The 72,089-nt window shown below is 33.6% G+C and overlaps 2 protein-coding genes and 1 pseudogene across 2 annotated transcripts; 1 reads left to right on the top strand and 2 right to left on the bottom strand.

Moving 5' to 3' along the window:
• Positions 1-28,294: 28,294 nt before the first annotated feature.
• Positions 28,295-32,447, bottom strand: LOC126702262 (LEAF RUST 10 DISEASE-RESISTANCE LOCUS RECEPTOR-LIKE PROTEIN KINASE-like 1.2). Its single transcript, XM_050400936.1, has 4 exons — positions 31,601-32,447; positions 30,232-30,261; positions 29,867-30,130; positions 28,295-29,549 (listed from the first exon to the last, which is right to left on the bottom strand). The coding sequence occupies exons 1-4, from the start codon at positions 32,352-32,354 to the stop codon at positions 28,624-28,626; spliced, it is 1,974 nt and encodes a 657-aa protein (XP_050256893.1). The 5' UTR covers positions 32,355-32,447; the 3' UTR covers positions 28,295-28,623.
• A 3,149-nt stretch (positions 32,448-35,596) lies between these two features.
• LOC126702264 (LEAF RUST 10 DISEASE-RESISTANCE LOCUS RECEPTOR-LIKE PROTEIN KINASE-like 2.7) lies at positions 35,597-36,677 on the bottom strand. The gene has a single exon (XM_050400937.1). The coding sequence runs from the start codon at positions 36,659-36,661 to the stop codon at positions 35,771-35,773; it is 891 nt and encodes a 296-aa protein (XP_050256894.1). The 5' UTR covers positions 36,662-36,677; the 3' UTR covers positions 35,597-35,770.
• Positions 36,678-42,631: 5,954 nt separating this feature from the next.
• On the top strand, positions 42,632-57,377 carry LOC126702263 (rust resistance kinase Lr10-like; annotated as a pseudogene).
• The last annotated feature ends 14,712 nt before the right edge of the window (positions 57,378-72,089 follow it).

Raw genomic sequence — 72,089 nt, 5'->3', positions numbered from 1 at the left:
TTTATATAAATTTGTTGAATTTGGTTTGGTTCTGAAGTAGAATTTGGGGATTCTATAAATCTTAAAGTTTTAAGTTTTGGGGTTTTTGGTATTTGCGTCTCAATAAGTTGATCTTAATTTTTCACTTTAAATGCTTTTTATTTAGGTTCATATGATTTTTTATTTTCTTATTAAAAGCTATATTTTTTGTTGATTAATTATTTGTTTGGATTAATTTCAATTAATTTTTTTTTTATCAGAATGTCTATTTACTCATTGTTGGATTTTTTTCCAAAGTCAATAGTTTTTCCATACATCGCACGGGTTAGCAATTAGTTTAAAAAATTCCAAAACCGAAAAAAGATATATAAAAAATTACAAATAAAATTTAAACGGTATAAGCTGCTCTTCAATTAAAGGTCAAGAAGGTCCATTTAAGTTCTCTGAAACATTTCCGCAACGTGTTGGATGGTATTTGCCAAGCTTTCCTGGAAGGAGTCGGCAAGACCACAATACAGCGTGTTTGGTAAAATAGGTGTCCTAAAAGGCCAAAACCTTTCCATTTAATTCTGTATCACAAAAAGTTTCCACTCATCCATAGACTTACGTGTATTGACATGACAATGCACGGAATTGTGGCCTTGCAGCGATGGAAGCATAAATAGTGACGGCTGCAAAGGTATGCTCTCTGTCATTCTCATGGGGACCGACATGTATGGTTCCGGTTCTACATGATAAATTCTGTTCACTGCTTTTAGTTTCGGTTTATTTTGTATTGTATTACGGTTTGTAAGTCTCCTTTTCTTCATTTGATTGCTGATGGGAATGATTGCGGTATGCACATAGGCAAAGGGAAAAGGGGAGGAAGAGGCCATACTAAACTAATGGAGACCGAGATTAATATTAGTCAATAGTGGGTTTTTGACCAAGGGTGGGTCCGACTGGTTATTTTATATACGTTAAAAAAAAATATTGAAAAAAGTTCAATTAAGAGTTTAATACAGTTTCTTCGGGAAAAAAAAGTGTTTAATTCAGAATTAGTCTTAACATTCAATTAGCTCAACTAGTAAAATTATTTATCATTATGGTGGGCCTTTTTGAGATTGTGGGCTAGACTGTCTCCTGCCACACTAAGGCCCAAAGGGTTCTAGGTAGGAGAGTCAGGACCGGTTCAATTGCAACTCACCTTGGACTGGCTTATGCACAAACTAAAACTCTTTTGTTGAAACTTTGATCACATGCTTATGACAGATGAAACTGTTACAAAAGAGTTACAACAGGTAAGTATAATATAGTAACAATGCGCTTGCTGTTAGCCAAAACAAGTAAAGAAATCCAAATATTATTAAAAAAAAAAATGAGCATTATGACAATAGAAATGCACTATGAATAAAATGGCAAAGGTAAAAGAGAAAATAACACTGAAACTTAATCAATAAAATCAAAGAAGAAACGGTTAGTCGACGTACTTAGTTGCATTACGAAACTAAGACCAAGGAGGGAACCACTTCCTCAATGCAGATAACCTCATAGGAAGATATTGCAGTAGAAATTACCCACTTTGAAAGAATTGGCCTAAATGGCTTATGCCCAGAAAATCCTTAATCCTTAACAGATGGTAGGCTTTCAGAGGGAGAGAAGAGATTAGCCTATTGGTGCATGCCTGCTACCACACTCTTGCCTACTCTCTGTTTTTCTTTCTCCCTGTTTCGTTACTCTGCTTTTTTTTTTTTTTTTCCTCTTTTCTTTTTAGTTCTTCCTCATGTGATGTTGTTTTTTCTGATATTGTGGTGATGTGATTGTTATAATGTTGTGACTCTCTCGTTGTGATTGTTATAATGTTGTGACTCTCTCGTTGTGATTGTTGCTTTGTTGATGTTTTTCCTTGTGCATGGCGGAGGCTCTTTATATATTGCCTGTCGTGACTGGTTTTTTTATTATTTCTCAAACCACTTTTGTTTGGGTGTGGGTGTCCTTCCAGACCACCCACTGGTTTGTCAACTGCCACCACCACTTACCTGTGTTAGCCGTGCCACATTCCATTACTAGACAAAGAATTCTATTTTGTTTGCTTATTCACCGTGGCATTCCCATCTGGAACAAGGTGGGCATTCTCTCTTACTATCTCTCATGGCATGCACCTAGTGGTTCCAACTCATCCTTCCCTCTCTTACCTTTGACTCATGGCCCACCACTCTTATATTGGCTGGGTATAGGTTGGTGGTGCCTAAGCCTTGTGCGTGCTTCACTTCTGTGTGTGTCCAAAGCTTGTCTACTGCTCATGCATTTGCCATGGCTTGGAGGCCCGTCTGTGCGTTCTGCTACTCATTCTTGACCTCTTTTGGTGTGAGCGGGTTTCTGAGCCTTCATTCTTTATGACTTGCTTTCTTCATGGACTGGGCCTTGCTTGGTTGTGGGCTTTTTTCTCTTTAGCCCATTCTTTGCTCCTTCCGTAGACTTGCTAACATTTCTGCCATAACATTTTGTTATTCTTGCTGTGGTGTTATTTGATCCGTGCTTACTGGACCTTTTTGAGCCTGCTGTATGCTTTTTCTTTCACTTAATTATAGTGACCCGATATTGTCATTGGGCTTACATTTATGCTACTTCGGGCCTTCTTGACCCATTATGGGCTTCCTTGGCCCATTTCTTCCTTATTGGGCATCCTCGGCCCATTTCCTTTCCTCGGGCATCCTCAGCTCATTCTAATTCTGCATTCTCATGGGCGTTTGCTAAGTCTTTTGGGTTTCCTCGGCCTAATTACCATTTCCTTTGCTTTTGGGGTTCATGGGCTCTCCATCAACCCCTTACTCACTTACTTCATTACTTCAGGCCTTCTTTAGCCCATTCTTGCTTTCCATACTGCCCATGGGTTTACTACTTCTTTCTCTACGCTCATTTGGGCCCGCTTGCTTTCCTTTGAGGCCTATTTATTATCTTTCTAGGCTTATGATCCATTATTCCTACCATTCAAGCTTAATGGTTTTTTTCCCCCCTCAATTTACTAACTCTTTTCTTCCCATATTGTTGGGTTTCTTTCTACTATTGTTCTTTTCTGCCAAAATGAGCATCAACAATCATCAAATAAGATTTAGATCTAGGTTCAATTTTTGCTTACACAAAAAATTAATTAATATCTTAGTTTAACGCTAAAGAATAGTCATCATGCCCGGAACATTATAGGCTAAACACTATCTTTTATGCTAAAGAAGAGTTTAATATAAAACTAATTAACACAAAGCTGATTAAAAATCTTTTGAGTAATCTACTATACATATATATATATATATATATAGATATATATGTTTCACTAGACTCTCAATAAAATAATAATAATAATAATAATAATAATAATAATAATAATAAAAAAAACCGCATAACATTCTATAATTTATGGAGAATATAAATTTCTATGAAAAAGAAAAGTGGAGTATAAAAATGTTTATTGAAACATTCATATTGGTGATTTTTATCAGAAGAATTATAAGGGAGAGCTATTTATTAGTGCACACTCGATTGTTTCACTTTCACTTTCACACAATTGTTCACATATTTTGCACTGAAACCATGACTTTAAGCCACAATTTCAATTCAAAGTGCACAATTATGTGTAAGAGGTAATGTGAAATAAAACATTGCTCCAAAAAGTACTTGTCTTAGATTATTCTTTTCTTATGATTTCTAGCTCTTTTGTGTTCCCTCTCTTTTTTCTATTATATTTAAACCATTTATATGTCTAAAATAAATAAATAAATAAGTAAATCAATAAACTATCTGGTTTCTACAAATTTTATTTCAGAGAGATGTGGGAATTGATAAACAAGTCAAAGAATGACAAAAATGAATGGACCCACATATATTGGTGTATAACAAAAATTATGTCAATTAGGGATATATGTACAAGTAATATTACTTCAAGGAAAAAGTTTATTTCTAAATTGGTTTGAGTGAATAAATAGCTTCTTTTCTCTCCCTTGTAGGAGCGTTTCTCTCTCTTCTGAGTTTTCTCTCTCAATCCGAGACTTTCCTCCCACGAGTTCGCCTCTGGGTTTTCTTCCTAGAGCTTGAATCTCGTTCTCTCTCACCTGAGTTTCTTTCTCAGTTGAGACCGACTGGTTTTTTCTCCTTTTCATCGTCTGAGCGTCTTCCTTGAGATTGGTTGGGTTTTCTCTTTTCATCAGTTGGGTTTCATTTTGCCAACTGGGTTTTTCTCTCTTTTCCATCATTTGGGGTTCATTTGGCCAGTTGGGTCTTCTTCTGTGAGTTCGGTTCTCCTTCTCTTTCATCACTGCCATGGACCAAACAGTGGAGGAGGGGTTGCTTAATCTTCGACTTACTAAGGAAGAAGAAGAGGAAATTTCAATAAAGACAAGGTGCAAGTCCGATCTGCTTGAAGACTGCTCCTTTAGTCTTTTTGGTTGCCTTTTGACAGATAGAAACCAGAATTAGAGGGCGTTAAAGAACACGATGAGGGCGGCGTGGAAGATGGGTTTGGACCTTCAGATTGTGGATGTGGGAAATAATGTCCTGCAGTTCAAATTTGGGTCTAAGTATCAATTGAAATGGGTAGAGCAAAATGGGCCTTGGAATTTTGATAATAATCTGCTGTTGTTGTGCAGATGGAGAAGAGGGCTTTCAACTACGGTAAGTTAGTGAATCTAGCCTAGATCTACTCAAACTCGGCCCAACTCCGGTAAGCTCAACTCTAACTCAACCAAATCTCGACTAGATTTCCATAGATACAAAGAAATATCGGCCAAATCTCGTTATATCCGGCCAGATTTTGGCCAAAATCCGGTGAAATCGGAAAACCTGAAACTGACCGATTCACACCCGAAATTCGATACAACCTGACCTGGTTGATCTGAAACTTCCGGCGGGTCAGTTGCGGGTTGAAATCTTCCCACCCAAGAAGGTCGGGTCGAGTCCGGGTTAGGCATAAACCCAACCCGGCCCAACTCATGGACACCCCTAAAGTAAATAGACATTTTGCTAGTTAGTATTTTTTTTTTTTTTTAAATGAAGAAATATTTAACTTCTATACTTTTCCATAGTTTAGAATTGTTGTCTAATATTGAACGTTATTGAGTTGCAAATGCATAATTACCGAAACCTACAAAATAATTTACAGTTCTTAAATTAATAAAGCAAATCTCCCAATAGTTATACACACACACACACACACACACACACACACACACACACTCAAAGCCAATATAAATTGCAAATACATAAATAAAGACTATGTTATGAGGAAGACATACCAAGTTTTAAATTTGAGTAGCAATATGACTTTCTCGTAGTAATAACAATATAGACAATTCAAAACATGGAACAATATCAAAATTATAATACCTAATTCCATTATCTTTTATGTTGAATCCAAATAAATAATTAATTGAAATTAATCTAAACAAATAATTAATCAACCAAAAATCATAACTTTTAATAAGCAAACAAAAAATCACATGGACCTAAATAAAAAACATTTAAGGTAAAAAATTAAGATCAACTACTGAGACGCAAATACCAAAAACCCCAAGACTTAAAACTTCAAAATTTATAGAATCCCCAAATTCTACTTCAAAACCAAAACAAATTCAACAAATTTATATATAACATTCCAAATAAAAATTTACCGTTCCCTAGGCTGGAAGACATAGGTTGCATTTTTTTTTCTCCAAAAAAATAGAGATGTTTTATCTGCCATATACAATAAAAAAAATAATAAGTAGAAATTTCAACCCAAAATCCAAACCCTCTTTTTTTTCAACGTTAGTCTCTTTTTTTTTTTTTAGCCTATCATAATTTTTTTTTTTTTTATATAGATTATTAACGTTTGAGTTTGAGTTTAAGTTGGACTTTTAGAGAGATAGAGTTTCATTCCTTATTAAGTTTTGATTAAACAAAAATAATTTTGTTTTAAAAAAAATGATAATGATGAATTTGAGTTTAAGTTGGACTTATTAGAGAAATAGCGCTTCACTTATGGTTAAGTTTGAACTAAACAAAATAATTTTATTTAATAATAAGTTTGAGTTTAAGTTGGACTTGTTAGAGAGATAGAGTTTTACTCTTAGTTAAGTTTGAACGAAACAAAAATAATTTTAATTAAATAAAATGATAATTTTATTTAAATATTGTGTTGATGTGGAAAATTGTGAGAGTTTCAGAGGCTTCAGTTTTATATATATATTAGTATTAGGCTTGTGCGATGCATGGCTTTACTAAGAATCATATGTAAATTAATGAAAATAAAGAATAATAATTTTTATATTAATTAAATTTAAATAGATAATAAAAATAAATTAATCATTTGCTCTATTTTTTTTTAATATGTAACCTTTTACTTTATGTTATATAATGAATGCATATTGTGTAAGATTGAGTTTTTATAAATAAAAGGAGATGTCTAAAAAATATAAAACAATAATTTTAAATAGTAAAGAAGTTGTTATAAGCAAAAAAAAAAAAAAAAAAAAAAAAAAAAAAAAAAAAAAAAAAACCCTTAAAAATCAAGTTATTAACGTTAATTACAATATTATTCCCTATTATACCGTAAAGATCAAGTCGTTAATGTTATTAGCTTTTTTTTTTTTTTTTTGGTTATCCAGAATTTTGATATATATCCAAAAAATAAATAAATTTGAAAAAAAAAATAGATAACAAATTGCTTCCCGTGTGTATATCCTCCCAATGAAAGTGATTTTTTTTTTTTTTTTTTCATGGGATTAACTATACTTCTACGTACGTACACCACTACACATTTTAATATTTTATGCTTTGGATTTTTTTTTTCTTTCTATCCTATTATTTTAGGCATTGTTGATAATATTTAGATAGACATAATTGTAAGTTGTTGTTGTATGGCACCAACCAACTAAATTTACTTTTCAAAGAAGAAAACCAACTAAATTTAATCTCCTTTTAAAATTTTACGTTTTGTTGAATGTAGGTAGCATATTTTGTTAAAACACTTATTTTTTAATATAAGTTGCATATTCTGTTAAAATTGCTTTTTTTTTTGGTAATACACTACACGTACAAATAAGGATTAGATGAAGAATTTGGATTATAATACACTAAACTTAAAAAATAAGGATTAAATGGATTAGATGAAGAATTTAGATTGTAATTAAATTAAGATTTTTATCAACTTATAAATTATAGTAGATGGATTAGATGAAGAATTTGGATTGTAATCAAGTTAAAAATTTTATCAACTTAGAAATTATAGGAGAAAAAAATTATATATATTTTTAAAAGCTAAAAAATTTTCTACAATTTGGTGAAACCACTTGGCGCAACCACGGCTTCTAAGCTTAACTTTTAATATATAATATATGATATATATATATAAATAAATAAATATATATATATATATATATATACACACACATATATAAATGATAATGATGAGTTTGAGTTTAAGTTGGACTTGTTAGAGAGATTATTGTTATTGATTTCATTCCGTTCCGGCCAAAATGGTCGGAATATTTCGTACCAGCATGCAAACTGGTACCATAATACCTCCCGTTCCACCTTAGGTCAAATTTCAGCCTATTTCGGGATGTTCCGGCCATTCTAGCAAATTTTGGCCGAAATACAAATTTCGACCAGTACTAGATTTTGGCTTTAAAAAAAAAAAAAAAAAAAAAAATCAATTCATTCCGCTAGCATGCACTTTGAGTTTTTTTTTCCTGAATTTTTTCATGTTATTTCAAACATAAACTTGACATTACCAAATGATATGTTAATAATAATAATAAATAAATAAATAAAAACCTAGAGAAGTAGACAGCAGAATCTTAGATCAGTACCAAATGATTTGTTAGGGAAAAAAAACCAGAGAAAAAGAAGAAGAAGAAAGCAAAAATCCAAGCTTTGGCAGTATGTGGATGAAGTGAAAGTTAATTTGCTTACCATTTGAAATCTCTTCTTCAAGGCTTGTCTAAGTTGTCTCTACTCTCTAGAACTTCCGGAGTGAGAGAGTTTCATTTATGAGACTTGTAAATGACAAATAGAGCTTGAAAAGTGATATTAACTCTCAAGGGAAAATGGCTCAATGCACGTGGGAGTAGGTAGGGATGGGAGCTTCCAAGAAGCTTCATAAATCATGATTATAATTATCCCAAATTCCCAAAATATTCAATAATTTACAAAATTTTGCTTTAAAAAAAATTCATTTATTTACATAATAACTCAAATATGAATTTTTAAAAAATAAACAATCTAAACCCCTTTAATAAGATTTTCATTTTAAATTACTATATTAATAGCAATCAGTAAAGGTATTTGTGGGGTCACGTTCCGCGACGAACCGCAGTAGTGTTGGGTTCGCACATGAATGGGCCCAGACAATATCATTTGTAGAGAGTGGGTTCGAAAGGCTAGGCCTCGGCTACCCAGCGGTGGGTTTTTGTGGTGCTCACGTGTGATTGAGGTGTCTTCACCCTTGGAGTATTTCTCCTGGAGGTGGACTGGGAGGCCCTTTCTTTTTGGCCAGTCTTCCCAGCCCCCACCTCCAGATTACTTATTTTTTCTTTTATACTAGCCTGCGTTCACTTTCCTTCGTCCACGTGTAGGGTCAACTTTTCCAACACTGATATTTGTCCCGTCAGTCCAAGACCAAAGTCGTTGGGAGTGGTTGATAAAGCTAAAGCATACGGCTCTGTTAGGTGCAGAGCCAGGTATGGGGAAGGTAGTAAGGGCAGCCTTTCCCAGATATTTTAGATTTTCTTTCAAGTTTGTCCCTATACCGTTTTTGCCCCTCTTGTTGGTGGAGCTTTGGGTCAGCCGAGGACTGCACTGTCCTCGGCTGCTTCTTCAGGCCAATTTATGCTTTACGTTATTGAGTTTTGGACTATAACCTTCTTCGGCTTGGGCCTTAGGACTCCCCATGAATAAGTGGGCCCGGCCCATAAATTGCTGGGCCCCACAGTATTATTTTATTTTATTTTTTTATGGGGTTATTTTATGAATTACTATTGTGTAAGTAATGACTTGTTATAAATCTTGGATGTGATATTGATGTTAAGACTTAATATTAAATGATTTGAAATATTTGATATTTAGTAATACTTTTTTGAATTGATAATTTTATGTTGTATAAGATTTTTTTTTTTTAAAGAACTTCGAAACACTCTGAAACGATACGCTGAAATAGGCTAGTATCGAAATATTCTGTTTCATTGGACAAACCGAACGGGTTCCGAAACGGTATTTATAACATTGAGAGAGATAGCGTTTCACTCCTGGTTAAGTTTGAACTAAACAAAAATAATTTCATTTAATAATGAGTTTGAGTTTAAGTTGGACTTATTAAAGATATAAAGTTTCACTCTTGGTTAAGTTTGGACTAAACAAAAATAATTTTAATTAAATAAAATGATAATTTTATTTAAATATTGTACTAACGTGAAAAATTGTGAAAACTTCAGAGGGTTCAGTTATATATATGAAAAACTGTCATATCACCCACTAACTAAATAAAAAGTGGAGATTAAAATCAACTACCACTTGCTATTATGTATTTTAAATAAAAGGACGCCTTCAGTTAAAAAAGTACTAGAAATAAGCCAAATCCACATATATTTTGGTATCTCAAGAACCATTAAAGTCAAGCTTTCTTTTCTTCTTTTTTTTTTGCTTGTTTGGCCTTCAAAAAAAAAAAAAAAGTCATAGAAACAAGTATTGGTGTTATTATGTACCTTTCACATAAAAGAGGGAGTGTGCACTTCAATGTCCCTTAATCATTAAAATGGGAAAGATCTCTAAGCTAAGAAAAACTCAATTATAAGACAGGAAAGGGAGTGTGCGCTACCAACTTTTGTTTCTCAAAAAAGTTTCTAAAAAAAAAACACTTTTGTTTATGAGAGAATATTCAATGGAATTGATACTTGTTATTTTTTATTTTTTTATTTTTAAAGGAAAAATTGATACTTATTATTGAACCCCTTTTAAAAAATAGTTACTGACATTAAGTGGGTTATTAATTGTACAAGTAAATCTAGTGTCATAAACTTTTCCACAACTTTGCTACATAGCGACTCGTAAGTGATGAAATCATGGACCCACTATTTTATTTTCACCACTCACAAATAGCCATATAGCAAAGTTGTGGCAAAGTTGTGGAAAAGCTTATGGGTGTGCGCCGGTTGTCACATCTCTAAATCATACATTAGATTTGGGACATTACACATATTGGGTTTGGCTTAACTCCAATACTTATTAACTGAAATCTCCTTTTGTTTTAATGAAAAACTGTCACATCACCCACTAACTAAATAAAAGATGGAGATTAAAACCCAGTATCACTTGCTATTATGTATTTAAAATAGAAGGACACATCCAGTTAAAAAAAGTACTGAAAGTAAGCCAAACCTACATATATTGTGGTATCTCAAGAAACATTAAAGTCATGCTTTCTTCTTCTTCTTCTTTGTAGGGTCCTTGGGCCCAGAAGTGCATTATTTATTCATATCTTGGGCCTGTGGCCTAAGCTGAGAACGAAGATCAGCCCGAGGATGAGATGTCTTCGTCAGAGGAGATTGCGTTGATGAATAAAAGATGGGGTTTGGTCCTAAAGGCTCCAGAAAGTGTGTTGAGGATGAAAACCTCCTCGGCTGAACTTGGCCGAGGTCCTGAAAAATGGATTGAAAGCAAGGATGACAATCCTTGAAATTCATTTGGGGCGGACAAGTACTGCAGAGATATAAGATAAGGATGAGTCCCAAAATATCTGGGGAGAAAGCTGCTGCCTCCACATTAAATGCACTGCAGCTAATCTCCTGGCCGCATTAATGTAGAAGTGATACCTGAACAATGTATTTTAGCCTTACAGCTACTACTTGAGGACTTATGAGAAGGGCTGATGGGACAAGTATCAATCCTAACCATCTAGCATATAGGTGGATGGTGGAGGTGAAAAGGAAAAAGGGCATAAAAGAAGACGGAAAGAACAAGAAAAGGGGATCGGAAAATTTAAGAGAAGAAATACTGTAGCAATCCACAATCAAATTTGTAACACTATCTAAGAACATTATATTACAATTATTGTCCTTGGATTTCGTCGAGGGCGTTCTTTCTTCATTTCATAATAGTCCATTTTTATCTTTTTGTCATCAAGCTTATCTATATCATTGTTTGACCAACTAAAGCTCAGTTTTCCAACCCATTCCTCTACAAATTCATTATTTTGGGCTTCTTGGGCCTAAGTCTATCCACGTGCTAGGTTAGGAATTCAAGTCGGGTCCTTACATTCTTCTTCTTCCCTTTTTTTTTTTTTTTTTTTTTTTTTTTTGCTTGTTTGGCCTTCAAAAAAAGTCACTTTTTTTTTTCCAATCCAATTTTATCCTTTCAGCTTGTTTCTTTGGATTTGGGATTACCCGCTTGATAGTTTGGGGGATATTTTGAGAAACTTAGTTCTCTTTTTCATTTATGTTCAATGCTAGTCTAATACAAAGAATTTTTTTTTTTTTTTTAAGATTTCAATTTCAGTTCAAAAGAACTTGAAAAAAAAAAAAGGAGAATTCATTTCTTTTATGGTCACACGACTAACAAATTGCCATTAATTTTAACAAACAATCAAAATATGAGGTGCAATTGGGGGCGTCATATGGCAAGTTTTTGTAATTTTCTGTGTAAAATATGCAATTGGGATGGTCATGGTGAATTTATACAATTAATCCAATTTTTTTATTTGGTGAAAAAAGATATAATTGGTTCATAACACTGTTTAGAATCAATAGATATGAACTCGCAAGTGCAGAGACCGTGGCGCATGTGAGAGCATAGTGAGGTTTTCGTGCACGAAACCACTTTGGTCAGTTGCTTCATCAAGCACTCAATGTTCTTTGCTCTCTCACATCTACTTTGGTGACACAAGAAACAATATGTCACTTTTTTTCAACTACAATTCTACTCTTTGAGCACGTTTATTTAGATTTTGGAATACCCAGCTTGATAGTTTGGGGGACTTTCTGGAATCCCAATTCCAACTTTCGTTTTTATGTTCAATGATGGGTTAAAAAGAATATCTTATTTTCTTATAGAAAACTTAATTCAACCTTTTGAGTTTGGGGGTTTTTTGGGAAAACCAGTTTCAGTTTTGTCAATTTCTATAGTAGTTTGTAAGCCTCAATATATAAGAACAATGAGCTAGTTAATTTTATCCATGTGAAAATAGAAAAAATTAAGAATAATTTAGTACATTAACTTGGGGAAAGAGTCGAAGGGAGAATTAATTATTTTATTATCACGTGACTTACATGTGACCATTAATTTTAATCATCATTCAAAATATGGGGTAAAATATCCATGTTTAGGTGCAACTAGTAAGTTACCAGTGCAATACATAGATAATGCTTTTATATTTTACATAAAATGGTTTTTGAGAATGTTATATTTGTACTATAACATAATCATTATAGAATTTTATTAGTAATAAGCTCATCATAAAAAACAACAATTATAAATTGCACACACATATCCATTATAATTATTCAATTGAAGTAATGAGAAATAAAATTAAAAAAAAAAAAAAAAAACAATGAATATTATAGAATAAAAGTTGATATGGTATAAGTCTTTCTCTTTCTCCTTAATTCTAAAATAAAATACACATTCCAAACAACCACAGTCAATCACATCATTTACAAAATCGACAAATCCACAACATTTGATCTTAACATAAAAATCGTAATTGTCGTTATCACTCAATATAAAATGCAAACCCCTTCCTTGGTTGTAGCCAACTCTTACAAATTAGGATTAGATGAAATAGCAATGTTAAAGCTAGGTAAGTATCATCAAAACATTGAAGGTAAATGACATCGTTTTTGGTCGTGTGTGTATTTGACATGGGATGGCATGAAAGGCTATGGGTGGGTATATATAATGGGGTAGAAGTGCAAGAGGTGAAAATTGTGAATTAAAATGTGAAGATTTTTGTATGTATGTGTGTTGTATGAAAAGTCTTGAAACATTGAACCAAAGAATACAAAGAATATTTATTTTTTAATAAAAAAGTCTTGAAACATTAAACCAAATGAAACAAAAAAGTCATTATTTAATTTATTCTTATCTCAGATGTGACACTTGAGAATATTTCAATTTTCTTTACATATAATGCGCCACTTGCTAGAACCTCACACTTTCTCACGTGATAGGCCACAAACTAAATGACCCCTTGTGATAGAAATTAATTAATTAATTAGCCAAGTTATTAATTAATCAATTTATCATGCAAACGCGTAATAGCACAAACAAATCACCAATAAACTAATAACGCAACGGAAAATAAATAACACGGTGATTTGTTTACGAATGGGGAAAACCTTACGGCAAAAACCCCACCGGGTGATTTTCAGGTCACCACTCCCAAAACTCCACTATTATTACAACAAACGGTTACAAGTAAAGGAATCCCAAGTACCTTACCAACCTACATTTGAACCCTTACCCCAATACCCAATTGGACTTGTTCTGTAGTGACAGTTTCCCTTTCACATGCACGACTCCCAAGTACATGACTAATCAATTGCGTAGATCCTAGTACGTGACTTCAATCACCAACTAAGAACGTTGTTGGTTATAAAGTTCTTCATTTCATCCACACGATGAAGATTAAGAACATGCTTGGTCACAAAACCCTATGGTGCACATACACAACAACTTCTTCAAGAGAAAAGAGATGAACTAGGGCAAGAACTTCGTCTCTAGTCACAATTTGCTTGAACAGAATTTGCTCAAAGCTTGTGCAACTTGTGAACACTTTGACGGTTCTTAGAACAATCCTTTTATATGTCTAGAGTTAGGAGAAAAGAAAGCCCAAAGACAAATTCATGGATCCCAAGAAAATCAGATTTGAATTATGAAAACTTAAACCTCGACAGATAGGAGGTGTCGAGTACACCGAATGTTGAACAGCTTTCTTAAGCTCGATAGATATAGCTGTTAAGCCAACTATCAAGCTTTAATGAAATTGCACTATCAACTTGTTTTCTTGGACAGACTTGAAAGTTTCAACACTTGATCTTGAAACATGATTTCTTGAAGTATTTAAACACATCCTAAATCTACCCAAATACAAGTAAAGTGCGTTTTTTCAAAGGATAAGCCAATTACATAAAAACATGACATATATTCTTAATGTGAAACACATATGTCCTAAAAATTTCCCCCTTTGGCAATCCGTGACAAAACCACAACAAACAAATGAACATATGAGAGAAGTCATAAATCACTCAACTCATACTCACTTGTTGAATACAATAAAATCTATCCTAACACAAACTCTTGAAAAACTTTGCAAGAAAAGAGTTTATGGCAAGTAGATTTTGACAACCTGTATTTCTAAAACACTTTAAAACAAAATTCATCAGGGCATCTTTATATGAAACAGAAATAATATATTGCATACAAGTATAAGAAACATGTGTATTAAGGGAGAAAAGAAACAACACATGAAGGGGTAGGTGAAAGAAAAACATACATCAATATAAAGAAAGAGATAAGTACAATGTATGTCTATAAATGGTCACAAGACTTCATGTACAAGAGTAATGTATCTAAAAGGAAAGAAAAGAAAAGATACATACTATCCTCACTACATCCCTCAAAATGTATCAACACTCCCTCTAACAAAAATGGTCCTATACTAACTCTCCCCCTAAGATAGACTACTCTCATATCCAAAACTACTCCCCCTTTTTGTCACGAGTGACAAAGGGTAAGAGTGCCAAGTAGACATCTCATCGGTAGAGCTAGCATCTCCATCAGCATCATCTGAAGCATCATTGTCATCACCATCATCATCATCCTCATCCTCAGAAGTAGAAGCCACGGGAGAAGGGGGTGAAGGAGTAGCCTTAGGAGCAAAACCACCCATGGACGCCTGTCGCCGTGCTATACGACCGACATGAATGTTCACCTGATACAACTCCATATAGAGTGTATCTAGGCAAGCATCCATGCGCTGCAGTTGCACCATGATGTCTCCTAAAGTCACATCGCCCGAAGTATAGGGAGGAGTGGATTTGGATGGAGCAGAACGGGATGGAGCTGAATGGGAGGAAGGAGCTGCTGAATTCGACTGCTGCGACCGAAGCTGGGCCTCGCTGCGTTTAACAGTAGCGTAATCTATGGCACACATGATGGTGAAATGGTCGGAAGAGGGAAAAGGAACAAAAAATGGTGTAAGATCCTCGTGATAGCAGAAGGAAAGATGAGCTTATCACGGGACGCCGGATCAAGATGAACATCTATAATAAACAGAATGAAATGAGAAGGGAAATCTATAGTAAGATGCTTAAGACGAGATAACAAAAATCGAGCACGAGGCTCTGTAATGGAGTAATAGTGAGAGAGTGGATGCAAAACAAAGGTCATCACCATGTTCATGAATTTAGGACCTTTAGCAAAAGGTCGACATGGTGTAAACAGACGCTCACCCCAAGTAGAAGGGCACTCATAAAGAGCAGACATTAGCTCATCCCTAGACACAGTCCTCAGATGCTCACAACTAGGATAGTCAGGAAACTCTATTCTAGGGACTCGAAGCACATCCGCAATAAGTTACGGTGTGATAGGAATGGGCGTACCTCGAACGCGAGTGAAGAAAAGAGGTACTGAACAATCAATCCCGTGCATGTTGGAGTAAAACTCCTGGATAAGCACAAGAGGACAGGTGACTGGGACATCACACAGTGACTCCCATCCCCTACTGTGAATGACAGAGGGAAGATCGGTGTTGGCAAAGTCCGATAGAACAACTTGGCATTCCGAATGAATGCCTCTTCTAGAAAAGTTCTTTGAAAATGCCTTAAAGGCATCATCATCACCGAACCGAATATGAGAAAGAGTAGGATCAGATGATGAAGAAGCTCCGGAATGAAGAGAGTTCCAGGCTGGAGTGGATTTACACTTAGGTGCCATAGACACGACTAACATAAACAGAAAGAGAGGGAGAGAAAGAAAGACAATTAGAAAAGTCCCAAACAATTTCAAGTAAAACAAGTATATTGAAAAAGAGTACGTATACATGGGAAATGCATGAACATGTGACATGTAAAAGAAATTGCATCATGGGCTCAGCCTAATCCAAACCTATCAGCACACAAACAGATAACATACATCTAAATGCATAACAATACCATTGTAATGCTAATGTGATGTAATGTATGAGGTTTTAAACTCATTTAAGTAAAAACCCATCCCAAAATTTTAATAAAAACTCATCAATTTGAAAAACTCCAAAAATTTTCAAAACCCCCAAAACCTAGGTTTCAAAACATGAAATGCATGAATGTGAAAGAATTAGAAGCTTACCAAGTGAAGAAAAACTTGAAAAAGCTTGAAGAAACCTTGAGGAACAATTAAGGGAGTGAGATGAGAGAATTCGAGAGAGAAATCAGAGAAGTATCGAGAGAGAGTTCGATTGAAATGAGCGACGGATTGCACAGGATGTATAAATAGTACCAGTAGTAAATCTCGACAGATGTAGGTATCTAGAGGTATCGAGATATCTGTCGAGGAGGTGTCAAGAAAAATGGTCGTCGACAGCTGAGGTATCGAGGAGGTGTCGAGGAACAACTCAACAGAACCAAGAATAGAAGCTCGATCGATCCACCAGGTGTCGAGAAGCTATCGAGGATGCAGAACCATTCTCGATCAATCCACCAGGTATTAAGCAGCTGTCGAGATTGCATTTAGAAAAAGCTGAAGAAGCTCGACAGACAGCAAGGTATTGAGGAGGTGTCGAGCCAGCATTTAAAATTGATTTTACGAGATTTGAAAAACACAGACATGAATGCAATCCAACAAGCAACTCAACCAATGATCCACTCAACATATTAAGCTCTCAAAATCATCTCTCGATAATAATTTTAAGCACATGGATCTTAAAAAAGAAACACACACACACACACACACACACACACACACACACTAAACAAGTCTAACCAATTTTATATTTAAAAATCAAGCCACTACAGTTTAGTGAGCATACATTAACACATGTAAAACCTTGTGATGGCCAAATCACATTGTACCTGTACATGTATCAAGAATAACAAAGAATATTGCGTGTTGTGTGTGAAAAAACATCGCAAGATTGCATAAGTGTATACATGTTATGACGATTTGAGATATGAGAAAATTGCTTTAACTCACACACAATCATAACTGCTTGATGGAGACTATCACCTTTAAGGTACATCCTATAACTCCCACATTTCCTAGAATACACGCTTGCAATCATTTTAAAGCATTTTTGATCTTTTTGCTTTTGATTTTTCTTTGCATATTTTTCTTTTGAGCTTATCATGCATGGGCATATTAGAGAGAGAAAGAAAATACCCAATGATATTTGACATTTTAATTTTGCTATACCTAAGCACACAAATGTCATTGACACTGCACTTTTGCTATGTCGAAGCATATAGGTGTCATATTATGATTGGCGGGCAACAATGGTGAGATGGTTATTAATTCCTTTCTCTTAGGATTTTTTAGTCCTTCTCGTAAAAAAGAGTGATATGAGTGTTAAGTATAAGAGACAACTTAATCTTACTCATCACAAACAAGAGCCACAAAGCTCACTTGCTTAGTTGTGCATAAAGATGCTCATCTAAGCTACAAATGATACAAAATTTAGAAGATTTTGTTTCAATGGCCATCCAGGGTACACAAGTACCAATGTACACAAAACACACACTGTTTTTGTATTTTTCTAATTTTTCAATTTATTTATTTATTTTTATATGAAAAACAAAACAACGCTGTTAGGTTCTAAATGTTTAGAACAATTGGCAAATCGTGAACACAAACTTGTCTAGATATAGATCTTAGAGTCTATAGGTTTTATTAGACAATGCTTAATGTGATTCAAGTCAAGATTCAAGAACATACAAGCTGCAGGAAGAAGATTTCATAATCTGTCTGGTTCGATCGATCGAAAGACAGGCTCGACCGATCGAAAATCGTATCTGCAGAATTTTAATTAAACCCAAACAGCAGTTCAAGCCCATTTAGGATTAGGGTTTCTAATCTACTTCTCCTAGTATATAAAGGAAACCCTAAGCACGTTTTTATGTGGCTTTTCAGAGAGAAAAGAGTGTACCTCTTTTGTATTTAGGGTTTTATTCCTAAAAGGCTCTCTTATGTCTTCTACCGGTGCTATTCCTTGAAGAATCTCAAGATCAGGTATTGTAGAAGTTGCTGCCTTCTCTTGTCATCAAAGGTGTTGATGATCTAAACCTTCAAGGGTGGTCCTAGAGTCACAAACAGGAGAGTTTGTGTTGCTAAACCTTTGAGTGGGATCTCAAAGTCACAAACGGGGGTGTTTGTGTTTGCAAAGGCCAAAAAAAGAAGAAGTGCGTGGATTCGGAGCTTGCACGTGGTCGTGTCAGTAAGTTCTACTAGTTGGTAGCAATAAGAAGTCGAGCGTGGGGGCTTGTAAGTCTTATTGTATGAACTTCGATTCTTTCTAGTGGATTTGCTTTTTACCTTGAGGATAGCTAGGTTAAATCCTCCCAAGGTTTTTACCGATTTGGTTTCCTGGGTGATCATATCATTGTCTTATTTATTTTCTGCTGCTTTGCATGATTTGATCTTTTATATTGTGATAACCTAGACTTGTTTAATTGGACTAAGTAACAACTTGGCTAATTACCTAGGTTTAATCAATTGTTTAAGGGGTCTAAAAACTGACAAGTGGTATCAGAGTGGGTTGCTCTTTTGTTTTAGATCTTTTGATCTAAGAGCTGATCCTTGACCCCTGTTGTCATGGATAATTTGAAGTGTCTTTCTGATCATATTTCTGCTCATGCTTCTGCTGATTTTATTGATGCCTGTGAAACTCTTCGTAAGGAATTATTGAAATCTATGAAAATTGCTAAGAAATTCAAGGAAGAGTTAAAATTGGCTAATCTTGAAAAAGAGGAATTGGTTGTTAGATTAGATGAATCTAATAAAAAGAATGAATTTTTGAGAAATCAAATTTCCTCTCAAGATGAGAAGATGAAAAGCTTGGAACAAGAGTTAGTTGAATCTAAAGCTAAAATTGAAAATTTGACTGGAACCAAGCCTGCTGATGATAACAGAAGTGTTTCTGTTTCTCTTAAGCCTAAAACTGAAAAAGTTTATATCCCTCATTTTAAGAGGAATAATAAAGAAAAGGCTTATTTTGCTAGGTTAGACAAAGGTAAAAGTTCTGATGTAGACGCTAAAGTTTCTAAACCTAAGTCTAAACCTACTGTTAGAGAGCATAATAAATTTGTTTTTGTGCCTACTTGTCACCTTTGTGGTGTTGTTGGTCATATTAGACCAAATTGTTCTTTGTTGAGGCAAAAACCAAAATCTGAGACTAGACTTGTTGTTAGGAATACTGATGTTCCTAAATTTGTTCCTATTTGTCACTTTTGTGGTGTCTCCGGTCACATTCGTCCTAATTGTCATAAACTGAAATTTAAGCATTCTGTGTTTCAATCTAGGATATGTGATGATATTTCTCCTACCATAAGTCCATATAAATTGTTTCATATTATTTTGAAAAATTTAAGCTTGTTGGCTTGTGAAAGGAATTTGCAAGATTTCAATCTGTCTCAGAAAATTGGTGTAATCCCTTAAATACACTCTGCTTCACATGGATTTTCACCTACAAAGCCAAAGACTCGTGCTATATGCGTGAGAAAAGATTCTCCAAGGTGAGTGTTGCTGACTTGTCCCTAATTTAATTCTTTCAATTCTTTGTGGGCATGTTTTGTTTTTGTTGCTTTGTTTTTTAGTTTTTTTTATTAAAAAAAAAAAACAAAAACATTGAAAAAATTTCAAAAAGACAAAAATATTTTATTTTGTGTCTAGTTTTATTTTTCTTGAGGATTACATGTGTTATGATATCTCTCTCTTGATTTAAAACATGCTTGACATTGTGGAGAAACTTGAATAGTATGTGTTAAATAAGTGCTAAGCTATTTCTGATTTTGTGTGAGTATATACTAGTTTGTACATGTACTCATGGGTTAATTAAGAAATTGATATTTCTTATTTGTGTACCCTCTATAGCTTAGTTAAGCACTGTCATGCATTGCATTTGCATTGTTCATTTAGCATAATGTGTGCTTTTTGTTTTTGGTCATAAATTTTTTAAAACCAAAAAGATTTTTGTGTTTTATATTTCACATCTTGGATTTATAATCAAGGATTGGTCATACTATCTTTACATAACATGTTTATGTACCTTATTTAGCTTGGATGAGCTTTTATTGCACTTTTCTAGTTTGAGCTTTGTAGTGCATGTTGTGTGGGAAAGATGTGTATGATTTTTGATTACTATGTCTTAATCTTGAAGTCACATGTTTTTAAATGGACTTGAACCTTTAGAGAAAGGTATAAATAACCATCTCACCACTGTTCACTAGCCAATCATGAACATCTTAGTGCATATCGTAAGATTTTGTGCTCGAGAAAGTGTAGCACATGCACAAAAAGAACATAAGGTGAAGCCTCGGTTTAAATTGCTTAATTCTTAAAATCAAAATTGGTGTATACTATTAGGCTTGATGCCAAACTCACATAACTTAAAATTGGTATGTATATTATGAGGCATAAATACAAGAAACTTACATGATTGCAAGCTTATGATCTAGGAGATGTGGGAGTTATATGATGTAACTCTTTAGGTGATAGTCTCTTTTAAATTCTATGTGATGAATTTTGTAGACTTTGTGATCGATTGCTATTCACATATCACCTCACATGTATCTCAAGCTTTTGCTAGTTGCACACACTACACAAGTTACTCTTTGCTAAACTTGGTACATTATATTGTGTGTGATTTTGTTTTGGCCATCCAAGATTATATGTTCCTGGATTTTGATGCAAAATGTCTTTAATATTTGAGTTTTGGAGTCAAATTGGTTGAAAATTTTGTTTTTGGAAAATCTGGGTTGCATTCAAGTGTTTTTGAAAAACTTTTAATCTCATACTCATGCATTTCATTCATGAAATATTGTGCTTTGAGGAGTTTCTGCATTAAATTGCTCTGTTTTTTCAAAAATTTGATTTTTCCATGCATCATTTATGTTTAGGATTCACATGTAATGCATTAATTGTTTTTGTATCCTTCTTGCAGTTTTGCAGTCATATCTCTCATTGTTTTCACACATAACATGCATACACTTTGCTAAATTGGGTACTCAACTTGATTTAAAAATTGATCGATTAATTTTAGAGTTATGTACTTTCTAGTATATGCTATTTTTTATGTGTGAATTGTAGAAAATTATTTTCTTAAGAGTTATGATGGATAATCAATGTGCAAATATTTTCTCCTCTCATGCAACTGTTTATGGGTCACATAGTGCCATGTTTGCATTTTATTGAAAGAGAGAATATTTTTTCTTCATGTGTATCCTCAACTTAGTTTTTTTTTTTAAACTTGGTTTGTGTCTTTTTATTTGTCCCAAACCCCTTTATTTTTCCTCAAAACTGTTTTTCCCAAAACTTGTTTTGTTTTTCCTATTTTTATAGGGGGAGAAATTTTTTTTAACCTTTGTGGTTCTTAGGGGGAGTTGTTGCTCTTCATAGGGGGAGTTGTCTCTATTTTCTCTTACTCTGTTGCGTATGTTTTCTGTCTACCTTCTGATTAGATAGTCTTTGTCAATACGTGACAAAAAGGGAGAGACATAGCTGACCTGTTTGTTTTGTTTTAGGGGGAGAATATAAAAACTTTTTGATGTATCTAACTTAGGGGGAGAGTTAGAATTTACTTTTTTTTTTTTATTCTATTTCATATTATTGTTTATATGTCTTTCTTTCCACACATGCGGTGATGTGTTTGTTGAGTGTTTCAGGAAAGACAGGTGCATTCTGATCAAGACCTTCTACCTCTTCTTGCAACTTCTAGGTTAGGAGTCTTAGATTGAGATTTGTGATGTAATTGGGCATTTTATTGTATTGGGTTGTTCTTGTATTTGAGCATTTCATTTTGTATGAAAGTTTTGTCACGAATTGCCAAATGGGGAGTTTGTTAAGTTCTAAATGTTTAGAACAATTGGCAAATCATGAACACAAACTTGTCTAGATATAGATTTTAGAGTCTATAGGTTTTATTAGACAATGCTCAATGTGATTCAAGTCAAGATTCAAGAACATACAAGCTGCAGGAAGAAGATTTCATAATCTGTCTGGTTCGATCGATCGAAAGACAGGCTCGACCGATCGAAAATCGTATCTGCAGAATTTTAATTAAGCCCAAACAGCAGTTCAAGCCCATTTAGGATTAGGGTTTCTAATCTACTTCTCCTAGTATATAAAGGAAACCCTAAGCACGTTTTTATGTGGCTTTTCAGAGAGAAAAGAGTGTGCCTCTTTTGTATTTAGGGTTTTATTCCTAAAAAGCTCTCTTATGTCTTCTACCGGTGCTATTCCTTGAAGAATCTCAAGATCCGGTATTGTAGAAGTTGCTGCCTTCTCTTGTCATCAAAGGTGTTGATGATCTAAACCTTCAAGGGTGGTCTTGGAGTCACAAACAGGAGAGTTTGTGTTGCTAAACCTATGAGTGGGATCTCAAAGTCACAAACGGGGGTGTTTGTGTTTTGCAAAGGCCAAAAAAAGAAGGAGTCCGTGGATTCGGAGCTTGCACGTGGTCGTGTCAGTAAGTTCTACTAGTTGGTAGCAATAAGAAGTTGAGCGTGGGGGCTTGTAAGTCTTATTGTATGAATTTCGATTCTTTCTAGTGGATTTGCTTTTTACCTTGAGGATAGCTAGGTTAAATCCTCCCCAAGTTTTTACCGGTTTGGTTTCCTAGGTGATCATATCATTGTCTTATTTATTTTCCGCTACTTTGCATGATTTGATCTTTTATATTGTGATAACCTAGACTTGTTTAATTGGACTAAGTAACAACTTGGCTAATTACCTAGGTTTAATCAATTGTTTAAGGGGTCTAAAAATTGACAAGGGGTCTAAAAACTGACAAATGCAAAACTGAAAAATAACCAAACACAAACATGTTAAACAATCAAAGCATAAAAACTAGACTGACTCAAAACTTGAAAGCAAAACACAAAAGTAATGCACACACAAAAACAAGAAGAGAGAGAAAAAAAGTGACAAAATCACTTGGAGCCCTTTTCCTTCCACACCCTGGAAGAACCCTTCCTTTGATTAAACCCTTGAATTGGCAGTGAGGGGGAAAAATTGTTCAAGTTCGAAAGGAACATGAGGGCTTTGAAAAGATCTCCAAGGGGAGCAAGAGAGGATTGAAGCTGATTTTGGTTCCCAGATGCTATCATGCCATTGTTCTGTTGAGCGGCAAGCTACTTGTAGCAATTTGGTCGAGTGTGACCGGCAGCTCCACAATGATGACAGAGATGTTGTTTCCTTTGTTTAGGCTTTTGAGAGTTAGCCTTCTTAGCCCTAGGGTTTTTAACATCTTTCTTCTCAAACTTAGGGGGGTGCTCCTAAGATAGATTTACCATTGTCTATGTTCTCACTAGCTAATTCAGTTTTAATTTCATTGTTCTCAATTTTGATATTATTAGCAGGAGGAACAAAAACCGTAGTACTAGAAGAAGCAGTATTAGAGGAAGAAAGACCATACCCTAAACCTGTTCGATCTAAAGTAGATTTCTAAATGCTGAGCATATCATCAAGTTTTGCACTTGAAGTCCTCTCCAATTGAGCTCTGACTTGAAATAGCTCCGCTTCAAGCTTCTTGGTCTTCTCAGCCAAGAAATTGTTCTCGAATCTCAGTGTTCCAATAGTCTGATTGGCTTCATCAAATTTTGTAGAAAGCTCCTCATGATCAAGTTCCACATCACTGAGCTTCTTGGTGGTTAGCCTATATAGTTTCTCATGTTTCTCAGAAAGCTTGTACAACTTCTCATAGGCCATATGGGTGTCATCTTGATAATCCATCTTCTCAAATTTGGATTCCACCAATTTCTCCTCTTCTACCACATCTTCAACAATCCCATCAGTAAGATTAACAGTGGATGTGATGGCATTTAAGATTTCGTAATCCTCATTGTCGGAATCATCCTCAGGCTCGGTGTCATTCAAGGTAACAGCAAGTGCCTTGCTCTTCCCAATGCTCTTGAGGTATGTAGGACACTCATGCTTCATGTGATTGAAGCCTTGACACTCAAAGCACTTAGGTCCTGCGGGAACAGTGTACTGACCACCTTCCTTAGCATCCTTCTTTCCTTTGTCTTGGCCTTTAAACAGAGAAGAATTGGATTGCCTGCGGTCCTTGTCGAAACCCTTTCCATTGGTGTTCTTCATAAACTTTTTGAACTGCCTGGTGATGTAGGACTTCATCTTGGAATCTTCATCATCAAAAGATTCATCTGTCCCACTGCTCTTGGCCTTTAGTGCCATACTCTTGCCTTTACCTGTCTTGTCAATTCTAGTTAACCCTAGCTCGTAGGTTTGCAAGTTTCCAACCAGCTCAGTCAAAGGAATTTTATCAATATCCTTTGATTCCCTATTGCTGTGATCTTGGCATGAAATCTCTCAGGTAGAGATCTAAGCACCTTCCTTACAATCTTGGGTTCAGGAATGGTTTCCCCAAGATTAAAGGCTGAGTTCACTATGTCCTTTAGCTTGGTATAGAACTCATCGAAAGACTCATCCTCCTCCATTTTTATCTCTTCAAAGCTTTTAGTGAGCCTCTGAAGTTTTAAATCTTTTACAGCCTTTGTACCCTCATAGGTTGTTTGGAGGATGGTCCAAGCCTCCTTGGCAGTTTCAGTTGAGAATATCTTCTTGAACTCCTTATTGGTGACTGCACTGAACAATGCATTCAATGCTCTGCTGTTGAAGTTTGCCACCTTAATCTTGGCATCATCCTAGTCAGCTGGCGCTTCTGTAGGCTTAGTCCAACTTATCTCCATAGCTTGCCACACTTTCTTATCTAGAAACTGCAAGAAAGCTCTCATGCGTACTTTCCAGTATGCATAGTTAGTGCCATCAAATAAAAGAGGTATGATTAATGACTATCCTTTATCCATGACAAACAGGGGTTAATGGATCAACACAGCAAAGATTAAACCCTAATCAGAGTGTGCCTACTCTGATACCACTTGATAGGTCACAAACTGAATGACCCATTGTGATAGAAATTAATTAATTAATTAGCCAAGTTATTAACTAATCAATTTATCATGCAAACGCGTGATAGCACAAACAAATCACCAATAAACTAATAACGCAACGGAAAATAAATAACACGGTGATTTGTTTACGAATGGGGAAAACCTAACGGCAAAAACCACACCGAGTGATTTTCAGGTCACCACTCCCGAAACTCCACTATTATCATAACAAGCGGTTACAAGTAAATGAATCTCAAGTACCTTACTAACCTACAGCTGAACCCTTACCCCAATGCCCAATTGGACTTGTTCTGTAGTGACAATTCCCCTTTCAGATGCACGACTCCTAAGTACGTGACTAGCCAATTGTGCGGATCCCAATACGTGACTTCAATCACCAACTAAGAAGGTTGTTGTTACAAAATTCTTCAGTTCATCCATACGATGAAGATTAAGAAGATGCTTGGTCACAAAACCCGATGGTGCACATACACAACAACTTCTTCAAAAGAAAAGAGATGAATTAGGGCAAGAACTTCGTCTCTGGTCACAATTTGCTTGAATTGAGTTTGCTCAAAGTTTGTGCAACTTGTGAACACTTTGACAACCCTTAAAAAAAAATCTTTTTATATGTCTAGGGTTAGGAGAAAAGAAAGCCCAAAGACAAATTCATGGATCCCAAGAAAATTAGATTTGAATTCTGAAAATCTTAAACCTCGACAGATAGGAGGTGTCGAGCCACTGTCGAGCAGGTGTCAAGCACACCGAATGTTGAACAGCTTTCTTAAGCTCGATAGATACAACTGTGGAGCTTTAATGAATTTACACTATCAACTTGTTTTCTTGGACAAACTTGAAGGCTTCAACACTTGATCTTGAAACATGGTTTCTTGAAGTATTTGAACACATCCTAAATCTACCCAAATACAAGTAAAGTGCGTTTTTTCAAAGAATAAGCCAATTACATAAAATTATGACATATGTTCTTAATGTGAAACACATATGTCCTAACATCACATAAGGTCTCTGCTTTTATATATTTTTTGATGATTGATTGGGATGGTAATGGAAAGTTTTTTATATTTTGGAGTGCAAAGTAAAAGTACCCATTTGTTTATGGTGGATTTGTACAATTATACCTATTTTTTTTTTTTTTGAATATAAAAATATTAAATTCTTTATAACAATGTCTTTTTTTTTCTTTTTTTCTTTTTGCACTAACATGAGCCCCCAAACCTCTTCAAGTACTAGATTATTCATTCGTGTATATGTAATCCTCTATTCTATACATCAGGCAATTATAGGAATAAATTTATTAGGGGTGTTTCCAAGATACAGGGTAGGAATTTTTAATTTAGGATTTCATGAATCCCATGAGAGGTTGAGAACTATTAGACTAACCTGTTTGAGTTTATAACGTTGTATTATGTTTAGTAGTCTGTAAGTCCTGGATTTCAAGTGTACAAGAGGTAATTCCTATGTGAAATTGGGGAAACTTTCTTTATTAGATTATTTTTAAAGAAATTGGAATATGTTAAGTTTTAGGTCTTGATTATTGAATTACAAGTGAATTAACCAAGTTATTTAATCAATCCAATTTTGCCAATTTATAATATATGAGTTAGGCAATTTAAAGCATGTAAATGCAAATTCAATAAGGTGTCACCAATTCCACAAAAGTGACAAAATCATTCATAAGGAGATAGAAGTATGATGACGAAGTGGAAAATAGACGAAAAATCCAAAGGAAAGACCACTAGGAGGAAAGCCATTAATAACAAAGAAAATCCACTATGATAAGAGAAGTTTTACATTTGAGCAAAAATCTTTTCCTAGACTCTACAAACCAATAGACAACTTACAACAAAAATCTTTTACTGTACTAGAATATCAAGACTCTTTAACCACATGGATTATTGCACTTGTTAGGGTCATATTTTTCAGTATTGGCTAAGCTGATTTAAAATGCACTTAATGATGTATTTTGAGTCTTAGTTTTTAGTGTCCAAAAGTGTGTTAAAGATTCATATTGAAGAGAAAAGAAAATTGCTCAAGAGACAATTGAAACAAGTACCTCAATTGTACCTCGATATCTTCTTAACGTATTGAGGCTTAGTTAATCTTGATACCTTGCTTGATACTCCTCAACTTATCGAGTTACGGGACATTTGAAGAGAAAATTTTGTTTCAACTCAAGATACCTAGCTTGATATAAGGACATAAGAGATACACATTAAGAAAAGTTTCTCTGTGCCTAGGTTTTTTTAGGAAGCTACTTCCAGTTTGCCATTGAAGCTTGTTGCTGCAAAGACATTTGCACCAACCGCTACAACAATCTCGAATTGCTGTTGAGAAGTCAATCACATCGATTGGTAGATCCATGCACCTTGTTGTTAGTTACATCAATTGGCAGATCCCAAGCTATCGAAAAAGTCTACTAAGAAGTAAGTCCAACCTAGTAGGAGCTGAGCTAGGATCAGTAGGTTTTACTATAGATAGGTATTTGGAATCGTGTTAATTCATTTTACTTGTAATCTTATTGGTGGTTTTTCAAGAGAGATGAACCATATATCACCCGTAGTTTCTAATTTATGTTCCGCTGCATTAATCTCTAGATTAGCAATAAGGTTTTGTTTTGGTTGAATATTGCATCTAATTGACTAATTAATTCGATAATTGATTAATTTAACTGGGTCCTTTTAAATCCAACAACATTGTTGAACTATTTCTTGATTCAATCTTCAATAACACATTACAAACTCAATTTCAACATACATCAATGTCATAGAATCTACCAACACTAAACATTATTGATCCTAACAAAATTCATATAATTCCATTAAGATTTATCTCTACAAGGATATTGGAATTTGAATAAATTCATTATTATTTAGGGAAGTGTTATGTCAACAATATTTTCACAACAAATATTTGATGGTAAGTTGTTATTGGTTCTATTTAACCACCATTAAAATAATTTTTTGTCCACCAGTAACAATTAGTAAGAACTTACTATCTATAATTTGTTGTAAAAGTATTGGGAAAATGTTGTGGATATAACATTTTTCTATTATTTAATCCCTAAGGAAGGAGCTCCAAAATAACTAAATTCTTGGGAGGGAAGAAAAATGGTACTAACGTGGTGAAAAGAACAAAATCACTTGGCACAAAGAAGAAATATTCAGTTGGCATAAAGAAAAAGTGTCTACTTGACATCAACCAACGTGTAATAATCAATTATTATTATATTTTTACATATGATGTTTTATGCATTGCTAATGTACAATCAAAATAATAAATAAACAAATAAATAATTAAGATTTTTTATTTGAACTCTTAATTAGTAGAAAGGAATAAATCATCTAAAAAGCTAATTGACCAAAACTTATGAAACGGAGTGAATCTATATCCATGACAGCTTTGACATAATATGTACATCTCGTACTCTCATTCAAGTTATCAATGTTTAGTAGATGTGGCGCAGGTACCAACTTCTTTGACATATAATGGGTAGAAATATTTAGTGAAAAATAAGAAGCATAGCTTAACGACTGCCATTTGATGTTGTAGACGTACTGATATTCCAATTTAGCGCAGAATCTGGCGAAAGTGGTACCGGATCACTCTTCAACAACACAACATCATCTGCAGAAATATTAATCTCCTCCTTATCTTTAACGTAGTCTCTATGTTGTATATCCTTTAGTGCTTCAAGCACCTCTGCCATTGATGGTCTCATTTCCTTAACATATTGCAAACACTGAAATGCCAACTCTGCCACATCAGTTATCATGTTTTTCACCGTACAGTCTGATTCAAACCCAAGAGAAGGGTCCACAAGTTCGTGCAACGTGTGGTTTTGGATCTTGTTCATAGCCATGTTAGACAAATTAATTTCGTGTCGATGCCTTGAGATATCAACAGCAGGCATAGATGATATAAGCTCAATCAAGACCACCCCAAAGCTGAACACATCACTTTTTTCAGTAAGTTGGTAACATTCGTGATATTCTGGATCGACATAACCTGGAGTACCTTGTGGAGCAGTCGAGACATGAGTGACATCGGTGGGAAAGAGACGAGACAGACCAAAATCTGCGACCTTTACCAAAAAATTGTTGTCAAGGAGAATGTTGTTTGTTTTGACATCGCGGTGGATGATATCAGAAGCATGGAGATAGGCCAAAGCAGTTGCTGTCTCAACGGCAATCTTCATTCGAGTAGGAAATGGGAGTGCACCGGGTTTTGCAAGATCACCATGAAGATGATCAGCAACTGTGCCATTAGGAATGTATTCATAAACAAGCAGGAGTTCACGGCTAGTGCGAGAGGTGCAGCCATACAGTGAGACTAGATTTGGGTGGCGCAAGCGAGTAAGGATCTCAACTTCATTCATGAATTGTTCTACTCTTTTGCAGTTGTGTTCGTACAAGCGCTTCACTGCAACTTGACGCCCATCACGAAGTACGCCTAGTCAAGAAGTATGGTCAGAAGAGAGAAATCTTCAAGTTTAAGCAAATGAACTATCGTAATTTTCAAGCACTTTTAATTCCTTAGATAATATGACTAAACTAAAGATTGAAACATCATCACTTAATATGGACTAAAAGTAATCACTATAAATTTGTTAGGACTTAAATCAAGCACTTTTAAGTTTGTTGAAGAAAAGAAGTGCTTACATTAAATTTCAAGTCCTAAAATCGCCGATAACATTAAGTTTAGATACCTAGAGTATTTTGGCAGTAAATATATGTGCTTTGTTTGTGTATGCGTGCGCTCAATCTTACCATAGTATACAGTGCCAAAACCTCCATCTCCAAGTTCTTTGGCTGAATCAAAATTGTTAGTGGCTTCTTCAAGTTCATTGTAGGCGAAGAGATGAACTCCAAAGTAGCTACTTCCCCTCTCTTGAACTGCCGTTCCAGAGGGATCATAAGAGATGCTTCGACTGAGTGAGATTGAGGGATCATATTTCTTCTTCATGCGGCGTCGATGGATTAAGAATATGACGCCCAGTATTATAAAAACCATTACTAGAGATGCGCCAACACCTGGGTTAAAAAAGAAGTTCCAACTAGTTCAACTTCATAGTCTAAGTTGAGAATTTTAGCAAACACTGCACAGAAGTGAGAGATGAAAATGGATATATTACCTACAACAATCTTGATCCACTTATGCTTACCTGTAACCAAGGCAGAATAAATATAATTTTAGATAAATATAAATATATTGAATAGATATTTCTAATATATATATGATATTTTTTATATATGTAATTAAAAAAGTTCCCGTGTAAAAGAGAGACATATTTAGTCATTAATTAATCATTATGTAAGAGCTAAAAGTATCCACTTCACCTATAAATACCTGTAATCTACTCACTCATTGCAAGTCAGAAAAATGAGTTTTCTTGCGTGCTTTCTAATTTATTTGTGTTTTTGTATTTCTCCTATTTTTCTAAGCACTTAGTGTGTGCTTTTAAATTCCAACACTAACAGTAAGCAACGAAAAGAACGAGGTGTCTGAACATTCATAACATCACAACAGAAATATAACAAGCTCATTCCATAACTTTTCTAAGCACTATGTGTGTGCTTTTAAATATACAATGTGCTTCGATTGAACTTAAAGAAAAAGAAAAGATGCTCAAGGCCAAGAAGGAAGATAAACTTTAAGGTTAATGAATGTAGCACACTTGCATCACGTATAACACAGGTAGAATAGGTTTTCAGATAAGAGTAACGAAAGAGCAATACTAGTGTTACAACTTTTCTCACACAACACTTTTCACAACTTGTTAAGGTGGCAAGTTGGGAATGAATCAACATACTTTCACATTGATCTATCACTAACACCTCTTTATTAACCAAAATAGACTAGAGGAGAAGTGAAAAGAAATTCTAGTCAAACTCAATACCCAATATATATATATGTTTGTGTGTATACACTTTGAAAATGTATGACTACAGGAACATAATTTTGTTAGCAAATTGGTTGGATTTGAACCTGGTTTAGCTCATCCCAAATGTCCACAGAAACGGGTTGCAAAGAAAAAGAGTGATTCTTGTTCGTTGAGGAGTTAATGTAGCGTTTTGTCTTCGAAGCTAAAATCTTTATACTTTCTGAGAAGTGACTTAATTGGCACTCATTGATTTGACAGGATTTAGATGGGAATAAAAACTTAAAAAACTTCTAGAATATCAAAGGAACAGACTATGCAAAATAAAAGGTAAAACTAAACCAACTAGCCATTCAAAAATTCAGATTGTCATTTTCTACTCTTGAAGAAAAATCCAACAAATCATTCATCCTGCCTAATTCATTTAGACCTATTAGGTGCCCAAATAGTATGCTAGCATGATTAGAAACTGCTAATATTTCACTTTTATTTGGGGGGGTGGGGAAGTAGTGAAATTTTGGTTAGTCGTCACTATGGTTTTCCTATAATCTGTCTAGAAGATACATTAGAAAAATTTGAAGAAACTACTCAATGATGATAAGGATATTTCCTTCAGAATTACCATCATTGCAGGTTTTGAGATGAGGCCGGTCATGGCAAAAACAAACAAATTCATTGTTCTCAAATCCACAGCGTCCATTACTTCTCTCACAACTGCTGCAATCATGTGCACTCCAATTCAAAGAGAACCCCATCTTCAAAACTTCAGTGTAATTCATTAGCAACAAGCTTGTAAAGTTGACTCCAACATCCACAGGCACATCAACCAAAGACCGGCACGACTCCAACGAATAGTTATGAAGCTCCAATGCTTCCTTATGGAAAACGGTAAAGGAATGATGGGCACTATTGCTAGCACAGTCTAATTCATATACAGGGTAATAAGGCTTTGAACTGCAGTTGTAGAAGATGGAGAAATCACTATTGTACAAACTAAAATTAAATGGAGTTTGACCAAGGCTAACATTATGCAAAGGAGCAGGGCATGTGTCCTCATACACCACGGCGTTGGCCACGAGAAATGACTGGTTTGAGTAAAAGATATCCTTAATAATATAATCATCATTGACAATTGTAAGAACTGGGTTTTTGTCTTTGCAGATGATTGTAAAGTTTGGGTTGCCACAGAAAGGTTCTTGGTCATGAAGTATCCAGAAGGGGTAGCTTATATTTGGGCCATCTCCACAAGTACAAGGGACACAGGCTTGGAATTTTGGGTCAAGGGATAGAATGTAGTTGACTAAGGAGGTGAAGATGATGAAAAAAATGCATATAAGGGAAGGTTTTGGGGACATGGAAAGGTTTTGGAGGTCCATTTGAGTGGAAGTAAGTAAGAAGCAGAGGAAAACAGAGGAAGAGAAGGGAGATGTTAATGGAGAGAAACATTTAAGAGGAAAAAATTCCAAGTAGTTGGTATTGAAGATTTTCTTAATGGATTGTAAAGTACAATCTCAGTGTTAAGAGTAACCTAAATTGAGATTAATATCTATTTGTATGAAGAGAAAATATTCAGAGAAAAGGCTTAACAGAAAAGAGAGAAGAAAAGAGAGAGAGAGAGAGAACGAGAGAAGAGAATGAGAAAAATGAATTTTCTTTTCTTGATTATCTTCTGAGAGTACAATCATACATATATATAATGTAATCTGCCTATGGTATTGGGTAACAGAATTGATCCTGATCATCCGGATCAATCTCCGTGAATTTAGGAGAGCTAACGAACTCTAACTGACAGAGGTTTCGCGCCATTGTATTTAAAATCTGTTCCATGCTTTAAACGACACCGTTTCTAGCAGCTGAAGCTTAAATAACAAACATATACAAAACGGTGCGTTGAGCTTATATTATTTTAGTGAAACGGTGTGTTGCAGTTGGATGTAAACCAACGGTCATCCCCAATTCAATCATCTTCAACCTTGCGCCTATGATGCAGTCAATCCAGAACTGAAATACAAATCAGCTATTTGGAATTTCCTTTAGCTTCTCTGAAGTGGAATTACCACGATCACTAACAGGTATGACTAGGATGTGAAAGTTCTCGAGTGTGTTAGATTTACTTTTGTTTTGTTTTTGGTTTATGATTGGAGTTTGAAAAGGAGGGGAAAGACAAACAAAGGAACAAGCAGCGAAAAAAGATTTTGTTCTCTCCAACAACTACCAAAGTAAGTTGATACACCAATCAGAAGTAATGTCATTTCAATTACAATAAGTCAAATCAATTGTAAAAAATGTTGTTCAACATTACTCTACATTAGAAGACTTAATAAAAGAATTAGTATGGATAATGATTAAATGGTTAGACTTAGAATTAAAGTTGATACAACTTTTCTTCAAATTTTTGAAAATAGATTATTTGAAAAAACTATGCCTAAAAAAGAAAATTTTGTGGTTATAAAAATTGTATTTTGGAAAGGTCTTCAAACCGAGCCAAATTGTATCTAGGTGACCAAGAGTTCGCCTGATCTATTAAGTATCTCTATCAATTCGGGATCATTAAGGCCAATACCAATCTCTTTTGTTTTTCTTTGGGAAGTTTTAATTTCATTTGTATTGACAATTTTGGAGTCCATGATAAGAAAGAGATTTGGACAAAGACTTGGGCAAACATAGTCTTAGACTAAACATACCATCAATATCCCTATTGCCCAGTAATGGTGACATCATGATGATATGATATAGTAGATATGTATTAGAGTAGGTAAAATATGAGTCAGACATTCTAGAGAAAAAGACCTACACCTACCAATCAGTTGAATAGAGCATAAGAAAATAGTGTACAAATTAGGCAGGGGCATTTGTGGCATTGACGTTTGAACGCTATAATAATAAGAGTGGATGACTTTGAGTGAAGATTTGTTTGGTTGAACGGAAAGTGGAGAGTAGGAAGAAAACTATGATAAACATGATTTTGATTGCAGCGGATTTTGTGATTGGCGATTGGCATGTAAGAATAAACTCAAGTTTAACGTTAAACTCAATCTATTGGACTAAAGTGTTTGGGGCTAAGTTGAGATTTTGTATTTTGTCCACACACACACGCACACAAAAACAATGCCTAATTTAATTAATCGCCTTCAATATGAGCATAAACTGTAGCGAGTTATCATAAATAGTCCAACAAATTTTGTTACAAGAATAGAATTCAAATTTATCCCCCCCCCCCCCCCCCAAAAAATCAAAAGTCCATAACTTAACATGTACAAGTGAAATCAAAATGCTCCAAAAAAAGAAAAAAGAAAAGAAAGAAAGGTTAAAAATCTAGAAAAAAGTTCAAGAATATTCAAGGCCCCTAATGTGTTTCAAGAATTTAAAAATTATGCCATCATTTTGTAAATCATTAAACACACAAAGAAGAGGAAGTGAAGTTCTCATCAATTCTTACTTGATATAGTATATTCAGTCGTTTTATTTCAGATAATTAATGAGCACATTTTATTCTTATCTTTTTTAAGGGAGTTTGGAATTAAAAATTCTATGATTTATTGACTAGTATTTTTATGAAACAAAAGTAGTAAATAGTACTATAATTATTGTTTGATTTTTGACTCTCATATGAATCCAAGCTGCTTCTCACAGCGTGATTTAAAGACTTTGTAACTAATATTCACAATTTTTCCTGTCACTAGAAATATTGAAAACCATACATTGAAGTCACTAGGATTTGTTGTGAGATCTCACACAAGGGTTTGGTTTTGCTCGAAGGGTCCCAATTAATGGAGTCGTTTTTCTAGCAATTGCTTCAATAAAATAAATAAACATAGTCCTTCTGTGGGGCCATTAGAGCAATAAAAGTCAAGAAGACCGGTCAACACGTATGACCCGGTCAATGGGAAATTTTTTGGTAATTCCATTTACCATTCACGGTAATAGACGAATTCCAAATAAGATATTTGGATGGAGTGCTGTGCTATTCACGACATTGTGAACGCAATTGTGAGAATATTTGCCTTTAGTCTTAATATTCAATTATTACCCCATCAAAAAAAAACTCAATTATTACTTTATAATTTTTTTTCATTAAAATATTTAAAGTTTAAGTCTCTCATTTGATTGTAAATATCAAATTTTTTATTATAAAAAAAATAAAAAAAAAAGTTCAAATTTCTCATCCTATTGTAAATATCAAATAAATAAAAAAGAAAAAAAAAAGAGAGAGAGTATTTAGCATTCATTCAAAGACCATATCTTATGAACTAATTTGACTTTTTTAAAATAAATAAATAAATAAAAATCTAGCTATTCATTTTTTGTTTTAGGAAAATATTATAATAACTCAAAATAAAAGAGAACACTCAAGACTAAAAAGTACTGATTTTGAGTTGTGAATTGGGATGTCTACTGTGTAGTGAGTGATAATAACATGATTTCACTATATATTGTCTGTCCCAAAAACTTAGAACTCATCCGTAAACATATTGGAAACTCTAGCAAAAAATTAATATTATAGGATTGGTGATTCACCATCTTCAATCTTGCTTATTAAAGTCTTAAGGCCACAAATTTCACTATATATTGTCTGTATGAGGGGCATTAGGAATGGAATTGCTCAAAACAAAGATAATTCCACCGTTCTAAAAGATTATGACAACTTATAAAAGCATGCCTTAGACTAAAATGAGGATCAAGTCTTTTGCTTACTAAATGGACCCACATTTACGTAAAGCAAACAATTACAAACCATGAGAATGCTGTGCAATTGTTAACTATGCCGACTACCCAAAGCCAAAGAGAACTGTTAAACTATGAAATTATGTGAACTATATACCAGCAAAACTAAGCAAAGAACAAGAAATATGTGTTTCAGCCTAATCCAAAAGTGAGAAGAGAAACGAGCAAGCATACCGTTACTTGAACAGACCCTTGGTTGCTCTCCATCACGGCAAAAGCAGACAAATGATTGTGAGGAGGAGGCAGAATTGCATATCCCACCTGATGCCACACACGCCCAACAGGTCGACAAGGCATTAAGGTAGTCTACATCAAAACCTTGTTTCAATACCTTTGGTAGTGGCAGGGCTTCCCACACAGCGCCAATGAGAGCAGTCCGTAAAATTGGTACTTTAATACTTGTATTGCATTCCTTAAGAAGCTCGGGGATCTTCAGGGAAAATTCGTCTACAAAGTAATTAGTTGTATTACCTGTAGCACCAACTCCTCCTAAGGGGCAGGGAAAGTTTGCTCTATCCAATCCTCTAACTCGAGAAGTGCAGTTATAGAACAAAGTTAGGTTTTGATCGGTTGGTGTGGAATAATTGAAGTAATTAAAATCCAAAGTGGTATTGTCTAACGTTGGAGGACATAGACTATCCCAGAGGTCCAATCTTGCAATGGTCATGATAGGATGAGATTGGCTGATGTTTAGTACAAGGAACTCTAGTTCTTTAATTCTGATAATTGGGTATGGGTATTCATTGTCGCGGCACGTGAGCTCGAACCCTTGACTACCGCAAAATTCAGGTCGATTACCACCCCAGAAAGGGTACGGAATGTTTTTGATCCATCCACAATCAAAGGTACGACTGCACTCAACAAAATATTCGACGGCGTTGCTGTAAGATGGAGGTAATATTGTTAAGAGGAAGAATAGGGTGATGAGGGGAGAGAGAGCTAGATAATGGGAATTCATGTTTAGAAGATATTGAAGAAAAAACTGGGAGATGAGCAATGTTTATAAAGCATATTAGAAATTTTTATAGTTGTTCCACCTACCGATTCTGGTAAAATGACTCGTAATTGTGAGGTAAGTGTTTAGTGTCTTTCTATTTTCAAGTGTAGAACGACTCATATTATTTGGTCATCGGCATGACTATCTAGCTCATCTTTCAAATCTATGACATTTAACCAAAAAATTCAAGCTTTAATTAGAGGGAAGAATGTAAAAGTCTTTGCAACTCATCTTAATACTAAATTTTCTGGTTTCAAGCATTTTTAGTCTTTACGTACAATATGATCAAGTAACCTCAATCCAAAAAAATAAAAAATAAAACACTATAAAATACTTGACCTATAGCCAAACCACTGCTAAAACCTGTTTGCACTATAGCGACAGTTCCAAGCAACATTGAAACTATGTTTCGTTTACTTAAGTAATGCTAGCTATGACAACTTTTGTCATAATTTATCCATGTGATGAGTTGTGAGTGGTAAAGTTGTGTACACATATAGACCCATTACTTTTATTTCACCACTCGCAACTTGCTACGCTGGCAAATTTTAGTAATAGTTGTGAGAAAAGTTGCAGTCTTAACATTTTCCTATTTACTTTTAGCAATGGTTTTAGGATTGCCACTAATGATTTTTTTTTTCTTTTTTTAGTAATTTACTTTTATTTAAAACCAACCCAACCCAACCCCACACACACACACACACATATATCAAAAATACCATTTTGATCCTTAGGGACACATTCTATTTGGCATCTAAATTTTGGTAGTAGTCAATTTGGTCTCTACCATTAATTTAGTGACCAAAAAAATGTGTCAATGAGTGTGCACTACACTTGATGCTTACATGGCTTATAAGATAATATTAAAAAAATTAATTAACATCAAAATTCCACATTAGCTAAAATAAAATTAAAAATTAGATAAAAAAAAAAAAAAAAACAGCTGGTTCCCTCTTGAGCATCGAACTTTGTGACATTGAGGCATGCAATGAAAGCAAGGACAAACCCAAGATTTCTAGTTAAGGGGGGCTGGAGTATATGTAAAATAAATAAAAAAATCATGAAAGTTCTAATAAGCATCTATTTAATATTAACAAACTATCAACAAAGAAAAAGACAAAAAAAAAATTTGTTTCATAATACATTATAATGCAATAATCTACTAATAATTTTATAATTACTGAACAAGTATTAATTTGTTGAGCTATGCTCATTTTTTATATGAGTTGTGAATTCAAAGTAATACATTTTATATCCAGTAATTTGTTGCATTACTTACAAAATGACATATACATTTAAAATAAATAAATAAATTCATGTCAAAAAATATGTGTACCCAACCCATTTCTAACACGCTAAAAAGTTCATATTTATGATCTGAAACTATTTTTGATCTAAACCCAAGTGACTTGAGCCGCTTGCCCGTTTTGCCATGTCTAAGTACATGGAGGGCTAATCAATTATTAAAGTAATCTTAAATAGCAATTAGTGATGAAAATTTAGAAAATGTTAAAATCATATATTAATTCTAAAATTAATTTCATTGTTAGCTTAGTGTTAACCGAAGAAAATTTATCCAGTTATAGGTATATGTATCTTCTCACTCAAGACAAGTGGATCTCACTCATCAATGGGACCCACTTGTTGTAACAAAGAAGATATATGAAAAAGTCTGGTGTCACAACAAAAGGCACAACTTGTGCCACAACTCGCCCATATGGTGAGTTGTGGTTGGTGGAAGGAATGTTCCACATGGACTCACTATCACCCATCCACTAACCACAACTCGCCACATGGGCGAATTGTGACACAAGTTATACTTTTTATTGTGGCACTAGAATTGCTCAAGATATATATACCTTAATCAAGGTATATTCTTCCGTGTTAGTGGAGGCGAGCAAACCCTCATGGCTTGTTTGGAAGTTTAGAGAGGGAGGAGAGTAGAGGGGAGTAGAGGGGAGGAGAGTAGTGGGGAGGAGAGTAGAGGGGAATGATTCCCCTCCATCTTGTTTGGATGTTTTTAAAATTAGTAAGGGGAAAGGGAGTAATTAGTCTTTCCCCTTGTTTGGATGTTTTAAAAAATAGAAAAGAAATTAGAGAAAATGATTAAAATAGACAGATTTACCCCTATTTGAAAATAAACTTGTAATATTGATTTATGATTAATTTATTAGTTTTGTAAAGTTTTGAACTTGATTATCATTTGTCCAAATCTTAAAATATGTTAGTGATTTTTTTTTTTAGAAAAATAAATAAATAAAAAAATGTTTCAAAAAAAAAACAATTTATACACCTAAAAACAAAAAAAAACAAAAAAAAGTAAAAATCAGTCAAAATTGAACTGTTATCTGAATATTTGAAAACAAAGCGTTCATATCAGTTTTAATAAAATACTAAACATAGCCAAATTTAGTAGGTTTTTTAAAACTCTAACCAAAATCCAAATTCCCATTTTTTTTCCACATTTTCTGAGCAACCAAATGCAGGCACAAGTAGAGGAAAAAAAAAAATTTCACAGAAACACAAACCAAACCCCCCAAAACCCACAAAACCAAAAAAAAAAAAAAAAAAAAAAAAAAGAAAGCGAAATCCTGGAGAACGAAGAGCAAGCAAAGCAAGATTCTCTTCGTCGTCGGGATAGTTCACCGGAATCAAAGGGGAGTCGCCGTCGTGCTTCATCGGCAACTGGACCGGCGGGTCAACGACCGTGGTTTAGGTCGGCGATGAACTCGATCGCGGCGGCGTGAGATTTGTACTTGACTTCGACGGCGAGTGGTGAAAGCCGGCAGTGAAGTCATCACCATGAACGGTAACCTGTTGCGGCTGCGAAGTTGATCGGAGCCTCCTCCAGCTCTCGCCGAAGTCGACGCCGCCGACGACGACGACGACGACGACGCCATGTTCTCCGGCCAAATCCAACCTGAATCTCAAAATCCAAACACCTTTTACACAAAGCTCAAATCTAAAATGGTGAAGCTTAAACAAAAACAGTGTGAAAAGAAATTGCTTCATTAACCTCAAATTTTCTAGGGAAACAAACAAATTTGTTTTGTAATTTTGTTAATATATCAAGGGCAAATTAGATAATTTATATTTTTAATAATATATGTGATCTATTCTCCCTCCAAATCTCTCCAATTTGGGGGAATTAAAAATGAGGGGTTGGAGGTAGTTGAAACCCCTCCAAACCCCTCCAAATCCCTCTCCCTTCTTCCTTAAAAAACTCCCAAACAAGGTAATTAAACTACTCTCCTTCACTCTACTCTACTCCCCCTCTATTTTTTAACATCCAAACAGGCCATCAAAGTAGTTCGACTAAAGTCATACCTTTGTAGGTGAAAATGCCCCCAAAAAATGAACTTGCCTAGAAAGACAGTTCTGTCTATTCTACGAAAAGTCATTGGGGTCTATTCTTCGAAAAGACTTTTAATTTCATTTAAGGATGGGCGTCAGTAGCTGCTTGTCCCTAATCCAATATTATTATTTATATATATATAAAACCGAAGCTTTTAAAGTTCCCATAATTTTCCACGTCAGCACAATATTAAAAAAAAAAAAAAAACTTTTTAAGACTAAAAAAAAACCGGCATTATCAAAAAGGAAAAAAAAAAAAACACCCAAAAATTTCAAACCGGCATTATCAAAAAGGAAAAAAAAAAAACACCCAAAAATTTCAAACCGGCATTATCAAAAAGGGAAAAAAAAAAAACACCCAAAAATTTCAAACCGGCATTATCAAAAAGGAAAATAAAAAAACACCCAAAATTTTCAAACTGGCATTATCAAAAAGGAAAAAAAAAAAAAAAAAAAAAACACCCAAAAATTTCAAACCGGCATTATCAAAAAGGAAAAAAAAAAAAACACCCAAAAATTTCAAACCGGCATTATCAAAAAGGAAAAGAAAAAACACACCCAAAAATTTCAGCCCTTAAAAAACAAAGCTCAAAGCCTAAAAAGAGGCTAATACCAAAAATCTCTCTCCCCCTTAAACGCAAACACAGTAACGCAAACTCATCAAACTTCCTCTCTTCTTCTTCACACAGTCCCATCTCCATCTTCAAACGCACAATTTCCTCATGCCTCTCTCTACGTACACGTTCCCCTGCCTCCAATCTTTGTCCCTTCTCTACCTTCAAACCCCTAAACTATAGTTCGCAGGCGCCAACCACCCACTCCTTTAGTGGCAGAAAGTTTTTGATTTTGAGACTTTACCATCTGACCAGATTCTCTCCGCAAACATTACCGGTAAGTTTTTATTTTGTTCTATAATTTGAGAGAATTTAGTTGAATTCAAGGCGACAACCCTCCTAAACATTATTAGACAAGAAGAGAATAGTTTTTTATGGAATCATATTTGCTGCCTCTTATTGCTTGAGCCATAGCTTAAATACAATTATGACAAATTCATTTAAAGCTATTAAAGATGTGTGTTTGAGACTTATTAAGTTTTGTTACAAGGTGAATATTTTATATCAATATCTATTTGTTAGCATGTGTTTGAAAATTTTAGGATAAATGAGTTAGACTATAATTTGTTATTTTTTGCTTTCCAAATTACAAGTAGTGATATATTCTGTTAAATTGGCACTGTATTCTTCTTTTTTATAATAAATAAAAAAAAAATTGAAAAAATTTGTTCTTCCATTGGACCTTTAAAGCTTTCAATTTGAAACTTTTGTTGTGAAAAATAACTGGTAGTGATGTTTGTGGCAGATTCGAATTTAGGATTGAGGTCAATCTCGATGCCATGGTTAGTTTTCTATATCGTATGTACTTTGCGTATAGTTTATTGTTTATGATGCTTTGTTTACTCACCTATTTAGAGTAATGTTCATGTTACAGACACATCTAAGAATTTGGAAGTCCATTTTAAAGAATGCTAGCACTATAGCAGAGAAGTTCCCCATGGAAGTCACACAAGATCTATGTTTATTTGTACTCCCTCAAATAGCAGCATAATTAGGTAGGATTTCTTACGATTTGTGTTATCATTGTTGCTAGGTTGAAAGTATTCTATGATATATGCAGATAGCTAATTACTGATTAATAAGCCTACAAGTTGCGTGAGAACTTATTTGGAAATACATGGTAATGGTGGAAGCCCATTGAGGTCTAGCATCTTTGTTTACTGGCAATGTTAGAATTTAGATACATCTTGGACATCAAGAACAATTAATGTAATTTATGAAAGATATTTGATTGAATGAGTATGGAATTAAATATATTCGTGTAATTAATTGTATTGGAGTGTACTTATATCAGTTATATATTTTCTAAATATGATCTCATGATATCTCATTGCATGTGATAGATTTTATTACTTTGTAAATGATAGATTTTATTGGTTTGGTATATAATTTATACCATGATATATATATATATATATATATATTCATATTAAGTTATTAATAGTTTTCCCGTGCATCGCACGGGTTAGCGACTAGTTATTATTATTATTATTATTATTATTATTATTATTATTATTATTATTATTATTATTTACTTTAAAGATAGTTGAAATTGTTAAAAAAGAAAAAGGAAAAAAGATGGTTGAAATTGAATCCAATTTGCTAGCCCAATTAATTGTTTGAAAAAAATTATTCCTACTTTTGATAACCGAGCGAACTCAGTAACTGGGCCATGCCCATGAGTGCAACTTTCTGGGATTGAGGAAAATCAATTTCTTTAGGGCTTGTGAACCATAAAACGGGAGAGTCTCAGACATAAAAGAACGGTGTGGAAAAGTCAGTGGAAAAATTTGCCTCGAGAGTCCAGATAAATCCCGTTTAAAAATCAATCTATGGAGTGGGCTCTTTAATCTCTTTCGGACTTACCAGTCTTCTCTCCCAGTTCTTTTTTTTCATTATCTTCTAAACATGAATTCCGATTATCTAGCTCTCTCTTCCCTCATCACCCTATTCTTCAGGTGTGAAGCTTCAGGTGGGACATGCGGTTTTAACTCTTCCTCACATCCATTTGTCTGCTTTTGCCGTGATGAAGATCAGCAACCTTTGATCTGTTCAAGTAAGTATGCATGCTCGTTTCTCTTCTCACTTTTGGATTAGGCTAAAACGCATATTTCTTGTCCTTTGCTTAGAATATAGTTCCTATTCTTAGCTAAAGTTCACATACTGTCATAGTTTAACACTTCTCTTTGTCTTTGGTAGGGGTGTCAAATGGGTGGATTTGGGTAGGTTTGGGGTGAGCATAATTAAGTTGGGTATATAAAACCCAATTCACCCATTAAACCCATTTAATTAATTGCTTTTAACTCAAACCCAACCCAACCCAATTATAATGGGTAGACCCCAATTACCCAATTATTAAAATTATCAAAATACCCCTAAAGTAAAAAACACATCAACATTTAATTTTCCATCACTTTCTTGTCGATTTTCTCACTTTGCTCCTCCTCTTCGACTTTCTAATCTTGCTCATCCAATTTCGCCACCGATTTTCTCCTCGTTCTTCTTCGTCTCGACCTTGGTGGTCGACTCTGCATGATCTTATTCATTGATCGTATCGTACTTTTTCTTCAGGGCAGCGACTCACCGAAGCTCGATCGCAACGTCGGCGATGGAGTGGTACTTCTGCATCTAGAGCACCAGGATCTAGTTCAGCCTCCAGCAGTGTATTGCAATGAACACCGCGTCATATTCCGACAACGCCACCCCTCTGACTCCAACACCAGCCAACTGAGTTAGGTGCACGCACAGCACGTTGATGATCGCGTTTGCCGCCACAAACTCCCCACGGTACCACGCGAGAATCGTGTCTCGAGCAAACGAGTCTGTTATCATCATCGGATTCTGCATCGGAGAAGGCATAGATGCACCATGGATAATTATCATTTCTTTCATATTTGGACTCATGTGTGGTTACTGAGAAAATCATAATGCTGTTTTTCATTAGTTTAGTCCAAATTTTTTATTATTAAAAACTGTTTGACTTAAAAAAAAATTGTGTTTGATTTGTGAGTAATATTCTGTTTGGCTGTGGAGAAAATGCTAGAAAAGATGAAGAGAATTGGATTGTGAGTTTCAAATGTTCTCTTAAAGTATTTCTTTAATATTTTTACTCTTTTTGGTTACCGAGGAAATCATAGGATGGTTAATTTTCATTCGTTAATCCAGATTTTTTATTATTATAAACTACGTTTTATTCTTCTTCTTCTTCTTCTTTTTTTAATTTTTTTTTATTTGTGAGTAATATCCTGTTTGGTTGGGGAGAAAATGCTGGAAAAGAGAAAGAGAATTTGTATATTTGAGTTTCAAATGCTCTCTTATATTTCTTAAATATTTGGACTCTATTTGGTTACTGAAAACAGGATGGTTAATTTTCATTTGTTTAGTCCATATTTTTTATTATTAAAAACTATGTTTTATTCTTCTTCTTCTTTTTATTTTTTTATTTTTTTATTTTTTTTTAATTTTATGGGAAGGGTTAGGTTGAATTTAGGTAAATTGTTTTTGGGTTAAATGGGGTTCAATGGGTTTTTAGTTAAAACTCAATAATCATTGGGTTTAATTGGGTTGATGCTTAACCCAACTAATAATTGGGTGAGTTTGGGTTCAATTACAGTAGGTAAGTTTGGGTGGGCAAATGGGTTTGGGTTTACTTTACCACCCCTAGTCTTTGGGCAGTAGGCATAGTTAACAATTGCATATCATTCTCATGGTTTGTTTGCTTTAGGTACATGTGGGTCCATTTAGTAGTCAAAAGACTTGATCCTCATTTTGGTCTAAGACATGTTTTAATAAGCTGGGGGAAATTATATTTTTCTACCCTAACTTATTGCTTATTTTATACTCTTCCCTTTGAAATATCAAAACACATGATATAAACCCCTCAAATCCAAAACATTATAACACTTAACCCCTTATTGCCCGTTGGTATTAAATCCAACGGAATTTAGAATTAAAATACCAATATAACTATTTGCTAACTCTTTTGGAGAGGGTGAATTGATTTTTCAATATTTAATTCTATCATATTTTACACCAAAATAGACCGCAAAGGGATATCAAACAGGGTTATAACTTTGAAGACTTATAATTGTACATTTCGATAGTTCATGGGGACAAAGTGTAAAATAAGATAGAATTTAGAGTGAAAAAGTGTAATTTTCCCTTTAAATTGTCATAATCTATTAGACCGGTGGAATTATCTTTCTTTTGAGCAATTTCATTCTTAATGCCCCTTATATATATGGAAATCAAAAAAAATTAATTGTGCCCTTTGACTTTAAGCAAGAATGAAGATAGTGAGTCACCAAATTTATAACATTAATTTTTCTTTGGAGTTTCCAATATATTTACGAGCAACTTCCAAGTTTTTGGTAGAAAGAAATCATGTTATCATCACCCATCAGACAGTAGATATCCCAATTCAAAACCCAAAGTTAGTACTTTCGGTCTCTAGTGTTCACCTTCTTTAAGCGAGTTATTATGACATTTACCTAAAACAAAAATAACTGCCATAAAGAATTACAAATAAATAAATAAATAAAAAGTCAAATTAGTTCATATGATTTTGTCTTTGATTGAATAGTGAATACAATTTTTTTTTTAATTTTAAAATTGATTGTTATAATAGATGGGAGATTTAAATTCTAAATATTTTGTTGAAAATATAGTAAAATATCAATTAAGTTATAAGACTATCGTCAAATATTTCCACAAATAGGTTGACAAAGTCATGTATTCTCAAATATTTTATTATTATTATTATTATTATTATTATTTCCCAAGTAGGGCATAATGTCAAATTTTTGAATAGCATATTAGGTCATTCCTAATATTTTATGGGAAATGTTAACAAATGCTCTAAGAACATTTATTAATGAACTATTTTAGAAAAGTTTTTATGTGAAAAAAAAAATTAAGGTTATATTTGGTAACATTTTTTGTTTTCTATTTTCAAAAATTTGTTCCTGGGAATAAAAAGAAAAAAAAAAACAATTTTCTTATATTTTTTAAATCAAAAATATATTTGGTTAGTTGAAATTAAAAAAATAGTTTTTTGAAAGAAAAAAAATAGAAAATAGTAAAATATGTTGTTACTAGAATTTGAACTCTAATGCTAACTTATTAAATGAAATAGATTCATTAAATCAAATGCATGTTTTCATTAATTTTGAAAATTAAAAAACTAAAAATAACCTTTTGTATGATTTTAGTTTCCTTTACAAATTGAGTTTTGAGAACAATTTTTGTTTTCTGTCCATTTTACGTTTCCAAACAAGTTTTTTAGTTTAAAAAAATAATAAAAATTGTTTTTGGAAACAAAAAATAAGGAGAAAAAACAGTTACTAAAACCCTAATGTTTTGACAGTTTTTTCAATTTTTCATAAAAATGATATAAAAATATTTAAAAAAAAATAGTTTATTAACAATTACCCTAATGGCACCTGTTCACATCACCCTTATTTTATTTGGAATTTGTCTTTTACCATGGATGCTAAGTAGAACTGCCACAAAAATTTTCCCCATTTACTACCGGGTTATACATGCTGACTAGTCAAGATCATTCAATCTTGTTGACTTTTATTGCTCTAATGGCCCTTCTCTTCCTCTGCTCCTTATATGAAGTTTATTGAGAAAATGATTTCATTGATCTGAGTTACTTGTCGTTGATCTCTGCTTCAGCTCTACAGCTACTTGGACTTCTGGATTCATGTGATTCACTTAGCTCTTCTAGTTTCTTTGACTTCTGATACTCCCCCTCAAGATGGACATCATGAGAATGAATATTGGAGATGCCCATCCTGGTAAGAAGGCCAGAAAATTGATTCCAACTCAAAGCTTTTGTCAACAAATCAGCTATCTGACATTGGGTACGAATGTCCATCAGCTTTATAACTCCTGCTTGCACTTTATCCCTAACAATGTGACAGTCTATTTCAATATGTTTTGTACGCTCGTGGAACACTGGGTTAGTTCCTATGTGAATTGCTGCTTGAGAGTCACTGAACAACAAGGCAGCCTGACTATGTTTTACATCCAGATCCTTAAGTAAATACAAAATCCATGTCACTTCACATACTGCAACAGCCATGGCCCTGTATTCTGCTTCTGCTGTGGATCTTGAAATTGTGTTCTGCTTCGTAGACTTCCAAGAAATGAGAGAATCACCAAGAAATACACAGTAACCTGTGATGGACCTTCTAGAATCAATACATGCAGCCCAATCAGCATTTGCAAATGCTTTGATATGTAAGGAGGATTGGGATGAAAAGAACAGGCCTTGTCCTGAAGTACCCTTAAGGTATTGAACCACTCTATAGGTTGCCCTAAGATGAGGCTCTCTAGGCTTAGACATAAATTGGCTCAACCTATGTACTGAGTAGGTGATATCAGGCCTAGAAATAGTAAGAAACAGCAGCCTGCCTATCAGTCTTCTGTACATACCAGCATCAGCCAATAACTTGCCTTCATCTTTGCTTAATTTGAGATTTACCTCCATGGGAGTTTTAACAGGTTTACACCCAAGCATTCCCACATCATTGATCACTTCAAGAGCATACTTTCTTTGGCATAAGGAAATGCCTTTCTCAGATCTAGCCACTTCCAAACCCAAGAAGTATTTCAAACTGCCCAGGTCCTTCAACTTGAACTCCTTATTTAAGAGAACTTTCAAGTCTGCTACAGATTGAGGATCATTGCTGGCAATAAGTATATCATCAACATATACCAAAAGTGCCATGAAAGAAGCTTCTGAGTGCTTGGTGAACAAAGAGTAGTTTGCCTTAGACTGCAGAAAACCATGTTGCAGTAGAGTTGTTGAGAACTTGGAATACCATTGCCTTGAGGCTTGTTTAAGGCCATACAATGACTTATTCAACTTGCACACAAGCTCCCCTTTGCTGGGCAGGCTTGGAGGAAGACACATATACACTTCTTCATGCAAATCACCATGAAGAAACGCATTGTTGACATCTAATTGATGAAGGGTCCAGCCTTGCACAGCAGCCAAAGATAAGAGAATTTTAACAGTCACCATCTTGGCAACAGGAGAGAATGTCTCAGTATAATCCAGACCCTCCTGTTGAGTATAACCTTTGGCTACCAACCTTGCTTTGTACCTCTCTACACTACCATCTGACTTGTATTTGATTTTGAAGACGCACTTACAACCAACAACCCTTTTATGTGGAGGCAAAGGAACAAGAGACCAAGTGTTATTAAGTTCTAAAGCCTGAATTTCAGCTGCCATGGCAGCATCCCAATTAGGATCACCAACTGCCTGATGGTAAAACTGTGGTTCCTGAATTGTGGAGATACTATTGCAAAAATGAGAGTAAGAAGGGGAGAGTTTGTGACTAGAAATATAATTGGCAATAGGGTATTTGGTGGAAACAACATGGCACTTATAAGCTTGAAGATAAGCAGGTGGTTTAGAGATTCTAGTAGACCTCCTAGGAACAAGAGTGGTTGGAACAAGACTAACTGGAAGGGAGTGAGGAGCATGGACAGGTTCAATGGACAAAGAAGAAGGAGGAAGGTCAGGAATAGGATTAGTAATGTCATTAGGAACAAAAACAGACAACTCCTCAGGAAGATCAACAAAATGTTCTTCAAGAATATTGGAATCAATATGAACAGAGATATCTAATATAGGAGTAGAATGGTGAATAGAATCAATGATAGGAAGAGGTGGAGCATCAGGAAAGCAATCATGATAAAGGGGGTCAGATTGAGATAAAGGAATAGAAGCAGGAAGAGACTGAAATGGAAACACAGATTCATGAAAAAAAAAATCTCTAGAAATGAAACAAGATCTGGTCTGCAAATTTAGAAGCTTATAACCCTTAATCCCAAAAGGATACCCCAAGAAAACACACTTAAGAGCCCTAGGATCAAACTTGCCTCTATTGTGAGAGAGAGTAGAAGCAAAACATAAACAACCAAACACTTTGAGATGTGAATAATCTGGAAGTTTATTATAAAGAAGCTCAAAAGGAGATTTGTTGTTCAAAAGAGGATAGGGGAGTCTGTTTATAAGATGTACAGCAGTGAGGATACAATCACCCCAATAAGCAATAGGAACATTTGATTGAAGCCTTAAAGCTCTAGCAACACAAAGTATATGTTGATGTTTTCTCTCCACAAAAAAAATTTGTTGTGGAGTAGCAACACAACTATGTTGATGAATGATGCCATGAAGTTTAAAGAATTCATTCATTTGAAATTCAAGTCCATTGTCTGTCCTAAAGACTTTAATAGACTTACCAAATTGATTCTTAATCATGGTATAAAAGGATTGTAATAAGGACCTAGTTTCAGACTTAGATTTCATAAGGTACACCCAAGTTGATCTAGTGCAATCATCAACAATGGTGAGAAAATAATTGTGACCTGCAACAGTAGGTACCACATAGGGACCCCATATGTCACAATGTATCAAATCAAAAGGAAATTCAGAAACATGATTATGAAATGGAAAAGGAAGTCTTTTATGCTTAGCTAAAGGACAAATTTCACAGATTTTATTAGAGACAGAATTGAGATCAGGAAGTACATTTTTCAAAACAGAAATCTTAGCATCAGAGGGATGCCCAAGTCTAGAATGCCATACAGAAACTGGAATTTTGACATTATTGACAACATGAGATTTATTTGTACTAAAAATGGAATGAAAAACAAAATTGGAAACAGAATGAAAAGATGGAATAGCCTGGGACTGAGTTGGAATGGCACAAGTATCAGAAGGGCTATGTTGAAGGAGATACAACCCATCATGAACTTCACCCACACCAATCGTCCTCCAGCAATTGAGGTCTTGAATGAAACAAAAGGTAGACAAGAAAATGAGACAACAATGTATTTTCTTGGTGAGTTGGCTAACTGATAAAAGGTTGAACGAGAAGGATGGAACACAAAGCACATTGGTTAAGACAAGATTTTCAGAAAGACATATAGAACCAATATGAGTCACCCAGGCAGTTTCACCATTAGGAAGAGCAACCACACAATTAACAGCAGTAAAATCAGTCAACAGATTAACAGAGTACACTATATGGTCTGTTGCTCCAGTATCAATAACCCAAACATTACCACCAAAAGCTGTTCTATGTGTAATTTGGGCAGAAAAGACTGAATGCCTCAAATTAGGACAAGTAGGATTAAATGTACCTGCCATGGTGAAAGCATCTATGCCACTGGAAGAAGAAGACACAAATGGATTAGGCTTAATCACACTGTTGGCCATGTGTGTTTCCTTATTCCCCATATTGAACTGAGTCTCCTTGCCACCAGAGTTAAGATGAGCAACTTGCATTTGAGTCCCCAACATAGTCAAAAACTGCTGACATTGCTCTTGAGTAAAAGGAAAATTAACAGAGGTATGATCATCATCCGCACAAGCCTCTTGAACATTGACTTGATTTACCATAAAGTTCTTGCCTTTAGGCTTGAATCCTGGAGGAAAGCCATGTAGCTTGAAGCATTTCTCCATGACATGCCCAAGCTTCCCACAGTGAGTACATATAGGTCTGTCTCTGCCTTTGGAATTCTTTCCTCCAAAAGTACTAGAATTGGCAAAGAAAGCAGGAAAATTGGATTGGAATTAACATTAGAACCCTTCACTGCAAGAGTAGTAGACTCTATGTGAATAGAATTGCCAAGCCCTACACTCCTCTGCCTCTCTTCTTGAATTAACAAAGAGTAGACTTTGTTGACGGTTGGCAATGGTTCCATCAACAAGATCTGACCTTTGATCTGAGAGTATGACTCGTTGAGTCCTATCAGAAATTGCATGACTGACTCTTGAAGACGAAGATCTTCAAGCTTCTGAGGCAAATTGCAGGTACACTTCCCACAAGAACAAGTAGGAGTAGGCCTAAAATTCTGAAGTTGATCCCAAAATAGCTTCAATTGAGTGAAATAATTGGTGATTGAAGAATTGCCTTGACACATTGAAGCTATATCTTTCTGAAGTTGGAAAACCCTAGGTCCATTCCCTTGAGAATGTGTATCCCTGAGGTCATTCCAAATTTCCAGAGCAGTATCCTTGTAGGTGATGCTCACTCGAATTTGAGGTGACACGGCCTTCATCAACCAAGAACCTACCATGTTGTCACATCGAATCCAAGCATCAACAGCTGCTGGAGCTTTTATCAATGGAGAAGAGAGAGTAATACTACCATTGACAAAACCAAATTTATTCTTGGCAACCAATGCTTTCCTCATTGAACGAACCCAAGCATGGTAATTCTCGCCAATCAACGGTTCGGACACAAGCATGGCTCCAGGACTTTCAGCGTGATGAAGAAACAAAGGATTTGAGATATCCTCTACAAGTGCAGGATCTTGCACAGAGGAAGAAGACGAAGTATTTGTTGCTTCAGCCATTGACGAAGCTTCAAGGCTATCAAGAACAAACCCTAGAAATTTTGGGAGAAAATAGAGCAGGATGGCTCTGATACCATATGAAGTTTATTGAGAAAATGATTTCATTGATCTGAGTATAACCGGGATAATTACAGGTATTTATAGTATCACTTAAGCAACTAACAAACCCAAAAACTAACTTATCTGATCTAACAAACTTTCTAACTAACTAACAGAAAAGTACAATTAAGTAAATCACGTGTAAGTCACATGTCCACTAACTAACATTATACTACATGTAGCTTTTATATTTAAACTACTTGTCGTTGATCTCTACTTCAACTCTACAGCTACTTGGACTTCTGGATTCATGTGATTCACTTAGCTCTTCTAGTTTCTTTGACTTCTAATACCTTACTTCCACTCAAATGGACCTCCAAAACTTCTCCATGTCCCTAAAACCTTCCCTTATATGCATCTTTTTTTCATCATCTTCCACTTCTTAGTCAACTACATTCTATCCCTTGACCTAAAATTTCAGGCCTGTGTCCCTCATACAGTCATACTTGTGGAGATGGCCCAAATGTAAGTTACCCCTTCTGGATACCTCAAGAACAAGAACCTTTCTGTGGCAACCCGTACTTTACAATCATCTACAAAGACAAAAACCCAGTTCTAACAATTGCCAATGAGGATTATATCATTTAGGACATCTATTACTTAACACCAGTCATTTCTTGTGGCCAACGCCGCGGTCTATGAGGACGCATGCCCTGCTCCTCTGCATAATGTTAGCCTTGATCAAACTCCATTTAACTATAGTTTGTATCATCATATTGATTTCTCCATCTTCTACAACTGCACTTCAATGCCTTATTAACCTAAATATGGATTAGACTGTGCTAGCAACCGTACCCATCATTCTTTTGCTGTTTTCCATATGGAAGCATTGGTGCTTCGTAACTTTTCGTTGGAGTTGTGCTGGTCTATGGTTGATGTGCCTGTGGATGTGCGTATTTGAGTCAACTTGGCAAGCTTGTTGCTAATGATTGTAGCAGTTGTAAGAGAAGTAGCGGACAATGTGGATTCCAGAATAATTAGTTTGTTTGTTTGTTTTTGCCATGACCAAGCTCAGCTAAAAACCTGCGATGATGGTACTTCTGAAGGAAATTTCCTTATAATCATTGATTATTTTCTTCAAATTTTTCTTATGTTTCATCTAGACAGATCATAGGTAAACCATAGTCAGAACAATTTCTTTATAGTTATTTATTTATTTTTTAAAATCAATATTAGGAGTTTCTAATCATGCTAGCATACAGTGTTAGAGATCATGAAGATTTCAATTTCAATTTGAACTCCAGCTCATATTATTTTGGGCACCTAATAGGTTTGAATGAATTAGGCATGATGAATGATTTCTTGGATTTTTTTTCAGGAGTAGAAAATGACAATCTGAGTTTTCTAATGACTAATTGGTTTAGTTTTACAGATATGTAGAAGCTTTCACAAAAGATACCTAGAAAATTGGATTAGTTTTACTTTTACCTTTTATTTTGTGTAGTATGTTCCTTTGATCTTCTAGAAGTTCTTTAGTGTACGTTTTTAGACCCCTTAAAACACAACCAAATTAACCTAGGTAATTAGCCAAGTGATTACTTAGTCAAATCATCAAGTCTAGGTTAACACACATATATCATATTATTGCAAAGTGCGGAAAATAAAGAACACAACAATATGATAATCCAGGAAAAGCAAACCGGTAAAAAACCTGGGGAGGATTTAACCTAGCTATCATTAAGGTAAAAAGCAAATCCATTATAAAAGAATTGAAGTTTGTACAATATAACTTAGACCACTAATATTATATTGTTACCTCAAGTAGAAAACTTACTACCACGACCTCATGATAGCTCCGAGTCCATGGACTACTTCTTTCTTTGGCCTTTGCAAAACACAAACACCCACGTTTGTGACTTTGAGATCTCACTCAAAGGTCTAGCAACACAAACTCTATTGTTTGTGACTCCAAGACCATCCTTGAAAGTTTAAATCATCAGCACCTTTGATGACTAGAGAAGGCGGCAACTTCTACAGTACCGGATCTTGAGATTCTTCAAGTAATAACACCGGTAAAAAATATGAGAGAGCTTTTTAGCTACAAAACCTTAAATACAAAAGAGGCACACTCTTCTCTCTCTGAAAAACCTTATAAAAACATGCTTAGAGTTTCCTTTATATACTGGGAGAAGTAAATCAGAAACCCTAATCCTTAATGGGCTTGAACTACTGTTTGGGCTTAATTAAAATTCTGCAAATACGACTTTCAGTCGGTCGAGCCTGTCTTTCGATCGATCAAACCATGCAAATTCTGAAATCTTCTTCCTACAGCTTGTATGTTCTTGTGTGTTCACTATTTGCCAATTCTTCTAAACTTTTAGAACCTAACATTTAGTTTTCAGTCTCATCTAAATTCTGCCAAATCAATGAATGCCAATTAAGTCACTTCAATGAATCACTTCTTTATAACTCCACAACCAAACAAGAATCACTTCTTTTTCTTTGTAGACCTGTTTCTGTGGAGGGTTGGGATGAGCTTAACCAAGTTCAAATCCAACCAATTTGCTAACAAAATTATGTCCGTCATACATTTTCATATCACCACATTTTAAGCACAACACCAATTCATCCACCAAATCTCTCTCCACACTTCATCTGAAAGCAAAATAATTAAACTTAAAATAAAATTTTAAAAATTACTTATGCCATATTTTCTCCTGGCACTAAATCCCCAACGCCTCCATCTCTCCACTATTAGTTTTTCTTACAATCTCTTCATTTTGTTTGTTTGTTTGTTTTTTTTTTTTTTTTTTTTTTTTTTTTAGTTTCTAGCTCTTAGTTTTTGTTATAAACTCAAATTTTAAATAATTATAAGAATAGAGAAAGTGAGTTGAATTCTACATAATTTTGTAAAACGTAATTAAGTCAGTAAGGCGATATACAACTTTTTCAATATTGCTATAATTTTAACACTTTATTTTATCAATTTATTTTGAATACCCAAATTACATGTGAACTTAGATTAATCTATTATATTGATTGTCTTATTATTATTATTATTATTATTATTATTATTATTATTATTATTATTATTATTAAATTGAACTCTCTTTAATGATTATATTGTAGCTTTTTATTTAGTTATATTTCTAGGTGATTTAACTTTTTTATTATTGTTGTTGTTGTTGTTGTTGTTAAATTACCCAAGTTAATTAATTAGGCCAAATTAAATGCAAATCGTGGAGACACCAACAAATCACCAAATAAACTAATATGCAGTGGAAAATAAAATAATATGGTGATTTGTTGACGAATGGGAAAAACCTCTCGCAAGGCAAAAATCCCATTAGGTGAATTTTAGGTCACCCTTCTCAAGGATGCACTAATCTTACCACTACAAGTGGTTACAAGTATAAGTAATCTTACCACTATCCTAAACTATTTCAAAATAACAACCTACAATTGAACCTTTTCACCAATCCCCAATTGGACTCGTTTTTGTAGAAGACTTCTTCACATGTATAGATCCCAATATGTGACTAACTCCAAGCAAATAAAAAATTGTTGTTGGCTGCAAAGTTTTTCACTTCAAAACACATTGAAGATCTAGAAGCACTTGTTTACAAAACCCTAAGGCGCACAAAACACAATAACTTCTCATAGTGTATGAGTTTTCTAATTGAGTCTTTATGTCGTTGATGACTTTAAAATAAATCTTTTATATGGTCTAGGGTTGTGGAGTATGAAACCCTAGCAATCCAAGTCATCATGGGCAGAAATTCAGATATGAAAATTTTGAAATCATAAATCTCAATAGATCGAGCTTGTGTTGAGCTTTTTCATTAAATCTCAATAGATACTAGTGTCAAGACTAGTGTCGAGAATTACTGAAATAACTTTTCTTCACTTGTTTCTTGAATCAATTTCAATGTCTTCAATGATACCACTTAGGATGTAAACTTTACATACTTCTTGATACATTAAACCCAACTTAGATCTACCAAATTACAAGTAAAAGTGCGTTTTGTCAAAGAATAAGTCAATACATAGAAAATATGACCCTAACAATTATTATTTATTTTCCTACATATGAAAAATACAGTTCAACCTGTAACCTAATTAACTGATTTGTAACTTAATCGACCTAACCTGCTTACAACCTGTTTAGATCGACTCCTTTTTTACTCGAATCTATATGTGACCTAACCTAAGCTGACCCAACCTTACCCATTTGCTAGTTCTAAAGTTAGTGTGAATGGGATATGGTTCAATGACATGTGTAGCTTTGCTTGTATTCTATTATTAGAACATCACTGTTGATAGACTTCAACAAATAGTGATCGTCATCGGTGATGCTTGCCAAGACTCCTTAAGGGAATAATATAGTTAATATGTTAATAAGAATAAATTTTTATCATCTATACTACTAATAACAAGATTTCCTGTTTGGATTTTATCATTTTGTATATTAAAATATCCTCACACAATTTCTCAAACTCTCTAAAATACCTTTATCTTTTAGTTAAATAATTTTAAATTTAAAAGCACAAATTGGTTGAAAGAGTAATTGCCTATTTTTTTTTTAAAAGGTTCCTATGTTTTATACTTTTTCCTTTCTCATGTACAAATAACTAATTAGAGGAGGAAAAAAAATAAATAAATAAATAAATAATGCACACACATACAGAGATAAGATCCTAATAATTAGGATACTATCTCTATTTCATTTTAAACATTAAAAAAAAATAAAAAAAGGCCTTATCGCATGTGACATGCGATGAGACTAGTCTTATTCCGTGCCTGTGAGTAGAAATGTGATATAGTGCAATACAAGAAATTTGAAATTATTTCATTTGCACATTATGTATTACTAATTACTAATGAATACTATATTTTCTCTGCAGAACATACCAGGACCAAGCATATAAGGCTGATTGCAGGTAAGATACCAATGAAAAATAGATTACATTCGTAAAACTTGTGAAAATATATTTATATTTTTTGTTCTTTTGCATATTCCAAAGATGTCATATGCTTTATCAATATTTCACCGAAATTTTTAGTGTGGAAAGCGGGTTTTAGATTTTAAGAGGATATAACTAAATCATGTTCAAATTTTATTACAGGTCTTGGTGGTTTAGGGCTTGGAGTGTTACTAACCTGTATCACAATTTGTTGGCTTAGAAGAAAAAGATCAATTACGTCAATTCAATTTTTTATGAAGAAAACAAAGAATGAACATGATCTTGAGGCATTCATCAGAAATTACGGACCACTAGCTCTAACTAGATATAAATTCTCCGACATAAAAAAATTCACCAACTCATTTAAAGTTAAACTGGGTCAAGGAGGTTATGGTGGTGTGTACAAAGGAGAGCTACTCAATGGTCACCTCGTGGCTGTGAAGGTCCTGAATGCATCAAAAGGAAATGGAGATGAATTTATCAATGAGGTTGCAAGTATTAGTAGAACTTCTCATGTTAATATTGTCGCACTCCTTGGATTTTGTCTCGAAGGTCAGAAAAGAGCTCTCATCTATGAGTTCATGCCCAATGGATCACTTGAAAAATTCATACACAGTGGCAACATTGAGACTACCACTCCACTCCTAGGATTGGAAAAATTGTTCCAAATTGCAATTGGTATTGCTCGGGGGCTTGAGTACTTACACCGTGGCTGCAATACTAGAATCTTGCATTTTGATATAAAACCACATAACATCCTTCTGGATGAAGATTTTCTTCCAAAGATCTCTGATTTTGGACTTGCTAAACTTTCTCCAAGGAATGAGAGTAACATATCAATGGCCGTTGCCAGAGGAACTATAGGGTATATAGCTCCTGAAGTGTTCAACAAAAACTTTGGAGGAGTTTCACACAAATCTGATGTCTATAGTTATGGAATGATGATTTTGGAGATGGTTGGAGGAAGAAAAAACATTGATGTTGGAATTAGTAATACCAGTAAGATATATTTTCCACATTGGATTTATAAGCGACTTGAGCAGCACAATGATTTAGGATTTCCCGATAATATGACCATAGAGGAAAATGCAATGGTGAGAAAGATGATCTTAGTAGGCTTGTGGTGCATACAGACAAATCCATTTGATAGGCCATCCATGAGTAAAAGTGTTTGAAATGTTAGAAGGAAACATAGAAGCCTTGCAAATCCCTCCAAAACCTTTCTTATCTTCACCTCCAAGATCTCTTGCAGAAGAATCCTCCACCACATGTTAATACTATGAAATTATACTTCTAGATACATTTGTTTTTTAATTTTTATTTTATTTTATTTTATTTTTATTGTTATCTGACATTTAATTTAAGGAGGACTCCTTGAAGACAAGTGCATGTGTTACTATGTACCTTTCTTACATAAAAGAGAGGGAGTGTCTAGTTCATTGTCCCTTAATCTCTAACCTGGGAAAAATCTCTAAGCAAAGAGAAACTCAATTATTAAACAATAAAGGGTATTTCAAATTCTTGAAAAAGTTTTGACCGGGTTAGAAATTTCTTATTGTAGTTCTAGTTACAAATTCTGGGGAAATAGCTCTTAATTATTACATAATTAGTATTTTATGGGTTTGTAATTTGCTAGTGCAAAATGTACCACATTTCCTTTTTTAAAAACAAACTAGTCACAAACTCACACGATGCGTGGAAATAGATAATTTTATAAATTTTATAAATTTTTGTGGAAATGTGGTACATTCTGCACTAGCAAATAACATAATTTATAAAAATATGGATAGCCTAAAAAATGAATAATTTTATAAATTTTGTGGAAAATAATTTGTTCTCCCAAAAACTTAAACAATTTCTAAAATTATTTTTCATTTATCTATCTCAAAAAATATATCATCATTTTATTATTTGGACTTATTTGATTGATCTTATTCATTTTTTAGGCGATCCATATTTTTAAAAATTATGTTATTGTGTGTTATATTTTCCTAATTTGTTTTTTCTGTACAACTAAACTGTTTGAGTTTCAAATATATTATTCAAAGTTTTCATTCACTTAAAAAAGATTATTATATTTATAATTTTTCTTATTGAATGAGTAGTTTCAAACTATTGATTAAGTTTTGTTTACTAATATAGATACATGAAATTAGAACTACATATTTCTTATACATTTCTAAGACTATACCATATTATAAATTTATTATTTGAAATAATATGTAGGAAAAAAGTAGGCTTTATGTCTAAAATTGAACACTTCACCTATCAAAATGAAAGAAAATAATCTATATAAAAAGAAAAAGAAAATATGATTAAATTTTATTTTTTACTACATATACTTTTATTTATTAAGATTTAATTACTTTAACTGGATCTTCATATCGCATTTTTGTTACTATGCTCTTGTTAATCAAGGGTTTGATGTCGATTACAAATACAGTGCCATGCCGGCTGTCTGTGGGGAGTGTGAGGAATCAGGTGGGAAATGCGGTTCAAATTCTACACAAGCATTTCTCTGCTTTTGCCGTGACCATGTGCAACGTTCTTACTGTCCAAGTAACGGTATGCAAGCTCTCTTCTCTACTCAGTACTCATATTCATGGATTAAGCCGAAACATACTTCTTGTTCTTTACTTGCTTTTCCTGTCATTGTACTTGTTCTTTAGCTATAGGGCCACATAATCTCATAGTGAAACATTCTTTTTGCGCTGTCGACACTCGACATAGTTATTAACAATTGCATATCATTGTCATGGTTTGTTTGCTTTAGGTTAATGTGGGTCGATTCAGTCGGCCAAAGACGTGATCCATCTGTTTCTAATAGTCATACCAACATGAAACTTCGCAAGAGGAAAAAAAAAAATAATAATAATAATAATGTTATCACCCAACGAAGAAGTGTGAGAGATGCAACTTCTGATTTGCCCACCTTTATTTTATCTTCTCTATATATTATTTAGCTGTTTTCTACTCATTCCCAGCAACTAATGAAGTTCAATAATATTAGAACCACAACAAATTACACAACTTTTGCTAAAATTCACCACATGACGAATTATGAAAAAGGTTGTATAATTTATAGTGATCCTCACATTTTTCAACAAAGTTTAACTTCGCCCCTAAATGTAAAAAGTTAACAATTAGAGGCTAGGACAATTAAGGGGGCTTGATATATGAAAAAGAAAAATTCCCATGAAAATCCAAATTAGTATCTATTTAGTATTAACAAAATATTAGCAAATGAATAGACACAAAATAATTATATCTTATTACATCGTGAAGTAATTATCTATCAGAGTGAAATTCAACATTCTTTAAAATCTCGAAAATTATTTATAATTAATTTTGTACTAAAGGTTAAAGCAAATTTCCTTTTAATGTGTAAAATCAAAGGACATGTTGAAAAATCATCTTCCATTTGGTTGTGAAGGCTAGTTTTGGTTTTGAAATCATTTGAATTTATTCTTTAAAATGTCAAATATTGTAGATGATTTACGCATATTCTACATATCAAATAAAAATTATGTTTATTATCTCATTATATATATATATTTAATAATCCTTAAACAATAAGATTTATTACTGTTGCTAAGTTAAAGAAAAAAAAAAAAAAAACATATGAGGAAATCTATTTAGTGAGCCTAACGATGCCATAATGCTTAATCCACAGAGACACTATCAAAAACTTGAAACACAAAAATAATTCAAATAAATAAATAAATAATAACGGACCACTCGATAAAATAAATGAAGCAAATAGACAAAAAGATCAAATGTTCTAAGCTATTTTATATATATATATGACTCCAACCCAAACACCGAGAATCCTAGCTAGAACACCTTTTGCCCCTGACATATACGATAAAATCTCCTACTTAAAAGAAAAATGCAACTAAAGCTAAATAATATTTTTCTTTGACCAAAAAATAAATAAATAAATAATATTTTTCGTGTTTTTGTCTTTTCTCAGTGGGTTTCACTTAAATTCAGGTAAAAAACCCAGGTCAAAGGCTCAAAACAAAACCCGGCAAGCCCACAAAATTCTCATCTATATATATATATATATATATAAAACCGAAACTTCTGAAACTTTTACAATTTTCTACGTCAGCTCAATATTAAAAAAATAATAATAATAAAACTTTTCTAAACCCTAAACCCGATGCTCTGCTTCTTTATATTAAAAAAAAAAAAAAATCCACGTTAGCACAATATTAAAAAAAATAATAATAATAAAAATTTTCTAAACCCTAAACCCGATGCTCTGCTTCTTTATATTAAAAAAATAATAATAAAACTTTTCTAAACCCTAAACCTGATGCTCTGCTTCTTTATATTAAATAAAAAACAACTAGAGAGAGAGGGATATAAAGAATAGAGAGCATCTGTGACTGTGAAACACAGAGATAGAAATCTGATAAGATGCAGAGAGTGTTGGAGAGAGAAACTTGAGGGAGGCCTCTTCACTACTGTTAGAACGATCTCCCTCACTACAAGAAAAACGGGCTATTGCGGCGGTCCAGAACCGCCGCTAAAGCCCCAAAAACCGCTACTAAAGGTACATTCGACCTATAGTGGCGGGTGCTATTGCGGCGGGCCGTCCCGTCGGTGCTGCAGTGCCACTATAGGTCGATTGTGGCGGTCGTGAAAAGCGCCGCTATAGATGTACCTTTTAGCGGCGGGTGAAGGTTTATTGCGGCGGGCATAAAACCGCCGCAATACGTCTTTAGAATTCATGGGAGACTGACTTTTAGCGGCGGGCATTACCCCGCTATATGTTTCAACCTTTAGTGGCAGGCGATAAGCGCCACTATAGGTATTTATTTAAAACGTAAAATGTGAACCTTTAGCGGCGCTTTTTGACCACCGCTATAGGTTTTTTTTTTTTTTTTTCTAGTGGGTTTTAAAACTGCTGTTTGCTAGTAAATAAATGGTTCACAAACCTGTTACAAAAGACCTGTAATAGTTTTAGCTCTACTAACACAATACCACAAATGTAATTAATTAACAACACCACAAATGTCTTGAAACTAATGTAATATTAAAATAGAAATATATTATCAAATACATAACATTGTCTATAACCACCATCTTAAAATTAACAAAAAAAAGATGCGTTCATTTGAATAAAACAACCGCTGAAATTAATCTAATACTATAATCAAAATTCTAAAGTGTGAAATAAAATTCTAAAATGTTCTCAAAACAACATATCTTATATTGTTTTTAAAGATTATGAAATAAAATTCATTTTAACAAAAGGGAAATCCCTTGTGTAATCTGTAGCATATCCATGTCAAACTTGTAAGTTTACCCTCAACCTTTAGTCACGTAGAAAGCATCCTTACATAACAAGGTGCTTTGAGTTCCATATAATTCAAGCATAAGTTGGCCAACAATTTTTCCTTTTTTTTTTTGATAAGTAACGAAAATTTTATTAAAAAAAACAAAACTAAGTACAACGGTGGTGTACTCAGGGAGAAAGGCCAACAATTATGATGGAAGACAGAAGCCAAGACAGGTCTACATAATCTTACCTTGATATCTAATTATGAAATTAAATGCAAAATATCACAGAAGACAGTAATAATCTAAAACTTTTGAAATGTCCTTGAGCACTTGGGCAACACACAACTGTGATTTAAAATTTTGGATACATAAAAACTGTTAATTTCTTTTACGCAGAAGAAAACAAATTTTAAAGCAGACAAACTTGCCAATACTATTTTCCAACTAGTATAGTGTAAATATATAAAGTCCTAAGATATTCATCTTGAAAGACATATAGTCCCACATTACTAATCAAGCAAAGAAAAAATTTTAGGACTAAGTAATAGCTAAGGTTTCTGCACCAAGTCATGGTTATAAGTAACTTAACCAAAGTCTAGTTTTTTCCCAATGGAGAACCAAATCTAACAATCTACATGAAAACTTATACTTACACAAAGTAGGATCCTCTCTTTGAAAATGATTCAAAGCCTTTGAAAACTATCAAAAAAGAAAACAAGAAGATTGTCATGTAACATTGGACACTAACAAATACAACATGCACACATATAGGCACACTTAAACAAACCACTCACTTGTCCTCCTAAATCTTTTGAAACTGGTTGAACGGCTAAAGACATCATTGGCTTAGGGACATTCATAGAAGTCATTGTGGATTTAACTGACCCATCAGTAAATGTGTATATCCTAATCACACAAAAAATGCATAAGTTGAGAAAAATCAGAAAAGAAAAAGAAAAAAGCAACTAGAAAAAAAAAAGTCATAATCATCAGGTTTCAAAGCCTTATGCCCTCATCTCAAATATTAGCAGTCTAAGTAATTATACCCATTCTGAAAACCATTATTATTTTCATACATTTCAAGTCGGGGAAGGGAGACTCGAACCCTAGACATCTCAGTTGCAAACTATAGGGAATGTCATTTTACTTAGAGGTCATGGGCTTGAATATCCATTTTGATATTTTCCTCTCACTTTTAGAAACTTCAACTTGCACTAGCTCCTCACTTCTCACTTCGACCCCCATTCTATTCAGACAATTATGGAAAACAACACAAAAACATAAATTATTGTGTACACAAGTGCAAAGGGATAAGTGGGACCTGATGCACAATCCACACCAAATACAGCAACTATTTGCCCAGCATGTGCCTCTTGAATATCCTGTAGATATAAAAAAGAAAATCAACAACACAAACCCAAGAAGGAAGAAGAAAAAGAGTAAATTAGTTTGGATAGAAAGCATATGACTTGAAACCCCAATCTATTAATTTAACACAAATATTATTTTGTTCTGAAAGATTAGAGTGCAACCTACCCCAACTTCACCCCTACCCCTTTACCACCTAAGCCACAGCATGGGGACAAGTAGAAGACATTGTAGAGATAGTTGATTTGCAAAATTTGATTTCATGTATAAAAAAAATCTCAATCATATCATTAGAATTAATTACTAAGATGAATGTCAAAGCAAAACTAACCTCCATCTCATCAGAATGCATCCAAACCAAGCGAGGAATCTGTACCAGGAAGATAATATATCCTTAACTATTAAATTTAATTTAGAAATTCAATCAGTATCAAAGCGCTGATAGCATGATAAAATGGGCATGCCGGAAAATTCATTAACAAAATATAACTATTTTTCAAAATTTAATGGATGTAATTGTCCAGATTATATCATTCATAAAAGCACAAGTGCATAACACACATACAACATGTCTTACCATATTGAACCATAATAACGAGCATTGCAATCAGATAAAAATAGAAGCTTGGTCACCTTGCAGTACATGTCTGAGTACTAACATTGCCACTACATGAATGAAATAATAAGATAGTTGGACTATCAAGAAAATGAAAATATACCTCCTAGATAGGCATACCTCAGATATGTCAACTGACCAAAGCACCCTTCCTCCAATTTAAAAGCTAACACCATAAGAGGCCCATCTGGAGTTCCAAACAATGTGACCTTTACGAGAATAAAATATATCAATTCCCCAGTCAGGTTATAAAACAGATGATTGTACAAAATATTTTTTAGATAAGAGATGAAAGTACAGAAGATTGAGAACAAAAATTTATTTTCATCAACCCAATACCTTCTCTTCATTCTTACTTTGGCCAAGAGCATAGCTACTGACTTCAATTGGACAAGGCAAATAACTAAGTACACCATCCAAAAGTGGTGTACTCCAATTATGAAAATTATACATATCAACGATACATTTAACAGTTTATCAAAAAAAAGAAAAGAAAAAAAGAAACACATTGAACAGGAACCGTAAAAATAAAAACTCAATCAAATATATTACATTTACCTAAACATATTTACAAATAAAAATGCCTAAAACAAACAAGAATTAAGAAAGAAAGTCAGGAATAGAATAGAATAGAATACTTACAACAAATTCAAAAAAGCATGGCATAAATCTGGATACTCCTCCAGTAATCTTTTTCCAATACCCTAAAATTCAAATCCCAAAAAAAAATAATAATAATAATCAAAAGCAAACGAAACCAGGAAATCTGAACCAGCACGAACAAGCTAAGAAATCAATTCGACAAACCACTTTTGAGCATATCAAAATCAATGCTAAAGCTTAAGCCAAAACCAATATCTGATAATAGATAGTATTCTTGATAATACATGTTTGATAGACCAAAGAAAAATCTTGGCAAACAAAACTCAAACCAAAAACAACAAAGAACTTTACATGTATAAGCATCCTGAAATACACAAATATACTACTGAGAATTTGAAAATGAGGGAAGAGAGTATCAATAATTTTGAACAAGGAATACAATGAAAAAGCCATCAGTTATTGACAATTACAACCAATCATTGAGCTGACATCAAGAAATAAATATAAAGACTTAGCAAAAAAAAAAAGAAAGGTGAAGAAGAGGTAGAAGCTAATAAATGTAAAGACATAAACACAAACAATTAGCTTCGTTCACTCACCTCCTGCACAAACCATTCAAGAAGTTCACATTCAGCAATGCCTTCACCAGTTTGTGCTAACGGTACATCAATTATCCCACCCACTGGAAGATCTGCTACAAGCGTCGCGATCGGCGTTGCCGTTGAGCATCATTTTCTGGGACTTTTACAAGCGTCGCGATCGGCGTCGCCGTTGAGCTTCAACTTGCCGATGAAGCTCAACGACGAGTTGAGCGTCGCGATCGGCGAGCTTCAGAGTCGCGAACCGGCGAGCTAAACGTCGCGATCGCGACGCTTCAGCTCACCGATTGCGATGCTGAAGCGTCGCCATTGACGCTCAACGGCGACAGTTCAGCGTCGCGATCGACGAGCGAAGCGTCGCGAACAAGCGAAGCTTCGCGTTCGCGACGCTTCAGCTCACCGATTGCGACGCTGAAGCGTCGCCGTTGAGCGTCAGGTCGCCGATGAAGCTCAACGGCGACAATTTAGCTCACCGAAGCGTCGCCGTTGAGCTTCATCGGCGACGGTTGGCTCAACGGAGCTCATCGGTGAAGGTTTTCTTGTTTGGGTTATTTTGGTCCAGATGGTTATTTTTTTTTTTTTGACTGAAATGATTGGGTTGAAACGTTTTGAGGAGGCTGCTGGCTGGGTATTGTATTCAAAAAATAATTATAAATTTTTCTTTATTTTAGACCTTACATTAGATTTTTTTAATATATATAAAAAAAGGACTCACTTTAAGTTTCAATACAAAGAAAAATAAAAAGAAAGACTCACATTAAAAAAATAAAAAATAAAAAATAAAAAAAATAAAAAAAAAAACTTTAGAAATTCACATTGAAGATAATGTAATCTAACGGAAGATTTGTCAAAATTCACATTGAATTAAGAAATATAGGGTTGGGTTCAAATTCCACTTGATCAAACTCTGAAAAATTTTACACAAACAAATAACTTATTGTTGAATTCATATTTTGAAAATCCAACCATTGGATCACATTTTCTATTTGCTCTTAACATGCATGTCAATTTTCTTGGCAATCGGATGTAATTTACCCTTTGATCTTTAAACTCATCTTTTATGACTTATTTTAAACTACGAAAACTTGAATTAAAACAATTGATTGATGACATAGCTATTAATCTTTGATCACCGTGAAATTTTTTAAGCATGAAAAATATATGAAGATAATGTAATCCAACGGTAGATTTGTCAAAATTCACATCAAATTAAGAAATATAGGGTTGGGTTCAAAATACACTTGATGTAACTTTAAAAAATGTCACACCAACCAATAACTTATTGTTGAATTCATATTTTGAAAATCCAACCGTTGGATCACATTTCCTATTTTCTCTTAACATGCATGTCAATTTTCTTGCCGGTCGGATGTAATTTACCCTTTGATCTTTAAACTCATCTTTCATGCCTTATTTTAAACAACGAAAACTTGAATTTAAACAATTGATTGATGACATGGTTATTAATCTTTGATCACCATGAAATTTTTTAAGCATGAAAAATATATGAAGATAATGTAATCCAACGGTATATTTGTCAAAATTCACATCAAATTAAGAAATATAGGGTTGGGTTCAAGTTACACTTGATGTAACTCTAAAAAATGTCACACCAACCAATAACTGTTGAATTCATAGTTTGAAAATCCAACCGTCGGATCACATTTTCTATTTGCTCTTAACATGCATGTCAATTTTCTTGCCAATCGGATGTAATTTACCTTTTGATTTTTAAACTCATCTTTTATGCCTTATTTTAAATTACGAAAACTTGAATTTAAACAATTAATTGATGACATGGCTATTAATCTTTGATCACCGTGAAATTTTTTAACCATGAAAAATATATGAAGATAGTGTAGTCCAACGGTAGATTTGTCAAAATTCACATCAAATTAAGAAATATAAGGTTGGGTTCAAGTTACACTTGACGTAACTCTAAAAAATGTTACACCAGCCAATAACTTATTGTTGAATTCATATTTTGAAAATCCAACCATTGGATCTCATTTTCTATATATTCTTAACATGCATGTCAATTTTCTTGCCAATCGGATGTAATTTACCCTTTGATATTTAAACTCATCTTTTATGCCTTATTTTAAACTACGAAAACTTGAATTAAAACAATTGATTGATGACATGGCTATTAATCTTTGATCACCGTGAAATTTTTTAAGCATGAAAAATATATGAAGAGAATGTAATCCAACGGTAGATTTGTCAAAATTCACATCAAATTAAAAAATATAAGGTTCGGTTCAAGTTACACTTGACGTAACTCTAAAAAATGTTACACCAACCAATTACTTATTGTTGAATTCATATTTTCAAAATCCAACCGTTGGATCAAATTTTCTATTTGTTTTTAACATGCATGCAAATTTTCATGCCAATCGGGTGTAATTTACCATTTGATCTTTAAACTCATCTTTTATGCGTTATTTTAAATTACAAAAACTTGAATTAAAATAATTGATTGATGACATGGCTATTAATCTTTGATAACCGTAAAAGTTTTTATGCATGAAAAATATATAAAGATAATGTAATCCAACGGTAGATTTGTCAAAATTCACATCAAATTAACAAATATAGGGTTGGGTTCAAGATACACTTGATGTAACTCTAAAAAAGGTCACACGAACCAATAACTTATTGTTGAATTCATATTTTGAAAATCCAACCGTTGGATCACATTTTCTATTTTCTCTTAACATACATGTCAATTTTCTTGCCAGTCGGATGTAATTTACCTTTTGATCTTTAAACTCATCTTTCATGCCTTATTTTAAACAACGAAAACTTGAATTTAAACAATTGATTGATAACATAGTTATTAATCCTTGATCACCATGAAATTTTTTAAGCATGAAAAATATATGAAGATAATGTAATCCAACGGTAGATTTGTCAAAATTCACATCAAATTAAGAAATACAGGGTTGGGTTCAAGTTACACTCGATGTAACTCTAAAAAATGTCACACCAACCAATAACTGTTGAATTCATATTTTAAAAATCCAACCGTTGGATCACATTTTCTATTTGCTCTTAACATGCATGTCAATTTTCTTGCCAATCGGATGTAATTTACCTTTTGATTTTTAAACTCATCTTTTATGCCTTATTTTAGACTACGAAAACTTGAATTTAAACAATTGATTGATGACATGGTTATTAATCTTTGATCACCGTGAAATTTTTTAAGCATGAAAAATATATGAAGATAATGTAATCCAACGGTAGATTTGTCAAAATTCACATCAAATTAAGAAATATAAGGTTGGGTTCAAGTTACACTTGACGTAACTCTAAAAAATGTTACACCAGCCAATAACTTATTGTTGAATTCATACTTTAAAAATCCAACCGTTGGATCTCATTTTCTATATATTCTTAACATGCATATCAATTTTCTTGCCAATCGGATGTAATTTACCCTTTGATCTTTAAGCTCATCTTTTACGCCATATTTTAAACTACGAAAACTTGAATTAAATCAATTGATTGATGGCATGGCTATTAATCTTTGATCACCGTGAAATTTTTTAAGCAAGAAAAATATATGAAGAGAATGTAATCGAACGGTAGATTTGTCAAAATTCACATCAAATTAAGAAATATAAGGTTGGGTTCAAGTTACACTTGACGTAACTCTAAAAAATGTTACACCAACTAATAACTTATTGTTGAATTCATATTTTGAAAATCCATCCGTTGGATCAAATTTTCTATTTGCTTTTAACATGCATGCTAATTTTCATACCAATCGGGTGTAATTTACCATTTGATCTTTAAACTCATCTTTTATGCGTTATTTTAAATTACAAAAACTTGAATTAAAACAATTGATTGATGACATGGCTATTAATCTTTGATCACCGTAAAATATTTTATGCATGAAAAATATATGAAGATAGTGTAATCCAACGGTAGATTTGTCAAAATTCACATCAAATTAAGAAACATAGGGTTGGGTTCAAGTTACACTTGATGTAACTCTAAAAAATGTTACACCAACCAATAACTTATTGTTGAATTCATATTTTGAAAATCCAACCATTGGATCTCATTTTCTATATGTTCTTAACATGCATGTCAATTTTCTTGCCAATCGGATGTGATTTACCCTTTGATCTTTTAACTCATCTTTTATGCCTTATTTTAAACTACAAAAACTTGAATTAAAACAATTGATTGATGACATGGCTATTAATCTTTGATCACCGTGAAATTTTTTAAGCAAGCAAAATATATGAAGATAGTGTAATCCAACGGTAGATTTGTCAAAATTCACAACAAATTAAGAAATATAAGGTTGGGTTCAAGTTACACTTGACGTAACTCTAAAAAATGTTACACCAGCCAATAACTTATTGTTGAATTCATATTTTGAAAATCCAACCATTGGATCTCATTTTCTATATATTCTTAACATGCATGTCAATTTTCTTGCCAATCGGATGTAATTTACCTTTTGATTTTTAAACTCATCTTTTATGCCTTATTTTAAACTACGAAAACTTGAATTTAAACAATTGATTGATGACATGGCTATTAATCTTTGATCACCGTGAAATTTTTTAAGCATGCAAAATATATGAAGATAGTGTAATCCAACGGTAGATTTGTCAAAATTCACATCAAATTAAGAAACATAGGGTTGGGTTCAAGTTACACTTGATGTAACTCTAAAAAATGTTACACCAACCAATAACTTATTGTTGAATTCATATTTTGAAAATCCAACCGTTGGATCACATTTCCTATTTTCTCTTAACATGCATGTCAATTTTCTTGCCAATCAGATGTAATTTACCCTTTGATTTTTAAACTCATATTTTATGCCTTATTTTAAACAACGAAAACTTGAATTTAAACAATTGATTGATGACATGGCTATTAATCTTTGATCACCGTGAAATTTTTTAAGCATGCAAAATATATGAAGATAGTGTAATCCAACGGTAGATTTGTCAAAATTCACATCAAATTAAGAAATATAAGGTTGGGTTCAAGTTACACTTGACGTAACTCTAAAAAATGTTACACCAGCCAATAACTTATTGTTGAATTCATATTTTGAAAATCCAACCATTGGATCTCATTTTCTATATATTATTAACATGCATGTCAATTTTCTTGCCAATCGGATGTAATTTACCCTTTGATATTTAAACTCATCTTTTATGCCTTATTTTAAACTACGAAAACTGGAATTAAAACAATTGATTGATGACATGGCTATTAATCTTTGATCACCGTGAAATTTTTTAAGCATGAAAAATATATGAAGAGAATGTAATCCAACGGTAGATTTGTCAAAATTCACATCAAATTAAAAAATATAAGGTTCGGTTCAAGTTACACTTGACGTAACTCTAAAAAATGTTACACCAACCAATAACTTATTGTTGAATTCATATTTTCAAAATCCAACCGTTGGATCAAATTTTCTATTTGTGTTTAACATGCATGCTAATTTTCATGCCAATCGGGTATAATTTACCATTTGATCTTTAAACTCATCTTTTTTGCGTTATTTTAAATTACAAAAACTTGAATTAAAATAATTGATTGATGACATGGTTATTAATCTTCGATTACCGTAAAATTTTTTATGAATGAAAAATATATAAAGATAATGTAATCCAACGGTAGATTTGTCAAAATTCACATCAAATTAAGAAATATAGGGTTGGGTTTAAGATACACTTGATGTAACTCTAAAAAAGGACACACGAACCAATAACTTATTGTTGAATTCATATTTTGAAAATCCAACCGTTGGATCACATTTTCTATTTTCTCTTAACATGCATGTCAATTTTCTTGCCAGTCGGATGTAATTTACCTTTTGATCTTTAAACTCATCTTTCATGCCTTATTTTAAACAACGAAAACTTGAATTTAAACAATTGATTGATGACATAGTTATTAATCTTTGATCACCATGAAATTTTTTAAGCATGAAAAATATATGAAGATAATGTAATCCAACGGTAGATTTGTCAAAATTCACATCAAATTAAGAAATATAGGGTTCGGTTCAAGTTACACTCGATGTAACTCTAAAAAATGTCACACCAACCAATAACTGTTGAATTCATATTTTAAAAATCCAACCGTTGGATCACATTTTCTATTTGCTCTTAACATGCGTGTCAATTTTCTTGCCAATCGGATGTAATTTACCTTTTGATTTTTAAACTCATCTTTTATGCCTTATTTTAAACTACGAAAACTTGAATTTAAACAATTGATTGATGACATGGCTATTACTCTTTGATTACCGTAAAATATTTTATGCATGAAAAATATATAAATATAATGTAATCCAACGGTAGATTTGTCAAAATTCACATCAAATTAAGAAACATAGGGTTGGGTTCAAGTTACACTTGATGTAACTCTAAAAAATGTTACACCAACCAATAACTTATTGTTGAATTCATATTTTGAAAATCCAACCGTTGGATCACATTTCCTATTTTCTCTTAACATGCATGTCAATTTTCTTGCCAATCGGATGTAATTCACCTTTTGATTTTTGAACTCATCTTTTATGCCTTATTTTAAACTACGAAAACTTGAATTTAAACAATTGATTGATGACATGGCTATTAATCTTTGATCACCGTGAAATTTTTTAAGCATGCAAAATATATGAAGATAGTGTAATCCAACGGTAGATTTGTCAAAATTCACATCAAATTAAGAAATATAGGGTTGGGTTCAAGTTACACTCGATGTAACTCTAAAAAATGTCACACCAACCAATAACTGTTGAATTCATATTTTAAAAATCCAATCGTTGGATCACATTTTCTATTTGCTCTTAACATGCGTGTCAATTTTCTTGCCAATCGGATGTAATTTACCTTTTGATTTTTAAACTCATCTTTTATGCCTTATTTTAAACTACGAAAACTTGAATTTAAACAATTGATTGATGACATGGCTATTACTCTTTGATTACCGTAAAATTTTTTATGCATGAAAAATATATAAAGATAATGTAATCCAACGGTAGGTTTGTCAAAATTCACATCAAATTAAGAAACATAGGGTTGGGTTCAAGTTACACTTGATGTAACTCTAAAAAATGTTACACCAACCAATAACTTATTGTTGAATTCATATTTTGAAAATCCAACCGTTGGATCACATTTACTATTTTCTCTTAACATGCATGTCAATTTTCTTGCCAGTCGGATGTAATTTACTTTTTGATCTTTAAACTCATCTTTCATGCCTTATTTTAAACAACGAAAACTTGAATTTAAACAATTGATTGATGACATAGTTATTAATCTTTGATCACCATTAAATTTTTTAAGCATGAAAAATATATGAAGATAATGTAATCCAACGGTAGATTTGTCAAAATTCACATCAAATTAAGAAATATAGGGTTGGGTTCAAGTTACACTCGATGTAACTCTAAAAAATGTCACACCAACCAATAACTGTTGAATTCATATTTTAAAAATCCAACCGTTGGATCACATTTTCTATTTGCTCTTAACATGCGTGTCAATTTTCTTGCCAATC

The sequence above is a fragment of the Quercus robur genome, chromosome 10 (genome assembly GCF_932294415.1).
Source record: "Quercus robur chromosome 10, dhQueRobu3.1, whole genome shotgun sequence".
In the NCBI taxonomy this organism is placed as follows: Eukaryota; Viridiplantae; Streptophyta; class Magnoliopsida; order Fagales; family Fagaceae; genus Quercus; species Quercus robur.
Note: the sequence above shows the minus strand (reverse complement) of the source record. Positions and strands in the feature narration are given on the sequence as shown.

Coding starts and splice junctions, on each gene's coding strand:
- LOC126702262 (XM_050400936.1), bottom strand. CDS start 32,354: ATGGACCTCCAAAACCTTTCCATGTCCCCAAAACCTTCCCTTATATGC. Junction 30,262..31,600: donor TCTCAAAACCTGCAATGATG/GTAATTCTGAAG, acceptor CCTTGGTTACAG/GTAAGCATAAGTGGATCAAG. Junction 30,131..30,231: donor GTGGATCAAGATTGTTGTAG/GTAATATATCCA, acceptor TTTTTAACCCAG/GTGTTGGCGCATCTCTAGTA.
- LOC126702264 (XM_050400937.1), bottom strand. CDS start 36,661: ATGAATTCCCATTATCTAGCTCTCTCTCCCCTCATCACCCTATTCTTC.